The 72089-nt window shown below is 38.6% G+C and overlaps 2 long non-coding RNA genes across 2 annotated transcripts; one reads left to right on the top strand and one right to left on the bottom strand.

Moving 5' to 3' along the window:
- Positions 1 to 37920: 37920 nt before the first annotated feature.
- Positions 37921 to 65816, bottom strand: LOC129784937 (uncharacterized). The gene is made up of 3 exons (XR_008748239.1): positions 65680 to 65816; positions 48120 to 48173; positions 37921 to 43153 (listed from the first exon to the last, which is right to left on the bottom strand). It is a non-coding gene; the product is annotated as an uncharacterized LOC129784937 (long non-coding RNA).
- Positions 58859 to 65835, top strand: LOC114013898 (uncharacterized). Its single transcript, XR_003557155.2, has 3 exons — positions 58859 to 58940; positions 65292 to 65649; positions 65727 to 65835. It is a non-coding gene; the product is annotated as an uncharacterized LOC114013898 (long non-coding RNA).
- The last annotated feature ends 6254 nt before the right edge of the window (positions 65836 to 72089 follow it).

Below are 72089 nucleotides of genomic sequence, written 5' to 3'. Positions count from 1 at the left end.
ATAATGCATATGCCAACTTTTCACAAGGTTTATCCAACCTATCGGTGCCTAGAACAAACAGCAAATTTCACTGAGAACATTTCAAATGATGCCACATACCATCTAGCAGCTGCTGCACTAGTAATACCGTAAAATAAATACCAACATCTTTTATAGTGATCCGCTTTCACAGATTTGAATGCGTTCTGCAGTGAAAGACAAGCACTGCCTGCCGCATTTGCCCCCTGCACATGTGCATATACACTTCACTGGTGGCTTATCTTGTCATTGCAGGAGACAGAGCAAACAGCAGGTGGAGGGAGCCAGTGCTGCAAGCAACCGGGCTCTCGAATTCTGCTTAGCAATTTCAGGCATCGATATGAACTGAATGCTTCAGCCACCCTCACCCAGCTCGACTATTGGAGTGCTGACTGGGAAAGGCATGTGAACTGTAAAGCTTGTCTGTTTTTCTCAGCTATCCAAGGAAACTATGTGTCGTTCCCTGTTAGCTTGGCCTCTCACATATCCCTGCACCATCATGGCTGCTGCAGCACTGGTACGACCACAGCTTTGATTCTCATAATAAAGAACACTAACTTTGCCTCTTGAGTTCTGCTAATGGATAAACCCCGTGGGATGGGTGTCAGTAATCCCAAAGTAAATTGGTCAGTGCTGAAGGTAGCAAAAGGAGCAAGTATTAACAATCTAGTTTGACCGTCAGAAAGCTTCTTCTAAGACAGCTTTAGGGCAACCTTGACACTCTCACTATATCATATTCTTCATCCCATTTAAATATTCATTTTCATAAGTCAGTGTGTCTTTTTTAAACATACTTGCTGGTTTGTTAGTCTTTTATTCACCTGAAATACCTCTCTCCTTTTCCTTGAAAAGTATTTTCATCAGCTTCTCATACAGCAGGCAGGCATCACATAGAGGCTGTTCCTCCTGTTCAACCATAGTATCTCCCGTTCAGTGTGTTTCTGGATATGTTTCCTCAGACTGATCAGGACTGGTCTCAGCTGTATCCTGCCCCTGTAGTGGAGAAGGCCTCTAAATCATCCCTTTCATTTTTCACTGCAGGCAGCTCTCCCTTTCCCATTGCCCTTCCCAACCCTGTGGTTCATCTTTCCTGAGGGTTATAGCATTCTCCAGAGATTTAGTCAGACAGTGGTAATGAAGACCAGTCTTAGGAAATTAGGTCAGATATCTGTAACTTTCAGGATCAGCATCACAGATGCCATCATGTGAGCTCATGCATAGGTACATGGCAGCTGATGATCTGCAAATCAGTATTGGGTTTCTTGATATTAATATTCTCTTCTTGTTCCCTAGTGTTTGAGGAATGCTGGTCCACGTATAGTCCTTCTCTGAACCTCCGTGCCCTTGAGCGACTTGGTAAGCAGGGAGCTGGATAAGCAGCATGTCCCCAGCAACTTCCTCAGGTTTCTGGGGGCTGAGGGCTGGCAACCACCTGTGAAGGCTCAGACTCATTCTGAAACTGCCCTGGGTTGGTAGCAGGATATGATCACCGGCATGACGCACCCAAGGGAGAACTTGCCAAAAGGTTATGTGGTGAGTCCCTTTATGGAAGAAATGTTGCTTAGAAAGACCTCACAAATGAGATGTATAAAGCCAGTGCATGGGCCGAATACATCCAGCTCAGGGACCTGGCAGCTTTTTCCTGTACCTACCTTTCCAAACTGTGGGATATGAAGATATGGCTACTGCCAAACCCAGTTAGCTGAACAATCCACTCTCTGAATGCCTGAAACAGTCTTTCCTGCTTGTCTACCCACTTTCACAGCCTTTTGAAAAGCTTTTCTTACTTCCTCCAAATGCCCTTCTCAATGTACTTATGTTCCCACAGCACTTTCATTAAACCTGCTGTTGTCCCAGTTCAATGTCTCCTAAACACCTAATTTAATTTCAGTTGCTCTGAGTAAATATTTTTTCTACTGTGTCTGCCTCTTGCCTCACTCTCTACCTGGCTAACAAGAAAGTTAAGAGCTGAATAAATGGAAGCCCTGTGGCTTTTATATCAATGGATGAGCCTTTGTTCTTGTTCCTAGATGAATCTCAGTTTCAGTTTGTGTGCATGGCTGAACTGGGTCTGTAAGCTGTAAGGAATGGCTCCTCCAGTGTCTAGGCTGTGGATTATGAATTTGCCAGGTAAGTACAATTGAAACATGAACAGAGATAGCAAAGTGAACTTGATATGTATACAGCACATATACAAGAAAGGCAACTAACAGCTATGTCATAAACATTTTTCTGTGTTGAAGACCAAATGTATACAGAATTTAGCTGTTTGGGGGCAGGCGCGTTGAGGGTGAGGAGTAAGACAAAGGAATATGAATCTGTCAGATTTGAATCTTAGGTTTGATTCCAGGTACATTATTTCTGATAATGAAGCTATTTTAAAAGCTCATCTACTGTTATTATCCCAGCCTGCTTGTTCTTCCTTTGCATACCAATCCGTAACTATTGCACTAGTACTGACACATCACTTGTTTTGGTGTCAATTCATAAACTGCATCATGGTAATGTTCAGGGTAAGCAAAAAACAACTTCAACTATTTGTTGCCTTCTGCCACTTTTAGCCATGTAGATCTTGCCTTGCCATTTACCTTAGGAGAGATGAACTTGCTGGCCGAGTTTTGTAGTTCCTGTCAGCCAGCAAAGTTCCCCTACCTGGTGCTAGATTGGAAAGACAGAATTTGGGAGCAATGACCAGACTCTACTGCATTTCTGTCTCTGCCAAACTACTTTGGCACTATTTTCACCAGTATTCTTCACTAAAAGGAATGGAGCAAAGAAGTTTTCCTTCTAAATGTCCTGACTCTACAGGCTTAGTAACAACCCAGTGCTGCACATATGATTCAGATAAAGCTGGAAGAATCAAAATGAAAACCACTATATTAGTAATGTGCATCCAGCCATTGGCGTGATGTGCCAGCAGCATAAATGAAAAGTACAAAGGACAGAGGTTTGTTAAATTAAGTAATCCTTAAACTACATGAACCATGTATCCAGTTTGACTAACCGCAGAAAGACAAGGGCCTATTCTGAGAAAAGGCAGGAAAGATGTTCAGCATGTACTCAGCAAACAAATATTTTCCTAGTATATATAAACTGAGAGATTTGCTTATCCTTTCGTATATGAAAAGAATTCCTATCATGTATGTTTATATCAAGCACTGGCAAGACTAATTTTGTGCACTGGTTATATCAAATCTTCCGTGCTTTTAATGACACCACACTACTAAAGAACTCTGAAAGTAACCTTCATCTCTAATTATTTTTTTAGTTCTTTCGCTAAAGTGCTTGTTATTATTTGTAAAAACAAAACAACTGAAGAAAAAAGTCAGACTGCCCTTTCTTCCTTCCTTTCCTTCCTCCAGATGAAAAATCAAATACTGAATTACGCAGATGAAGGCTTTAGCCAACAATTTCAACATCATGAAAACAACAATCATCACAGTTAGCACGGCTGTGAGGTACATTATTTAAAATACCAAGGGTGGAACAAAGGACCAACATTTTCCCCCTTAGAAGGGATGACTCTTAGATTTTGGATCCCTCAAGACAGTGAGTAGCCCTATGGCTTCAAAAGGATTACGTGAAAAACAGTTTATTTGTCAAAAGAAGGACAACAGATTCTGACTTTATAGACCATAAGTATGGCACTATGAAGCATTTTGATCTCTTGCTACCCTTGAAGTATTTGTGCTGGAAGTAGACCTCTTTAGTGCTCTGGAGGTCACACCAGCATATTTCCTGAATACTATACTAATACAAACATTTTCAAGGAAAATAAATAATTGAAACAAAACAAATTATGTGAAATGTTGGCCCTATTGACATAACTGGAAAAAATAACCAGTGGTGTGAATCAGCCTTCCATTCTTTTCTTATATATTTAGCCTAGCATTTAGCTCACTCTAAATTCACTCTCCTCCTATTGCCCAGACCCATACACTATTATCTTAGTTTGGAGGCAGCTGCCCACATAGTTCTTAGTTGCTTTGAAGCTAAATTATCTGGGACCATTCGAGATGCATCACCACTTTTTTCCAAGCTTGGTTCCTTGTAAGAGCCTTTATTGAACCTCTTTTGATGTAGTTATCTGCATTTCAGTGTGAGTAACACAAAATTGAACAAGGGCAGAAGCTCAGGCAGCATTAACATCTTCTTTAGACACTTTTACAGGTTCTGCTACTTTAAAGATCGTCTAATACTTTAGATGCCCATTGCTCCCCCCAATATATACAATAACAATCAGACCCCTGGAACTCTCCATCTTTTTTCTTATTAGGACACCAGTCCCTTTTAATTACATTGGTTACATTACCACCCTCCTTCCCACCTGGACCCCAGGTTCCTGCCCCAACATAGTGAAGGAAGAGTTCTCTGCTCCTACTTTCCCTCTTTCTGCCTCTTACATAGAAATGTTGACGCCAATCCCTTTCTTTTCTTCCACATGCATCTACAGTTTTCCAGACACGCTGGCAGCACAGGAGCCAGTCTCCAGTCTTACACAGGAGTGTGTGACTACACCCTTAGCTGTCTGATCATACCTGCAGCTCCCGTTCCTTCTCTGGCTCTGCATCAAAGGTGACACACAGACTTAGAGGAGAAAGATCCCACAGACTAAGACCTTGTAAAAGAAAAGGAAGCAGCTGAGAAATTCTGGATGAGTAGTCCTGGGGGAGGACAACTTCTTCCAGGTTTGCATTTTTCACATCCAAACCCCAGTGCTTTCAAACCCCAGGTCAAGTCTAGAAGATGGTGCACAGCCTGTTTTCAGTCCCTGTTGTGTGAGAGGAAGGATGGATTTTGCACTGGTGTGAGTGCAGTGGTCCCTTCTCTCTGCCAGGACATTCATTCTTCCCTTTTACATTGAAGCTGCCCTCTGTGTTTGAGGACCATTTCTTTAAGATGCTCTGCATCAAGTTGCGTAACAAACATTGTTTCCTGAACTGCTCCTTTCCCTGTCTCTCTGAAATGCCTCACACTGCACAATGAGAATTCACATTCGCAGAGTGGAAACCCTCTGTTTTACAACCAGCCTCCTCACGTTGGTGCAGCTGTGAACTGAGGAAGGGTATTCTGCACTGCCTTGAATGAACATTAGGTTATATATTCAGCCAACAAATTAAGACAATATATGAAACTCTAAAGCACTACCCTGACTAGTCCTAGTTAGTGAAGATATGATGGCATTTTTATATGAAATTTTTAGTGGAATTACAATCCAGATGGATACTTAACAAAAACTTTGGGATACATGCTGCTCCTATGCATTTTGGGGTAGTTAATGTGTCCTATCCCATGTTTCAGCAGCCACACACAACGGTGGTGAATTGTAGTGTCTGAAAGATATCTTGCTTTTTAAGGCTGACAGAAGTGTGGGCTGTATCATGTTACACTAGGTAATTTGCAAACATTGAAATAATAGTCCTTATCCTGAAGCCCTTATGAAAAACAAAAAACAGAAAAAAGGAGCAGAAGAAAGTAAGAGAGAGAATGTTAGATTCCTTGCAAAATTCCAGTTAACTCAGCCATCTCTGGCTTTACAAAATGTTTTAAATGGGTTTATTACAGAAGGGGATAAGTTTGAAAAACATAAGGGAAAGGAGAGCCAGGAAAGGTAGGAGCTGTGGATAAACTGGTGCAGGAGCTGGAATAAGCGGTTAGGGATTGGAGAATACAGACACTGTTAGGTGAGTGCCTCAGAAAGTGGTTTTTTCTGCAGCTGCTTGGCCACATTGAGTTGCTGGTAGGTTCCAACTGCATGTTTTTCCCCCATGAAAAATCCACCTGTTTGTACAGCAGAGGAAATGCCACACAGGCCTAGTGCAGATGCCCCCACAACCCCCAGCCTCAGTACAGTGGTAGCCATGTAAGTAGTTTGCATTCTACAGATGACGAGGCAGCATTGGTCTCCAAATCAAGTAGGAAATCAATAAGTGGATACAGAAGATCATTACAGTGAACCCAGTTCTCTTGTCCTCTGCATCATATTTGTATTATACTAAGGAATGCAGATGTTGTGTAATTACGGTTGTTCTGTTTCAGTGATATTCAACACTTGCTAAGCAGAAAGATTTGTAACTAACATTTGCAAAAATCTTCAGGCTAAAGACACAATAAAATCGTATATTGATATTGATAAACTATGCTGTACCTATTTACCACTAGTTATTTCATTTACAGCTTGGTACATTACTTCAGTTCCTAAGATTTTAAGTGTGGGTGAAAAACATTGCACTTGTGCAAAGTTTCAGAGCTTCCAGAATAGAGGGAATTTGTGCACTGGTGGTAAGTAAGGACCTTTTGTTTTTTAAATCAAGTGACATAAACCAAACATTAAATATTAGATACTTGCACTGCTAGTGCAAAACAATAACAGAGACTCCATATTTTTCTTCTCTATCACATTCATAACCAAAAAAGTCACTTTCTGTATTTGACCTGACCTTTCTTTGCTGCCTTCAATCTTAATGCTGAATGTTGTCCAAAGCATACTTTCATTCAAAAAAGAAATATTACTAGTTTTATTCACCACTGAATGAGATTTCTTCTTTAAGTTAATCTTCTTTGTACTGACGACCTTAGTGATTCTCTTTCACATTAAAAAAACACATGAATCAGTGTAGAGCTGGCATACATAGCTAGCTGCTTAACCTAAACTTTGCTTCCCAATTGCGGTGTGGGGAATGGCATATGAATGAAATAATTACTCAGAACATGTAATCAACCTGGGATTCATGCCATGAAGTATCATTTAGGTCAAGAGTCCAGCAGAACTCAAAAAAAAAAAAGTCTTGGACATGTGTGGATAATAAGAACATCCAAAATAAGCATTTCTGAAAGCTCACAGGAGTTTGTGGAGGCAGTTAGGCTTCAAGGCAGCTATCAACATCTAACTAACATGGGTTAAGAATAACATTTCTGTGGCCAGCTGAATCTGTAACATTTTCTGAAGCAGCTGATAGAGGTCCCTGTCAGAGAGAGCACACTGAACTACTGGCTGTTGGCACAATTGTATACGCCACTCTTGGATTTCTTTCTGTAAAGGGGAGATAGGTTTTCAAATGTCCCAAAATCCAAACTAAGTATTTCTGGATGGTATTGAAGCTTCAAAAAGTAATTCTAAAGGGCTACTTGGTGAATGTTAGCATTTCTCTTTTTAAATTGACTGTTATCTTTGTTTTCCTCTGCTATATCACATGAAAAAAATTCTAAAATACATGAGCTGTTTCCTATGTAAACAAATTCATTCCTGACAGAGGAATGTTATATGATGACAGGGTATGTGAAATGGTTGCAGTGATCATGTGGTAAGTGAGATCATGAGACACTGTCTGCGTTAGGGTTGAATGTAGTCTTCCCAAATGTTTCTGGGATCCCTGAGATGGAATATTGATGGAAAGCAAAACCAGAAGCATTGGGCAGACAGGACCTTCCCCACCACCTGACACCACCAGGGCCTAAAGCTTTGGTATACGAAGTATACAAACTCCCTGTTGTTACCAAGACTAATTTAGCTGATAATTGAACTGGCACGATTTGGGTAAGGAAAATAATAATGATAATTTGGGTAAGAATAATAATAAGAATGTCATAATTTGGGTAGTATGCTCATTTGTCTGCGTTTCTGTCATATTCTCTTGGGTTGCAAATAAATTCAGTGCTGCTGTCAGAAATCTTTGTCTCTTTTTACATACTTCAGGGACCTTTTCTGCCCAGCACTTCATGGGGAGATGTGACCCAGGAAATGTCAATAACTGAGCCACAGCAGCTGATTTTTCAACACTTTTTTGCGTAGACAATGTTCCTTCAGAGTTAGGAAAATCTTTTGCTTGGGCTGTTTTTGTTTGCTTTGCTAACAAAGGAAATAGACTGGTGTTTAAACTTAAGTATCTTTGTTTCGTTTCCCAAAAAAAGTAATGTAACCATGGTATATGTACAGATGGCCATTCTACAGGAAAAAAAACAAAAATTACAAAACCAAACAAAAGTTAATCCTGTGCAGTAATTTTGAGATGCCAATTGTTCCAATGTAGGCAAAACAAAAAATGGTATGGATACCGTCTTAAAAAAATTAAGCCAATGTGAACATCCTGTGAACTCTGAAGGAGCAGTTCATTTACATCTGGATACTCTAGTTTAATTGGTATAGCACATGCTGAGGTCTCCTGAGCAAATGATAATTTCTCATGTTCATGAGTTTCTCAAATAAAACAAAAAGTAATAAAATTTTGCACAAAAATACTGTAATTTTATTTCAAAAAACAGATAAAATTCTGCTCTTAATACATGGGCGCAGCTTCCCTTCCATCAAAGTAACTTAAACCAGAACCTGGTGGTTTTTTCCCTTGGAAATAATGAGGGGTTTTGGTTTTGGTTTTGTTTACTTAGGAATGAAAAATTATCACAGCAATGTTTTCAGAAAGAACCATTCAAAAAGTGTTCAAAGCCTGAGAAATCTGAAGTCAGCAATAGCTGTGGGACTGTGACATTTCACATGGGCAATACTAAGGTAAAACTCAGCGGTTTAAACAGCACTGACCAGTTCCACTGACCTTACTGGAATTTAACCCTTCATGCCATATGTTGAACCAAGAGATGTCTGAAAACGCTGCCTGCATAGATCTGTTCAAGATCATTATCGGTGGCACATGGGGTCTCTTCTTATTAGTGAACTTCAGTGACAGCAACAGGCACTTTTGATTGCTCTGCCTGTGCCTTCCACTTCATCATCTGACCAACTCACAAGGTAACTAAGCATTTGAACAGTAAAAGTGCGGTTCACCATATACACCCAAGACTCACATGGATCATATGCGTCATCAAAGCATATGAATAGTGCTGGGCTGCTTACAGAGAACTAGAAGGCCAAAGCACAGGCTCTGTTTTCGCACCTATATTTACTCGCTGTTCCTTGTTGTAGAGCTGCTGCCTAGGTTACTGTATCTCTAGACAACTGGGAAGGAAAATGAATGCATTTGATAAACACCTTGGGGACTGTAAAATAATGGGTTTAATACAAACTTTAAAGCCAAAGCTAATAGTAAAACCTATTTAGATTCCCTGACACCTCCTGTTTTATGACCCTTTTTCAGGTACTTGTAGCATTGCCAAGTTTCAATCATTTGGGATAAAATTTTCCATCTTAGGTGTCTCCATTGGACAAGTTTTGATTTTTTTGTTTGTTTGTTTTGGGACTTTTACAGCAAAAATAGTTCAGCTGCTTTCAAGGACAAGGCTATGGAAAAATAAGTTTTGTTCATGTGAACTTGACTCCAATGACCTTAAACTGTGTGTTTCAAGTTTCAGATTAAAACCTAGGAGGGAGAGAGGGAGGGAGGGAAGGAGGGAGGAAGGGAGGGAGGAGTAAGCACACTTTGTATCAAGGATGTGCTTTTTGCCATCCCTCTGAAATCTGACCCTAGTTGATGAAATTTCATACTGTTGGGGGCACGGGGAAGGAAGTTCACACGTGTTCAATAGATTAGGTTTTTAACAGTTTAATTCCCCAAAAATAACATCCACAAGGGACTGAACATGATGTTTTCATGACTTGTGCTCTGAGTGCTGAGTCTGAGCACCTAAACCGAGGTCAGCAAACACTTTCTGGGTCTCCCAGTGATACCTCTGCTTTAGGGAGTTAAAAGTAGAGGAGAAAAGAACTTGGCGAGAGGGAAGGGAGTAAACCATGATGGGAATAAATCACAGAGTACCACTGAGTGGGATGGAAATAAGAGATGAGATAGATAGGATATGAAAGAGGGTACAGAGGGGAAGGATAAGAATGTGTAATCATTATGGATGAAGTAAAGACAGGCTTGGACAAGCAGCTTGAGATACCTGAGATAAGACTGCCATCTTAAATTTTAACCTTCTTAGCCTCATCTCATAGTTTTCATTTCTTAAATATATCTTTGTTGTATGTAATTGCTTGTAGAGATGAGACAACATTACATATAACTCTTTTTCACTCTCCTTCATCCTAAACCTCAAGTTGTCTGCTGAAGCAAATGTTGATAAGAAAATATGAATATGATCTAATTAACTCCTAAGAGAAATTTCTCTCAGAAATTACAAGAAATGTTACCTTGTAAACAAATGTCCAAACACTCAGAATAATTGTAAAGTATTTCAGCCATCGTAAATGAGCAAGTACTGTGAATAATGTAAATTACTTTTAAACCTGAGAATTTTAGGTTTAAAGAATAGAAACACTTCAATGCTTTGTAAATCATTTCAGATCAAGAAGCCTAGGGCAGCACAATTCAAATGGATTCAGGTTCAGACAGTGACCTCGCCAAGAAATACCCCATACCTCAGTAAAAAGGAACTGCATGCCCCCAATCTAGTATCTCCATGTTCAGTGTTTCCCTCATTAAATGACAGGCAGTATCATTTCAATTTTTCACCATACTGATATCTAGAAAGCATGATACCACTAAGTATTTAGATTTATTAAATGTTATTAGTGGTTGCTAGAATTCCAGAAGAATGTAGATGACCTCCTTCTCTTACTAATACCACTGACCTCCTGAATATTTCATGGAGGTTTAAGACATGTCCTTGAAGGATGTCATACCATTGTCCAGACTGAAGATTTAAGTGGTACTGGACCATGTCTTCCACCCCAAGTCTTCCCTAAGGCATAGCAATTATATGGGTCTCTTACCCCTTTAAAATATTGTTATCAGCCTCTATGCCCTATTGGTAGAAGTTTCTGGGTTTTCTTTTCAACTAAGTCATCCTGCTCCCTGTATTTGCAGAAACACAGAACAGTGTAGCTGGAATCCATATTTCTCCCCCACTGCTTATGCCTTGTATTGTTAAATACTAGTGCAAAACATCTGGGACACATAACTTTCTCCTCAACCTACTCCTTTCCCAAACTCTCTCCTCCTACTACTGCCAGTGTCCTAGCAGATGAACTGCTGCTGTGTTGAGAGTTGAAACACTGGAGCAAAAGGATCAGGCATACTGAAACAAGATATTTTCTGCTGGAACTAGATTATTGTGCCTTCAGTAGAGCCGGTAAAACTATATTTGATCTTCTACAGGCACTTCCGATGAAACTCATGGCAGAATTTCAAATACTGAAAAAATTTCAAATGAAAACCAGATTTATTTCAATTCCAAAATAATATGCAATGGGAACTGAAGTTTGCATGCCTCATGCCTTCATTTTTCTCAATGGGATGGACACAGACATGAGTGTTGGGCTGGACAATTATCACACCATATTTTGCTGTGTCCCCTCCTGGAGAGGTCAAAGAATAAGATGTTAAAAAGATAAGTTCTGTGCAAGTAAAAGTATTAATAACCTAGTTCAACAAACTAAATTTTTTATTAATTAGAGATTTATTTTTCTTCCCAATGTGTATCACATAAGACAACTGGAGGACAAGGAAAAGTAAATAATTTGCTTTTCAGTATTTCCAAATTGAAGCTCAGCAACATTCGAAGAAAGTACTAAAACAGTGAATAACAATGACCTAGTTACACAATCTTGCAACCACTCTCTTCACTCCTTGCTGTGTTTGCACAACCACAGTTAGCATAAATCAGAGAAACCATGCCTGCCAGTGCTGGCTACCAAAGTGGATGACTGTATGAGTGCCATTTGCAAAACAGGATAGTGTCCAGGAGTGAGCAGAGATGGTATCTGCTGCAGAGACATAGTTAAATTTAACACTATATTAAGATAAAATGCTTGTTATGGAAAATTAACATCTATGATAGTGTTTAGGCAATATAGATTTTAAGAGACTGAGAGCAATGTTTTTGTCTGTAATGTGTTTTTTATGAGAGAGTAAAAACACTGAACCCCTAAAATTTCCAGTTTAAAAACTATTCACAGTACCAACTCAGCTGTTTCTTTTTTCTGAGAATTGGAAAGTTCCCCAATATGTGAGTGTTATAGTTCCCTAACATAGCCATAGGATAATTTGCCTTTGATAGCATATTCTGTATCCTGTAGTGACTGTAGCGGTGAGAAAAATAATGGTGAAGCCTAAGATAATCATGAAAAATTATCTTCAAATACAAAAAGGAGTGATAAAGCTACTGAAAAAAACAAACCCTGAAACAAAATCCCTAGCATTTAGAAGGAATGAACTGGCATTAAAAGGAAATGCAGAGCATTGAAGCAGATGACCTACCTGAAGACTGTCAAAAATCAGTCTACTTCTACTGCTCTTAAATAATATGTAAGCCAAGATGTAATCAAAAAAACTCTCCATGCTTACATTTTTCAGAAATCCAGATATTGACATTGCTACCAGTCTCATAAATTCTGTAGTGCAGTATCAGCAAAGTCCATAAAACTGGGGCTAACAGAAAACGCAAACTAAACAGCGGAAAGGCAGATACCTTTATCATTTGCACTACAGATCAATCCATAGTTTATAACCTCAACTCCTTAAGAAAATTGGCATTAAGAGCTCTTGCTGTCAGTTTAGTGGGGGTTTTATTTTTTTTGTTTGTTTGTGGGTTTTGTTGGGGTTTTTTGTTGGTTTGGTTTGGTTTTTTTTTATTGTCAGATCTGCCTCCATAGTGATGAGTAACTCCACTTGGAAAATGTTTATATTAAAAATAACATTTTCATGTCATTGACACAGACAGCCCAGTCTGGCAAACCCAGAAGCAAATGAAAGTACCTTAGTGCATGTCCCACAGCCAGAGAGAGAAGCACTGCCCAAATGGTAGCAGTGGGATGTTCTTCCAGTGCAGGACTCAGACCAGAGCAGCACACGTATGGATGCGGTCACATGGATCTGGATTGATAGGGGTCTTTGTTAAGCTACCTGGACTAACTGAGAAGTTATCATCTGACAGTATAAAGTGTGTGAGGAAGTATTCAAATAGTAGGAATAGCTCTTGTTGAATGCACCACCTCCAAGTTAGTTTAAACAGACCTATTTCTGTAGTATTTCTGTACTCAGTACAGAGAGACATTCCATATTCCTACACTTTCTGGGCAAAAGCCTTACATCCTGTAAGCCAGCACAGTATAAATTAATTTTACAATATTATGATGATTTACACCAACTGGTATAGGGTCCAAGACCGGTCAGAAAATAAAAAGACAGATTTAAGATGCAGGAAACGGGTTTCAAGCAGTGTCTGGAGGCTCTACATACTTTTTAGAGGAGAACCATTCCAGAAGAGGAAGGCTTTGAGGCTATCAACTTGTCTGGCACTTTTCACAAGCATTAAATTATCTTAAACAATCAGTAAAAGCCTTTTTTTCTGAGGTGATATGTGAGTGATACAACCCTGACTGATCTAAGTCCAGAAATGTATCATAAGATACACTTAAGAGAGAAAACGGAAACAAGAATCAAGAATCTCTAAACCTTTAAACTCTCTAATCCTTTTTGTTTTGGGGCCGTGGATACAGTTTTAGTCATACAATTAATTATACACAGGAACAGCTATTGCTTTCCAGCAGGATGACACAAAGCTTTGCTCTGAGAGGTCACCAAATCCTGTCTCACTTTGTACGTTTGCTTTTACTGGCCACCCTGCTCTCCGTGCCACCTCCAGCACCAGGAAGCAGATGGGGCTTCCTTTCCATCCGGCTGCCGAGCAGGAAATATTTGACTTTTCAACAGCCATGAAGAGAGAGCCAAGAGCTGTGGTGGAAGAGCACGACAGGAACTGACAGGCTCTCAGACACCGCAGTGACTTCCGACCGGCGGGCCATCGAGATTGCATATGCACTCTCCCATCCTACCCAAAACTGAGCATTCTTGAAAAATTAGAAATGTTGACCTCAGGTACAAATGCTGGAAATGGGACTAATTAGTCTGGAAATCTATCTTAAGAAAAATGACTTGCTCACATTATCCAGATACCAGCAATGCCAAGACCATACTTGCTCTAGACTACGTGCTTCCTGTCCCCTTTGCTCCACCGTATTTTTTGATGCAAGTCTGAACTGCATTTTCATTGTATAGTCATCCCTAGCTACATTTGAAATTTGATTCTGCTTTCCTGCTACATCAATAAAAGGCAGAGGTTTCTTATCAAGGTACAAAATAAACTGGGCCTCAGTAATGTATAAATCTAATGCATTCAAAGTCAGAATGACCTACTGTGAGTACTGCAGTACAGGATATTTCTGGAGTCTAACATGAAACTGCATTATCTTCAGTTTCCAACTTTCTTGCAATTAATTCTAAGCAGATCTATAAATACAAATGTAACTCCCCCATGACAGTAATAAACTAAACATAGTCACAAAATAGTTCACCGAATAACTGAGATTGGAAGGAACCTTTAGAGATCATGTAGTACAACTCCTCTACTCAAAGCCAGGACAACTACAGCAGGTTTCTTAGAGGTGTAACAGGTGGGTTTTGAACAGCCTCTCCAGGTAACCTCTTTCAGTGTTTGACCACCCTCGCTGTAAAAAAGCTTTTTCTTAGGTTTGAATGGAATTTCTTGTGTTTCGATTTGTGCCTGTTGCCATTTATGTGTTTACTGGATAGCACTGAAATAACACTATTAAATATAAATAATAGCAATATAAATACATGAAATATTAAGATAAAAAGAGATTAAACCCCCCAGACTGAGTCAAACAAATTAAGAGATGTTATAGCTAAAGAAATTTATGACACACTTTAGATTAAGGACAGAAGAGATTATTAGAACACTTCATGTGATCCTGTAAATCACAGGCTAAGAATTCTCATCTGGGGATACCTTTACTAAGACTGTTAATTTTATGTTGTTTAAAAGGGCATCTGATTTTGATAGCATGGAAAACAAAAACAGTTGCAAATTGAATTAATTATGAATTAGAAAACACTTTGGTTTCCACTCTACATTTCCTTGTCTTTGCTTTATATAGATGGAAAGAAGTTCATCTGGTTTAGGTACTTTATTTATTTATTCATGTATTTATTTACTGGTTTATGTTCTCAGGTTTGTTTTTTAAAGTCCCAGACCCTACATTTCATATTACAAATTGAGAGAACAGACCTGCATGAGCATCCAGCTCAGCCAGTTCTTTGTCACAGTGGTCAGAAGTCTGAGCACCATATAGAGATCCTGCTGAAATTCTGTTTTAAAAACTTGGCTGACTTTTCCACTTCTGACTCTGCTAACTTCTTTGACATTCACACTGTTTACCTTCCTTGCACCTCTGTGATGGGTTCTGCTTTAGTTTCAGCTTTCATGCCCGTTGATGCCATCATACATAATCTGTTTTGCCTCTAAGCAGCTGGTCTCTTAACCTTGTGTAGACCAAGAAACAAGTGGCTACCCATTCACCTCCGGCATGGATAGCTATATTTTGGGCGTGTAATGAAGGAGCCTTTGTAAATGAAGCATTTAATTTTCTCTACAGTCAGGACAAGAAGGTGTTTTTCAGCATTACTGGAAGCAATTCTGTTAGCCTAAGCCTAGTATGTGATTTAAGGCAACTGTATTTCACCATGTATCTTCTAGGAAGGCTATGATTACTTTGTGCCTGTGCATGATTTCTTCTGTATTTCCAGACCATTGATTTACACTTCTGCATTATGTGGCTTAGTGACAACATTGATTTTATGATAAATTTTTGTCTGAAAATTGTTCTCAGAACATTAAAATCAGCTATGCTGTACCACGATCTCGTCTCTTTGCATGTGCCTCTTAATTGCTGAAAAATAAATTTCCACAGACATAACTAGCGACAGAGACTCATCAGAATAATGCAAGACATAGCAGAATAAAAAATAGGCTTCAGAGCAGTATTTTGTCTTCATTTGAAAAAATACCTTGAATCAACTTACTGACCAGGTAAAAACTGAAATGAAACTACTGGGAAATAAATAGCCTCTATTTAGCCATATCACAACTTTTTACACTTTTCCATGTTGCTAAAGTATTACCAACAGAGCTGACAGCCCTTAATAAAAACAGAACAATCAGGGATAAGTGTCAATGAATACCTTGGCATTAGGTTAAGGAGGCACGCAGTTATATCTGACATTCAGTTCTATCATTGCATGAAGCACACAGAAGCTATTCCAGTTTTTAAAAATACATTTCCATCTATTCTTAAAGTGACATATTAACAAAGACCTGGCCTGAGGTGCTGACAAGCAGTAATTATTCATTTTATGTGAATTATTGTTTATCTCCTTCTCAACCCCAGATAAATATCTGCAATATTTCAAGCTGTCCAGTATTAGAGAGGTAAATAACGAGAAATGAATTAACGTATTCATGTTTCAATTTCCTTTTCTATTACATAAACACAGATCAGATACTGGCCAAAGAAATGTCTAAACAGCGTGTGAAACCAGCTCTGTGACTATGTGCAGAGTGGGTAAAAGATTTTAACACGGCTCAGCAGCATAGCAATTCAGAGCTCATACTTTTGATTTGCCATGTTTGACTTACATGAACTATGGTGACATTTTTGTAATGCGGACTGACGTCTAGAAATAACAACTAACTTGAAAGGTGTTAGATCTGATTACATACTATTACTAGCTCTCTTCCATTATTATTCAGAAGAAATGATGATGAGCGCTGATGGTGGAAACCAGCAGGCAGGATTACCTGTTTGTGTGTGTAAAATTTGTGATACTGACTGGATCAGATTCTGGCAAGTCAAGATGAAAAAATTTTCTCAATGCAGTCAGAGGGAAAAGCAATTAGTTCAAAGTTATTCCCTCAAATGACAAGAATAAGAATGACATCTAAGAGATTTTTGTCTAAATCTGACAGCGGAATATTAGAAGCACTTCAAATATCTCTGCTGCAAGTACCTCCATTAAAAGGTGTACTAGCTGCCTCTTGGAAAGCTCAGCATTGAGCTGCGTTCCTAATTTCTAGTATTGTAAGATTCACTCACATTTGAAGAAGCAGAGGTTTTCCCATGAAACAAACTGAAACTTCACCAGTCACTTGCTGTCAACATTTTAATGTATGTGTGGTAGATCTGCTTTAAAGACACAAAATATTGAGAAGCTTTCCCTTTTCATTGAAAATGCTTCAGAAAACTGCTGCATGTTAATTGTGTCTCAAATATGGATATGAAGACAAGTGCTTAAATTTACAGCCTTATTAGGGTGACAATACTATCATACTGAAGATAAAGTGAAGGTTTTAGTTTACAGATTATTTGGTCATTGATGAGCTGAGGAAGATCAATGTTAAGTCTTGCAGGAGCTAATTCTAGGAAGGGAGGGCTATGCAAGACTTTAAATGGCCTATGGTTTCATAGCCCAGTCTTCCTAAGGAAGAATGCAAAATACAGAGGAAAACTATTGGCCTGTGGTTGTATTTTCTGCTCCCTGTGATGGGACTTGGTGCTGCCTGGTGCTGTTTGGTGTAAGGTTAAGACAATTACCAATTTCCTGAATAAACAGTTGTCATCGCTACTTATAATTTTCTTGTTTAGGTGACAATTACTTCCGTTTCCTTTGGCAAGAGAATCTGCTCATCGATTATGAACAACTTATATTCCATTATATTCTAATGGAAGTACATGTAACATTAGGAGATTGAAAAATAGTCCTTGGGTCACTTAACTGTCTTTTAGTATTCACTATGATGAAGATTTAATTTTACATGAGTTACTCCAGAATGCTGAACAGTTATAGTGGCTCTCTATTTCTGTCTCTTCACTGAAGACATTTTATATGATGATTTTGTGATTTAAGTGACACTATGTCTACAATGTTTCCAATTTAATAAATTATTTTATGTTACCAACAACTCATAGCAAAATTAGGCATTCTGGAATTGCATCTTGTTTGTCTGCTATATAAACAACATGCCATCAAGTACATACACCAACAAAAAGCCAATTTAATTAGCTACTGTCTCCTCATTCACGGTTCAGTATGTCTCCTGGTAAACCCATTTGTAAATTGGCTAAAAATAAACACACAAATTATATTTAAAAATTAATTTAGTTTCTGTATGTGTATAAAAATAATCCTTTCTTCAGTGTTCTCTTCCTTGGCCTCAGTCTACCTGTTTCTTTGATGTAGTTATTGTCTATCCTGATTGTTTGAACTATTCATCAGGAAGCAAACATCATGAAGAACGAATGATATAGTCGATATTTTGAAATAAAATGTTATCTTATTATTCTGCACTGATGGATTTCATGCTAATTTTAAAACCCACCAATCAACATAATCTAGGAATCACACAATACTTAGGGCATAATGTAGGTATTATACAGTACTTAGTGTGGTAGAGGGTGTTACAGACTATTACTGACAGATATAACTAAGATTAAATATTTCCATTTAAAATTCATTCTGTCAATCATATATAACTCTGAAAATGTCAGTTCTTGAGCTGAGGTAATCCATACATGATTGCCCCTTGTAGGACAAATAGAATATTTGGAAATTTGAGAACAAACTGTTCATCTTTTTCTCTTCTCATAGACAAGCAGCTACTTAAACAAAGTAATTCTTTTAATTTTAAGAATAAAAGCCCTGTGGCTGAAGACTGAAAAATTAAACTTGGCATACAGATGTACCTTTGAGTATTCAAGAGAACACTTTCTCCATTTCACCTAGCTGCAAGTTTTTAAAAGTTGATGTGAAACTTCATGACAAATATTAATAACAGTGATCATGCTTCTAACAAATTTGGGACACTATTTTGAAGAAGAAAAAAGGTAGATCATTAGTTGTGCACATTCTAGTACGCATATTCACATGAAGAATAAATAAGCCATATGAGCGAAAGTATATTAATAATTTCTACTAAATTATGTAGGTTTAATCACAAACTTCAGTTCAGACACAAATTACTCCCTCATTTTCAGAAATCAATCTTCATTACAATAAGGTATCATCTCATTGGAGAGCTCTTCTCTGAGCCTCTGCAAATGTTTCAGATTTCATTTCAATCGGTCTTTGGGTGCTACAGAAAAAGATCCTGTTCCGTGTTGTTGAATATTTACTGATAAGAAACAATAATAAAACATATAATACTGGATATGCTACATCTGCTTTTAGGCATAGATTAGTATGACATGATCTTCATTTCTGTGATCATGTATCCGATTCTACACAACGCTCATCGGTCTAGGGAGGTACACAGCCGAGATCAGCAAGGCTTCCCTTCAGGGGTTCCTGACTGCAGACTGTAAAACCCTGAACAACAAGAGACACAGAGAAAACCCTGTCTGTGTGTAAGGATACAGGCAAACAAAACCGTACCCAAATAGGAGGGCTGCAGAGGTACATCAGGTGACATAAGCAATGGTGCATGAAACAAATGCTAAAGAGCATTCTACAAACCCCTGTATCTACCCTGGTATATCTGACTTTGCTTAAAATTTTGGAAATATTACATGATACTATACTAGTTGCTCTGGACATCTTTATTTCAGTAGTTCGTGCTTGGTATATTAACCATGACTTCATAAAGTTCTTTCAGGAGATATTTTTCTATATTTAGCTGTGAATGAAAAATGGGTAAGATATGGAAAAGTTTACAAGTCACATCACAAAACAGCTTCCCTTCTGCTTCTTGCCACACAAACACCATATTTAAGGAAATGTGAAACAATAAGGCTGAAAACAAGACTCTTTCATCAAGTGCATTAGCAAATTGGTTCAAATAATAAGTATGCATCTAAATGTCAAAACATGGTTTGTTTCTTATAGATCGTGCATACATTGAGAAGAAAAAACTGACTAGAATGTTTTAGAACTACTGCCTTAGTGTCCAATTACTATTATACAGATTGCTATTGTCTTTGCATGCTAACGTCTGGGCAGTATGAAAAAACCAAGCCAAACAACTGCAAATAACAGAAGCAAGACATGAGTGCTGTTTGTTTAATTCACTGCACCCATATCCAATCTGAACTTGCAAATGGAAAAGCTCGAATGCGTTACTGTGAGCCTCTCCATTCTGCATAAAGTCACTAAATTAAGAACATGTCTTACTTTATGTTGTGGCATGTTTCACTCTCAAGTGAAAGCCCCAGCCTCAGACAGATTACAAACCAGATAAAAGCCCAAGCCTCAATATTACTGATCTCATGATCGGCTATGAATTCTACCACTAAAACATGATTTGTGTGCATCTTAGCTAGCCAGCTGATAGGGTATGAAAGTCTGTTGTTACAGGAGACAGGGACATATTTAACTATTTTTTCAGGGTTTAGACCTACAAAAACATATTCAAAATATTTATTGTTTGAAAGGTCATTTTATTGATTCATGCTATTGATCAGCATAGAAGTACAAAGGAAATCACATATTTTCATAGACAGGATTATGCCCGTTTCTCTCTTAAATCTCCCTTTTTTTTATTATATGTTGAACATACAGCTTGATATGAAAGTATAAAATAATGATTTTCATGTAATTGATTTTTAATAAACAGGCAGCATCTTTGAGCTCACGTCTGACATTCTTTATAATGAGGTTTTCTAAGCATTGGCCAAATTATCTATCATCATTGGTTATTAAAATAAAAGACCAATTTCTTTAATTGCTGCAAATTGCAATGTTGCATATGTAACTGCTGTGAATTACTCATCATCACAGTCTTGTCTTGCTTCTGTGAAAAATCCTAATGACATCTATAGGAGGCCAGTTAATAGAGATAAAAATCTATTTAATAGGAGACTAATTTAATACAGTTTTATTACTCCCTGTGATCCATACTAGGTATTGACTGTCAAAATGAAGCAACTCATTCAGAAACCTTTATTTCAAAGTGATTTTGCGAGTAGCAATAACTTACTTTGCTATTTTGGAAGGTGTCCTTTTCATTCTAGTATCATTTTCTTGAGTAGTAAACAATAACATACCTCAGTCTGTGAGGCTTTCTGGTCTGGCATCCTGAATGCCTTGAAGTAAAATCCTTGGGGAAGTCAAGGTGACCTTTTAAGGTAGTACATTTGTCTATCAGACGTAATCCTTCTGCAGGCCAAATTAAGAATATTTATGTAAAAACACAGCTGTCTTGATAAGGGAAACCATGTAGTTTTGTCAGACCACAACATTTAAGAGCATGTTTGAGATCTCTCATCCTGTTGCTTCAACCCTATCACCCTAGGAAAGAATGAGAAAACAAATATAAAAGAATGGAACTCAACATCAGCAAAATAAACAAACACCTTTCACATAGCAAGGCTGTTAACAGAGCTGCCAAGCTACGTAGATGTAAAACCTTCCATTCTTGCACTGGAAACAGAGGTAAAAATATTCTCCTCATTATCTTTACAGAAGTCGAAAAGCTTTTGAGCCTGGGGAATAAAACAAAGAACCACACAATTCTATAACTTGTTTAACTGCTTCTTGACCGTGAGAACATGGAAGTCTTCTGAAGACTGATTCCCCCCAAAACCATTCTTGTATCAATAAACCACTGAAACACCTATTAAAGTGTTTTCCTCTTCAAGACAGCATATGCTTAAGTGTTATCCAGAGGAACTTTTACTAAACTGAAGCCCCAAATAAGTATCATTGGTTCCTATATAGAGTCTTTACTATGTATAAAAACTCCACTGACATTCCAGACAGACAAAATCCTTATATCTGGCTTTAACTTAATGCTGCCATATAGAAACCGTCAACATCCAAAGGGTTTTTTTGTATTCATAATAACATTTTTTTCTTTTTCAATACACTATGGCCAATAATGAAATATTTGAATTACTACTTCATAGGCATTTTTTTATTTTAGATACCAAAAAGTCCCTTAACATTGTCCCTTGGCTATTCTGCTTAAACCACTTGAAACTATCTTAATGCATGACCTATCGGTATATAATCCAAAAGTCCAAGTTTAAAGCTAATAACAAAAAGGCTAGTTACAGTCAGAATTTGCAGTTATTTTCTGTTAACCCACCAGCTACATGTTTAAAATACCCTGGTAGAATCTATGTATACTTTGATAATGAATAGTGATTTACCACTAGCAATTTCACCTAAAAACTGGAAAGCAGTAAAACTACAACACTTTTTCCCGAAAAAAAAGAAAGGAAATGTAGGAATCTAACAAGATTAAATCTGAGAGAAATGATTAGTGCAATAGATACGCAAGCAAAACAAAAAACTTTCCATGAGAGCAGTCTGACATAACTGCAGCAAAATAGATAAAAATTAACAAGATGTTTCTGAAGCACTCGATCCCCAGGTGTAGTGTAATTCAAACTGAAAAAACTGCCTAAGTCACAACATGATCTGCCTTCAGTACTATTTCCTAAGTAAATGAACTTACAGAATATGGATATAATAGGACTAGTTAATGAATATAATGAATGTAATAGGAGTTAACAAATATGAATAGTTAAGCACATGAAAAAAGTTTCCTGTCTAGAGTAACAAACCTCCAAAATGGCTTGTCATCCAGTGAAGCGAGGCAAAGCCCAAACAGTGTAACCAAAATGTACTTAACAGATAGAGCTATCACATGCCCACCACTGAAGAATATTACAGGTATGTTAAAAGTAGTATTTTCCAATGTCATGGACAAGTACTGTCAAATACTAGTGGATAAGAAAATCATTCTTCAACTCACTTCAGTAGACAGATAAAAATTCTAGAAATCTGCAGTGGAAGAATAGCACTATTGTTGCTGTTATCTGTGACTACTAATTTAGTGACATTAGTGTCAAGTAGTGTGGTTACTTGTTTCTGATAGTAAGACACATGCTAAAGGGATTTTCAGAGATACCTTTCACTTTCTTGTATAGGAACACAAAGATCTAATTTCTGCCATTAAGAGGCAAGGAAATGAATCTCGACTGAAAAAAAGGGAACTGTGGTATGATACTTGCAAGCCCCTCGCAGAGGGCAGCAAACAAGAGACAAAGGCATTCCAGCATACATACAGACCTACAGGTACTAATTAATGAGCTTATCAGAATTTGTAAATTCCCAGGGCCTTTCCAATAAAAAAAAACATGTGCAGTGGCGTTTACATATGTTAAGCACTTAAGCATTATGCTCAAAGAAAAAGAGATCATTAGCGATCCATGGCCGTTGAGATTACTGAAAGCCACACACCAGAACTCTGAGGCACTCTAACCTTATTACCAAACCTACACAAATGCAGTTTAGACAAGTCACCAATGTGCACAGCTGAATTTTAAGCTAAGCCAGTCTTTGAACATGAAAACGTGGCAACTTCACATGAATCTCAACTCCTTTGGAAGCATCACCAAAGGCAGTTACCAGTCCATTTTAACAGCAGAACTGGGAAGAATCAAAAAGCGATTATGCGCTGACAGAAACAGCTGCATAGCCTCTGTTGAGATGGTCAGAAAATAGTGGAGATGTCGCACAGGCTTCGCAAGAATGCTGGAATTATGAAGATGAGATAAGACTGCACTGCCAGAAGCAAGAAGACTCAAGATCCAGAGCACTGAGAAAATTATCTCCAAAGCAGAACACTGTAGCCAGAATATAAGTGATAAACTGCCCCAAAATCATAACCGAGATCTGGAAGTAGGTGAATAGCTGTTACATATGTGCAGACATACATCCAGCTACAAAGAGAGTGAAAATTTATTTGCTGCATTTTTTTATTATTTTTTTTTTACAAATCTTTCATCAAAGTAGGAATGGACTTCTCACCAAAGCTAAACAAAAATACAACTTCTCTGCAGAACACTATTCACACTTGTGGATGCTAGCCAAGCTATAAAGTACTGCTGCAGTGAACATTATAGCAAAAAACAATGAAATATTTCAATAAACACAAACATTATCTGATTTAAGATGACAGAATCTGAGATGAGACAGACCATTTTCTATTTGCTATCCTGCTGCACAGCAAGTCACTACTGAACCCAGATAAATTGGTTATTCAGCTGCAAGTTACTTTTGTCTGGCTTTGGTTCGATTCTTCTTAATCAAAATGGAGCCAGAATTGATCCGTTCCTGCAAAATTTTTTAATCATAACTAATTAGTGTTTATGATGAAACATTGTCTAGGCAAAGTATTTTCAGGTGGTTCTGTAAAATGACTGTTGTGTATGTATTCTGCCTTATGAATACATCTTCCTCTACTGACAGCAGTAATAACAAAGAGAAAAGAAGACACACGAAGGTCAAAGCATGTTCTGGCAGGCAAGCTAATGACTGTCCAGACAAGCTCTACTGTCAAGCTAGACACAACTGGAGAATTTCCTGAGCATAAAACCAAACACCTGCCACCAGGCTTTATAACTCCTGGTAATAGGTATCAAATTTGAGCTAGTCCCCAAAAAGAGAATCTTGCCTTTTCATAGAGTTTGATGGCACTGACTGATTTGGGCCCTTCCAGTATCCTACAAGGATGTCTGATCAAATGCTACCTTTCATGATTGTATTGTAGCCACACAAAGGGGGATGCATGGTGTGACATGGCACTGGAATGTGATGTTCACGTCTTGGATATAGGATGAGGATAAGCAAGAAATAGAGCAGAGGAGAGGTGGTCATTAAGATGGACTTGCCAATACTGAACTGCTGCGCCACTGAGCTATGTCTGGTAGTCAGCAACATGTTTGGAGTGTGGTATGTGATGTTGGCAAAGCCCACGATGCCTGGTCAGAATGATCAAGATTCAGGGAGACTGAGCCCACTGACAACACCCTCCAAAACCTCCAGGCTGAGTCTCGGAAGGCCATGCAGTTACAGGGGTGCATCTCCTATCAGGTGGTTGCAAAGAACATCACAGTATTCCCCTCCAGAGGGGCAGATGAGTCTTTCACATTTCCTGCTCTAACTCTAGCTCTGCCCGGCACTCACTAATAATGTGTTACAACACACTGCTTCACAGTACTAGCACAGACAGGATTTTCCTTCAGATGGTGACAAAGCAAAAGAAGCAGATTTGTTGATTGTCTCAGAGAAGTACCCAGAAATAGGTTTGAAATCGATTTGGAAAGAGGCAATACACTATGTGTGAGTCTCTCTGTAAAGAGAAGAGTAGCACTGAGCAATACTGTTGTTTGAATTAATTTACCTGGTTCAGCTTCTAGATAAAAAAGTATCTAGGGAAACAATCATGAGGAGCTGTACTAAAAAAGTGTAAGAAAATCGTGAAAAGGATATTTCAGCAGCAAACATGCAAGGAAGTAGGCCTAATAAAAGACTAAATGCAAAGAGACTACCTGACTTGTAGTTTAAAGAGCTATCACATTAGTGGGGTTGTCATCTGTAGGGAGCCAAGTAAGGCTAAGAAGAGACCCATAAGGCATGGAAAAATCTCATTTTGAAGACTATGATATCAAGAAGTTGTTTAGAAATCCTGGCTCTTTACTTTTCAGTACACCCTTCAGGGTCAAGTATTCCCTATGAACCCTCAAATCACATTTATAAGTTAGTCAGCTGTGTTTTAATTGAAATACCTGCTTTAGAGGGATGGATGAAAATTGAAAAGAGTCAGAAAGCTTTTTGTGATGTGAAAAAGAGGTAATTAGCCCATAAAGGTGGAGAAAAGATGGATTAAGCCTCCCATGCTACCGATAAATCATGGATTCTCTTTTCTTTCACTAGGGCTTTGTAGTCCTTGTAACTAAGATAAGGATAGAACATGGATAAACACATCTCACAAGATCATGTAAGACTGCAAGCTAAAGAAGATAAATAATTGTTTGGGTTTTTTCCTTCGGACTCTTGCTGAAAGAATCAGCCTTTGTCAACGACACACATGAAATGGAAGTAACAGGAATGACTGATACTAGAGCAACAAAGCCACTCCTCAAACTACTAATTCACTTGTTAGGTACAACTTTATAAAAGGTTTTAACTATAACTATTGCCTCAATAAATTGAAAGCCCTCAGTGCTCCTAGCAATTCACAGCAAAGAGAATGGATAGCTTTCACTGAACCCTTTCATGTTGGATTGCTTATGTTTGAGATGTCTAGTGGCACAAAAAGGTAGGTAGCAAAGTGAGAAAGGCTAAGTGAGATACTAAAAAAACCATGGCAAAAACTCCTAGTGTTATACAGCTTGTGTTACTATAAAGTATCAGAACAAAGTCTAAAAAAGAAATTCACATTATAGAAATGTTGTGTCGCTTTTTAAAAATAAATATAAATAAAATTAAAAGCCACACATTTATATGTTTTTATTCTTATTTTGTTCACTTTAATGATCTAGTCCTCAGTATAAAGCTATGCATGTAGTACATTACAAAGATAATATTCCAAAGAGCCATAAAAGCTGTCCTGCGTTATCCCGGAGGAATGCTCAAATACAGTAGCAGTTGTAGGAAATTCTTCATAGATAGCAGTGAGTAACCTCATTCAAAAGTGTATATTATTCTGGTGCTATCTTTCAGAGGTGTGACTTAAAATTAGTACCCCTGTGTCAGACGTTGTTCGAGAAATAAAGGGAGATGTGATTTTGGCCCACTGTCTCAACAGTGGCTGCTAGTCGATGTAAGACTGAAGATGCCCTTACAGGGACTCTGATACAGTACTTGAAAGAGTAACTGATAAGATATTAGCAATCACTGTAAAGATTTCTAGACCATGTGACAAACTATGTAGCAGAGTTTTATAAGAAAAAAATTACTCAGAACATAATATGTCCTAAGGATATATCATTTAAGTTTAAAGAACTGTCATTTCACTGGCCAACGGAGGAAAATGTTTTAGTCAATTTCTTTAATGAATAATGTTATGGGAGGTTTCTTTTTAAGCTGTAAAGTAAAATGCCAAACAAATATCTCAAAGAAATCCTTAAGAAATTATACAGGTTGGTCTAGTAACTATTAGTTTGTAAAAACAGTTATACATGTAAATTGTATAGCAAAACAATACTTGCATCTCCTGATGGCTATTAAAATAAATTATTGTATGCTAAGAAATCTACTGATACTTTTATTTCTGCTGTAATCATATGCAGTATTAAAAAATTGCCTAAATTACTCTACAAATTAAAATATTTCCACAACTTTGCATTATTTGCAGATCAGAAGAGCAAGCTGACACTAAGAAGTCACGGGTAATGCAAGATGCTCCATTATGCTTCAGGTTTATATCTTTTTCTTTGTGCTTCTAAGGAAAACAAGCAGCTCTTAGCCTACAAGAAAAAGTAAGTATCAAGGAAGATATTTCCACAGCAGAGTAACTATGTCTGATACAATTGCATTTTTTTTTTCTTTCTAGAATACAAGAAAGCAAGCAGTCACAGAGCAAAACCACAAAGAATTGTTGAAAAGATCCCAGGATCCTACCTAAATAGTTGAGACACCGAGATGTGATCTGATCAGCCATATTGCTCTTAGTAAATTGCTAAATAATCCCATTCAGTCCATTGTTAATTTATAAAACTTTTCATTCAGCTTTCCTGAGAAACACCATACCAAGAGGACTTTGCTGAAAAGTCAATAGCACAAAGTGACCTTAAATTAGGAGTGCATCAGCTGCTGACCAGATTAATCAACTGGTAACAGCCCAGCACCTGTTGGGAGTTTTTGTGATCCACTGGCCACATACATGTTTCTATTAACCCTGCTTTTTTCCCTGTTGCCTCCCAGAGATGATATCACACAATACTCAGTATTTCTGCATTTTTTTTCTCCAGCAGGGAGGGCATTTGATGGTCAATGCACTCTGATATAAAGCAAAGGAAGATTTACTGGTAATGCCAGATTAAATGCTTGGCTAATCTTCAGGGTATCTTTCAGATTATAGGTATTTTCCCATCAAAACTAATAACAATGTCAATACCATAAACTGTAGAAGTGACAGCCACATGGAATGCAAATAAAATCCAGCTTTTAAAAGGAAATACACTGCAATCTAAAAACTATTGGTCTAGTGCAGCATAATCTAATTATGAGGACTGACTAATCACTGTTAGGCACTCTTACCATAATTTTTAAATTTAAATTACTATTAAAAATAGTGTTTACTATCATCCTATCAGCCAGTAACCACAGTCTTACAGTTCAGTGTTCAAATATGATTGCTCAGTGCAAAGGAGTTTTGATCAAGTCCCAGGCAACCTAAAGAGAGATTTCAGATGCATTTCAGGTTAAAAGCGGCAAGACAGTAAAATCTGTATGTTACGTAAGGTTTTCTCAGTGTTACAGCAATTGCAAAAGGATTAAAAGTGCATCTCTACCATGTGATACCCTGTCAATGCTGGTGCTAACCTGATCTAAATCATGCACATGACATAGAATCAGGCAGAGCTAAGGTCCTGAAACACTCTAGTAAATTGTATTTCAGAAATAGTGCATTCGTGAGAAAGCAAAGGCATCTCTGTGCTATGCTCCACTGTGCTGTATAGATACACCCCTAAATCTGACAAGCCCTCAGAATGAAATTGTCTCACTTCTATTCTTAATATTCGGTGCAGATGAAATTCAATGGCTGCAAAAGTCAAAGTCACATTTCTCTTTAGAATGATCTGTTTGAGGCTTCTGCCCCAAGATTATTTACCCTTCATTTACAAAACATTTACAAATGTTCTTTATTAACAAAAGATTCTCTGAATTCCATACCACAAATTCAGAAATAAGTTTTGCAGCTAGTCCTAGAACTGAATAGATAAAGCGCAGTTAGATAAACCTGAAGATGACAGTGATAAGTAAATTGCCAATGTGAAAGCAGTGAATTTAGAAAGCCCTTCAGCTAAATGAGAGTACATTTAAGTACTTCCATTTGTCATAATTACTATCTTCTACTATAGGGGAAAGGATGGTCTCTGAAGTTGACAGAAGCTAAACCATTTAAACTTTTTTGGGCAAAAGTATTTGAAATATAAACATACCAGAAATGCTAGAAGTTAATGTTAACAGGGGCACACAGCTAAGATAATAATTACTTAAATAAAGGAAAATGTTGCCTTCAAAGTGAAAACATAATTGTTATGCAAACCTATCCTTCAGTTATGGTAATCTATTATTTACTACGGAAGGGCTGAAGTCATACGCTGTCCTTGTACACAGCTGTTATTGATAAAACAAAACATATTTTCTGTATGACTTAACAAGCCAACCATCACACTCTGTATCAATAAAATTTCTGCTTCATCTTTGGATGTAATATAAACCTTGATGCTGCAATTACAGGGATGATCACAGTAAGCTGGGGAAAAGCCTATGCCTAAAACAATGAATGGCAACTTCTTGCTTATGAACAGACTACAAAACCCAATAAAAGCTATGAAATACATTATTAATCACTACTTGCAGCTGTGTTACTTGAAAGCAGGAAAAAGTCCAAGGTGATCTCTTAGTTGCAAACAACATCATGGGTGTAGATAAACCTCCATTGTACCTGGTACACTGTACTGGGTACTGACCCACATGGTGCTCATGGAACTCTGTCTTTTGTTATATTTATGGAAATTGATAAAATATAGGGAAGAGTGAGATACAGCTCCTACAGCTGATACACGCCAGATCTTCCTTCCATCACGCTGTTACAGTGTTAAGAGATGCTACTGTCAATTCTAGCTAATGTAAATATTTAAATAACAAGGCACTTTTTTTTTTTTCACTCCAGGTGTACAAACCCCCATGGTCTCTACGCATCTGTAGGAAAACATATCACAGCTGTGATCTCCTTTGTTAGAAAACCTAAAGATGAAATCCTGGATTCAAACTTTGTTTGTATTAACACATCTGATAGATGCTGAACTCAGACATGGTATTATTTCCTGAGAAAGTGTATTCATTACAAAAATCTGAGGTTACTAAATACAATCAAAACTTTCATTTGTAAAACCAGATGAAGAAAATAACAAATAAAAAAATCAAGGCCAAAATTATTTATACATTTCCAGAGAGATATTAATTAAAATGCTGGTTTACTGCTTAAATGTTACATTGATGAGTGTTTAGGAGGAACCCCACATCTAAAAAACCCTTTGTGTGTTAATTCTTTCCACATAAAAAAAACCATTTCATGTTGTATGACTTAAAATACTTCTCTTAGGAAAGAGATTATGTTCAGCTTGGTTTTACGTTAGCATGGGCATAGATGCTAAAAGCAATTAGCAAGAAGGCACTGAGACATCCTGGGTGAAACAAAGGTTTATTGCTTCAGAGGTTAAGAGTCTGTTCTTTTCTCTTTCCCTGACTTCTTTTGAGATGCTGAAATTCAATTATTAACCTTTCAAACTTTCCACATAGTTTCATTTCCTGAACAATTACATGCTCATTATATGTAAAGAAAATACAAATCAAACAGAGCTTTTGTCCCCAGGACTCCTCCACCTTTAAGTTCATATTCTGGTTCTGTTAATGTACTTTTCTTTTGCCATTAACTTTAATGGGCCATCAAATGGGTGATTTTTTCATGTTTCTCACTATTGGTTGGCTTCAGCCTTCAGAACACATAAAAGTCCTTTTGAAACCAACAGTTTGCCAAATCATAACATTTACCGAGAGTGGTAGAAACCTATGGTTTGGAGATGTAAGATGAATCCTTGCCCTGGTATTAGTACAACTTACCATTACAGAGACATTACTTTTCTCTACACCCATTCCTACTCCATACTAATTACAGTTTAAACCCTATTATAAGAGTGAATAAACTAAATCCTATTGTAAAGATGAGTTTATCTTGCCTTAAGACATCAATTTATCTTTTCAATACTCAGAACTTCAGGAAATTTTCAGAAGGGCTTATAAAGAAGGTTATTTTCAAGGACAAGCGTAGCAGGAGTTTTAAGAATTTTAAAACATCTGAGAACAGCTCAGGACCCAACTTTCCGTCAGTTAGGGAATGAGAAGGAAAAGAAATGGATCTGGTACATGTTCATTGCTGATTTTCTTCACCTTCTTTCTGTATTAATACATCCCTTGAATCAGTTCATACTACTTTCCAAGTATAGTATTATTTAACCTTAGGCCTATAGATGCTGGAAAAATCTGGACCTGTTGCTCAAAACCAACGTTTTGCAAGAATGCCACCTTTAGCATTTCAGGAAATCCTGCAATTTAAAGGTAAATAAGCCCTAACTATAATTACAGGCTCAGTAATTTCAAATTTAAAGTTCCTTTAAAAATCAGATTTAATTGAAAGCAAAAAACACTGACTCAGAAAAAATATGCATAATTTTTTTAACTGTTCTCTTCTGTGAAAAATAAACACACTGTATCCAAAACTACAGCTTTAAGATTTGATGCCTCTTTTTCCAAAGCAAGTAAGCTTCATACAATGGGAGACAGATGTTTCCATGGTTTTGTATAATTTAGTTTACTAATTTAGATCTCAGTTTATTATTCAGATATTTGATGTTGTAATTGTGCTATATTTATCTATTGATCATTAAAAGAAAGGAAACAATGTAGTGTATTATAACTAGATTTAATAAATAGGTTTTAACAAACAGGTTTGAAGATTATGTGTTTATAACCTTGTATGTGACTATACTGAGAAAGACAAAAGTAATTAGAAATACATTCTGCTTTGCATAATATAAATCATGGATTAAAAAATGGAAAGCAAAATGGGTTAAAACAAGACAGCAAAAGCAAAACCAGTGCAGTGGAACAGAATGGTTTCTAATTCATGATATTGCCCAAGATTTATTGATTAGACTTTTTATTCTATTTTTAACTAGGAATCTGCTGAACAATCAAAGTAATCTGTTTTCTAATATTGCAGCCTACAGATAAATGTCCAAGGCTTCAGTTGAGGAAACATAGAGGAATTATAGCTCATGATTAAGTTTCCTGGTCATCAGAAATATGTCTCAGGAGGAGGGGAGAGCTGATACTCTTCAAGCCTCTTTTTCCATGCTCAGTTATTCATCTTTCAAAGATTTCCCACACTCTTCCTGAGGTGCTTTTCTGCAAGAAGATTGAGGAACATATTTGGGATCCCTGCTCAAATACCGAAACAGACCCAACTGCAGATTCTCCATAACAAATAAGCCAACCTCTTGGAACCACTTCTGAAAAGGTTTTCAAAAGTTCATTAGCTAAGTTATCACGTATCTCACATTACTCTGACTTCGTGATACAAATGTCAGCATGCTGATGAATAGGTCACACCCAACCCTTTCCTTCATCATATGGCTGTGCAAGAAGGACCTTACACAGTCATGCTCTGCAAAGGTCCTGCTACAGCTGAAGCAACCAGAAGACTAATTTGTGCATTCTATTTATAGTATTTCTAATTATGTGTGTATTAAGTAACAGTGGCACTTAAGATGTGCTTTAGAATAACTTCCTTTTCCACTGACAGTGGTTTTTTCCAAGCTGGCTCCAATTATCTCGAGGAGCTAGGCTTGACATACTGACATACCTCTCGCACATATGCTTAGGACAGACTTGGGATGGTAATGTCACTCTGCCTAGAGACTGGCAACTTTAGAAGAGATGTTCAGATACCAGTTCAGGTAACCTAGAGAAGTCACGGTCATAAGCAATGTAAATTCAACATGATTGTATTTCTTCTCCTCTTTTTTCTTAGTTGTTCCACTGCAGGATAGCTACAGTCCTTTGCTCACTGTTACTACCACTGCTAGCAGTCCTTCAATCTTTCAAAATACAATTTTGCCATTCACTTATATGGTTCCATTCAGACTCACAGTCACAAAATTCTGCAGATCATTACAGTTCTTGGGTTTTCAAACGTCACCTTACAGACCAATGTGAAAGGTTTTTGATATAACCATTAAAATCCAGACTGGGTTTTGGTGAGAGATCAAGGGAACCTGTGAACAAGTTTCAAATTATGGTAGCAGGAGATTAAAAAAAAAATCTCCTTTGTAGAGGTAATAGCTACAAGGCCTGATGTACTACTTTTTATTTAAATTTACTATCAGAAATTATGTGGCCAGAATAAACTAGTAACTGCACAAAGTATGTCAGATTCTGTCATGTTACATAATTATTGTAACCATTGATTGAAATGTGATTGTAAAATCCCACTGATTGATAATTCAAGACTTACTCCCTTGAATCAAATATTTCTTTGTACAACTTTTGAAAATCTTTTGGTATCAATAGCAGTACTGTTGTTGCCATATTACCTCATCCAGAAAGAAACCGTGAGAAGCTAATTTTGCTTTGAAAAATGGGGGGTGGAAAGGAAAGGAAGCAGAGAAGAAAAGTGCAACCTTCTGTTTCATAGTCTGCAACAGCATAAATAATTTAGTTCATATTCACTGCTAGGTAACTGTACCTTTAAACATCACAGTTACCTAATTTGAACAGAGGATTCTTTTCATAGCACTGAAGTGGAAAAATGTGTATTTAAGTTTTGAACCCTAAGGAAGAGTCTCAGTGTTTTCTTAAGGAAACACTTTTTGATGGCATCATTCTTCATGTTGTTTCATTATATCAGATAGACCTGCTCCCACTGTACAAACGACTCATCAGCATCTGGTAAAGTTATTTTCCTATTTTTGTGGAAACAGGCCAAGATGTGCAATAACAGCTAGTAAGTCTGTAGTAATGAAGTAACTATTTCCTGGAAATTTAGAAGTTTAAAAATATTTTTTAAAAATATTGAAAAAGCAATAATACAATGTAAAAAACAGAGTTCATTGCCTTACTCCTTTAAAAGAAAAGATTAGAAATGTGTGTACTGAAAGAAATGTTGTTATGCAGCATATTCTGATTTAGTAGATACGGAGTCCTACTGCCTATTTGCCCCTGCTTGGCCAGTCCGTATGGCTACATCTAAACTGTACCCCAAGTAAATGTCTGGGTCTGTGATCATTTACAGGCCTACCTTGGACACTTTTTAGTTTAAACAGCTGAGCAAACTTGGGGTTAACTCAAGGAACACCCCCACAGCAGGGAAATCAGGCTTATGCCACCCCTTCAAGAGGACCTTAGCACCCAGTCTGAGGTGTGGGTTGGGCAGGCATGCCTGTGCTGTGCCCCGCTGCCTCTCTGGATTTCAGCTGCACTGCAGAGATGCCACATGGTGGTAGGGTCCCTCCTCCAAGGGACATAAGGTAGTCTACTGTGGGGAGCAAACAGAACCACCGGACAACCTGAAGCGAGGCTGCTTCTGTGGTTACACACAAACCTGCAGCTGGACAAGGTCAGTGTGAGCACACATGCTGGCTGACCACTGAAACAGCAGCAGAGATGTAGGTTATATCAGTGTGAACTGTAAACAAGGTATCTTAAATAGATGTGACAAAAACATAAGCAGGAAAATTGGGAAAATCTTCTTACCTCTCCGTCTTTATTGCCAATCAAAAGCTAATGAAAGGGATGGGAGCAGAAACCAGATCTCCTATACCCCGTGCCATGTTAGACCTCCCTCCTGCTCCTCTCTGATTTTTTTTTTCCCCATCTTGTTGTGGGTGGATTTGTTGATTTAGAAATATCTTCAGCACTACCACAGAACAAGCTGAGGCTAACAGACTACACTGAAGTATTTTGCTTGAACTCTAGACCTTACTCTGGCACATCTTCCTTTTATTGTATTACTGTCTCCTCACTTACCGTAAAAAGAATGAAAATGTATGCTGACCATTTGAATTGGCTTACAGGGCTCATGATGACTTTGACAACTGATGCATGTTTGATAACTACATGACAGTCATTTATTAATGTTTTGGTCAACATTTCTCCACATTTCATTCCAGGAAATCCTTCTATTCAATCCCAGTCTCCAGAGGTGGATGAGCTGGGTGTGGGTATGGCTTGCCGATCTTACTAATGCAAACTGATGATCTGGGAGAAAACTCTTCTAAGGATACTAAAAATATCACTCATCTTGTGCTTTTAGCTTCACCAGTGACTTGATGTTCTTGCTTCTTTCTCCACATTGGTCATTTCCTCTCTTACCCTCTCTCTACATATACACATCAGTGGACAAACACCACTGCCCACACCTGGAGCATTCGCTCATCTCATCTTCCCTTACTTCTGCCTTCAACACTCCTGCAGCAATCATATTTCCTCAACACTGAAGGAACCATATTTGACTTCACTCTGCCCATGCCCTAAGAGCAGAACCTACCTGGCACTCTCCCTCATGAAGGCCAGTCTCTCTCTGGATGTGTACACAGAGGGTCGAAGGGCTGACAGGGCGTTGAAAGAAAGATTTTAAGCATAGCTGATGCAGTCTAGACAGATGTTGCAATCTTTATCACCAGTGCCATCCCTACATTCACAGGGAAGAGCACCGGGGGATCATTTCAGGGAATTATTGTGAGATTTCTCATAAAACTCATGGTGAGGAACCCTAGAAATGAAGAAATGATCTATCTATACATATATCCTGTTGTATATAATGCTCAAATACATAATCTCTCTAGGCTAGAATTCTTGATTATGGGTGAGAAAACTTTAAGATAAAATAAGATCTTGTTTGCCTCAAATTTAACATGGACAGTGTTTTACAAATTTCAAGCCCAAAAAAGGAAGCTACATTTTTTGGGCTGCCTTTTTCTTTTCATCCATCTGCACTTATAGTTCTAGCCAGGAACAGAAAATATAGGATCAGAAAGAATAAAACAGAACGGGAAGTTTTCATTTTCCTTCAGGTTATGGCATATTATTTTGTAATATTTCTCTTCCACTTCAGGAAATCACTGATTTACAAACATTCACCACGGGATTGGTGGGAACATGGAGCATAGGGAGTTACACTTCCATTTAAAAAACAGACACCTTTTTTGGACTCATTACTGAGTAAGCAGTGTTCTGCTGACACAGTGAAACAAACCAAAAACCTAACCTCCTGCCATACTCTGCATTAGCTAAAAGTCATTTCCAAGGTTCATGTATGCATAACTCTTAGATCTGCTTAAAAAATATTAGTGTTTTCTTTGATAAAAATGTCTGTAACTCAGAAATATTAAATGTCCTTTGTGTTGCTGGATAGTTTCCAGATATGAAATCTTTAATTGTGCTGAAAATTTAATGTAGCTGTGTCTTGAGAGGAATTATAAACAATAAGAATCATGCTTAACTGAGGGCAAGCAAAGAGAATTTTCTGCTTGTTTCATTTTCATCAACAAACTTTGAATAAAGGCATGGCAAGCTAAGAGTTTACTAAAAGAAATCATGTGTAATGTAATGATTAATTACTGCTTTTCCTTGCATATGGCCTACCTGCTTCATCTTCTTTCTGTGTCCTAATTGAGACGCTTCACTACAAGAGGTTATATTATGCAGTTTAAAGAAAACACCAAATGCAGGGTTTACTATGGTTAGAGCTAAAAAATCTACAAAGGAATATCAGGTAATTAGCAATGCATTATCTGTTTTAGAGCACCTGGATTCACATAAGAAAACCTAAAGTCTAAATGTTAGTTTGATTAGATACCTGTTTATGCTTTCATGTGGCTCAAACCATATGAAAATGTAGAGAATTCCCCCTCTAAAAGCCTCAGTTCCTTTAGTATTGCAACAAATTAATCCATCTTAAAGTCAGTAAGAGTGAAAGTACTGTTCAATGGTGCACTCATGATACGCTGGTACAGCAATTTAACCTACAGTACATGTATAGTAACTAATAAATTTGGAGTGCTGAAGTAAAATCAATACAGCCTAGAGACGTGCTTCTGCAGGAACACACAGATGTCTGATTTCTAACAGTGACTTAACATGTGTGCCCAGATCTAAGGATTTTGTGAGGTACTTGCAGTGCTCCATCCTAAATGGAAAGAACAGAGGTGAAACAGAACAGACTGAAGAAAAAAAAGCAAAGTGCAAGCCAAAATAGCTTTGTGGGCCAGATGCAACAGACAACTTAGGTCCCTAATGACAACTTAAGATTTAGATGGTGACTACATATTTCAATGTGATTGTCAAACCCGGACACACTCCACTCTTTATGCTTTCCATTAGAGTCCTCTGCATTCTTCTGAGGATGGTGAGATTTTTCCAAGTCTCAATGAACTGGACAATTCAAGCCCTGTATCAGTTCCAGGATCCAGAAGACATTTTTCTGCTAAAGTATGTGAGGTGATCAGTCTGATAGGTGTTCTCAAACCGTTCATAAAACACACCTAGAGCACTGGAGACCCTACAAATGTAGCAAAGCTGCTTTCTACTCAAAGAGGGGACCTGGAGAGGAGCTTCTGCCCATGCTCTCTACATTATACTTTATAAGCTAGTACACTCACCATGTTGTCTTCTATTCAGGACCACACTAACTACCACCTGAGACAGCTTAAATATTTTACTAAATAATTCTTCTATGTGAAACACAAGACTGATGCTCACAACAGACATTAGAGACCACACGTTTTTGCTCCTAGAGAAATGCAGTAAGTAGTAAACTACAAAAGATTCCTGATTCCTCATAGATTGTCTTCCTGACTCAGTGATTCTTGATTTTATTCCTGCACACTTTCAAGAAATATTTTACCGTTGAGGCAATCAAGAGTAGTCTTTCTCAGTACAACAAACTTTTGCTGTCTGAAGACTGAACTGTGATTAGGAAGTCTCTATTTCACCCAAATCTGAAAATCTTCCCAGTACCAATTGTAAGTGGAAAAAAGATTTCCCAAACTTCTAAAACTAGTGGGAAAAAAAATTGGAAATTTGAGGGCATATATATATATACATCTATCTCTTAGGTTTTCTTTAGGAAAAGGTAATGAGTGGAGTTTCTAAAATTTCTCAATTTAGTGGTAGCAGTAAGAGCTTGCTTCTGTTACTGATTTATTCACAGGAAATGGCTTTACAGCATAGCAACACACCACAGATAGGATAATTAGGTACTGTGTTTTGGGCACTCAGAGTAGGTTTTCCTCTAATATACCAAAAGAGGAATATTTTCAACAAAATGTTTCAGAAGCTTTCTACATCTCTTAACATCCGGAATAATAAACTGTCTTGCTACCTTTGCATAATCTGCAACTCCCCAGTATCTGCAGGAAATCCACAAGAAAAACCTCACTTACGCACATATTCACCACAGCAAAATCACGTGGTCAGCAAGGTGAAAATAACAGTCAAAGACCGATGCAGCTGGAATACATTTGAAACATAAAAAGACATAAAAAACCCACCTAGTCCTCAGCATTATTTTATAGAGAGAGAGTTACATTTTATTGTATTACATTACAAACACAAATAAAATCTACACACACAAACGCACCATTAAAATATTCATGTATAAAAAATACAAGAAATTTACAAATATTTTAATGAGATTTTTTTAATTGTTAAAATATAAAATGTGTAGGCATATCTACTAGAAGGACACAAATGCCCACTGAGTCACTCTGTTTTTATAATCCTCTACGTCAATAGAAATCTGCACTGTTTCTAACTTGTCTACTTTGGAACCACTTGAAATTGATGTTTGACCTTTTGGGTTTAAAATCTACACATATATCAATATATATCCACAACTGCAAGATTTTTTAAAAGAAATCACTAGACAGATTTCAAGAAAATTGGTGAGACCCTGTTTTAATATATGTCTATTAAGAGATATTTTGAGGCAAAAATGTTATTCCTGCAAGGAAATGTTACATTATGATTAGTTTGTCGAGTGCCACTGTACAATACCTCTGTCTTTACAATGTAAAATACTTATGTCAGAGCTTTAAAGCAGACACATTTACAAAAAGCATGTAGTTAATTTTAGAAAATGGCACACTAGCCCTTAGTTCTGAACAAAAATATATCACGGGACTAGGGAGGGGTGAACAACTACTGTCCAAACACAAGCCAAATATGACCCTTTTCTGGGGGCTGAAAAGATTACACTAAATTTGCTTGTTTGTTTTCTTTCAGTTTTATGCACTGTGGCACTTCCTAGATTCAGGCAGAAGGTTAGTTATCATACAGTGCTAAGAGAAAAGCTCTTCCTCTGCTACTGTATTTCTGGTCTACTGAGAAACAGGAAATACCAGCAGTCTCATGAGAGTGCCTGTTCTCTGAAGATCTCCAGCTCAAATGGGGATCATTACACAAACCCACCCGAGCCTGAAAACCTTTTGAAACTGGCCTATTTCTAAGTGGGACACAAAAAATCCTAGGAGAATTCCGTAGCTTCATCACTTGAAGACAGACATAAATACAAAGTGAAACAATACTGTTTATCTGGCATGGCTACAACAACCATTAACTATTGATAAACATTGAATGGAAACCTTTCCAACAGCAGATGCTTAGAGAAAGACAAAGAGTGATCCTTTCTCTGAAAGGATTTTGGCAATCTGGTAAGGGATCTTCTGAGACAGAAGGCATATTTGGGCCATTATGTTTACTGGCAATATGAATCTATCCTACGTATACTTTTAAATTTAATTTTGAAAACAATCATATTTTTGGACTCAAGATCTTGGGGTGATGAGTCCGACAACTTAACTGTGCATTGTGTGAAAAAGTGCTTTCTTTTTTTGCTTTTAGAGTTCCTGTGTCACAAAGCACATAATCGTTTCTTACTTGCCTTCTCCGTGATTATATTATGCTTTTTTCTCTCGACCCACCTCTGGTCTTTTTCCACACCAATGAGGTCTCTCTTAATCTATTAACTCATCATAGAATCATGGAATGGTTTGGGCTGCAAGGGACCTTGAAGATCATCTAGTTCCAACCCTCCTGCCATAGGCAGAGACACCTTCCACTAGACCAAGTTGCCCAAAGCCCCATCCAGCCTGGCCTTGGAAACTTCCAGGGACAGGGCACCTACAACTTCTTTGGGCAACCCCTTCCAGTGCCTCACCAACCTCACAGTGAAGAACTTCTTCCTTACATCTAACCTAAATCTACCTTCTTTCAGCTTGAAGCCATTAGCCCTTGTCCTATCACTACATGAAAAGTCCCTCTCCAGCTTTCCTGTAGGCCCCCTTTGGGTACTGGAAGGGTGCTGTAACTCTCCCCAGAACCTGCTCTCCTCCAGGCTGAACAACCCCAACTCTCTCGGCCTGTCTTCATAGAAGAGGTGCTCCAGCCCTCTGATCATCTTCATGTCCATCCTCTGGGCTTGTTCCAACAGGTCCATGTCCTCCTTATGTTGGGGTCCCCAGAGCTGGACGCAGCACTCCAGGTGGGGTCTCAGAAGAGTGGACTAGAGGGGGAGAATCGCCTCCCTTGGTCTGCTGGCCACACTCCTGTTGATGCAGCCCAGCATATGTTTGGCTTCCTGGGCTGCAAGCGCACGTTGCCAGGTCATGCTGAGCTTCTCACCAACCAACACCCTTAAGCCTTTCTCCTCAGGGCTGCTCTCAATACATTGTCCACCTAGCCTGTATTTGTGCTTGGGATAAAACTCCCTCAGTTCCATACTCCCGACTAGTATTTTTGTACTTTATATCCTAATATTTACTTTCTGGAATGAGGTAACCAGAACTGCACTTAATGTTCAAGATGTGAACATATCTTGGATTTATTCAGTGGTGTAATGACTCTGTTTATTTTGCTCTCCGTTCCCTTCCTCATTCTTTTCATGGTTTTGTCTGGTAATATGTGATCTGATGTTTTCAGAGGCCTGCCCAAGGAGTCCAAGATGTCTTTCCTTAAAAGTAACAGCTCATTTCAAGCCCATTGCTTTGCAGACATAGTTAAGGTGTGTGGCCCCTCACCCTTGTACATTATCAGTATTGACACTCAAGCATCATCTTTTTACCCACTTACTAAAGATTATAAATTCCTTTGGCAATTAGCCCTGCTTTTGGCCACCCTGAACAATTTTTGATTATTGGAAAATTTCTTCATATCCTTGTTCCACCACTTTTGTCAGTCTCTTTATGAATAGCTGAACACATTTCCCAGCACATTCCCTTGTGAGACTCCAATGGAAAACTCCCACCACCGTGAAAACTTACTCAACTTTTTACCAGTAATTTATCCTTGAAAGGATATTTTTTTCTTTTCTCCTGCAGAAGTTTGGCCTATTCACAAACTATTGTGAACACTTTATGAAAATTTTTTGGAAAGCCAAGTATGCTTGACTCCCTAGACCACCCTCATCCACATGCTGTTGACTCTTTCTAAGAACCTCAGAGTGGCTTCCCTCTACAAAAACCACATTAAATTTTCATCTATGTATTTGGCTATTAGTTCAATTCATTATTATAATTTAAAGATTTGGATTGTAATGGAGTCAGACTTATATTCTGTAGGTTTCCAGAGCACCCATGGACTTCTAAAGTTTGATACCACATTTACCTCCTTCAGCTCCTCAAATACAGCGACTGCTACAACAGACGTGTTATGCACAGTTCTTAGTTCACTGTTTTCATAGCTGAGCTCTTTTGAAACTGCAGGGTGGCTCTGGTTATCTGGTTATTCTTACTCGTTATTCAATAAAATATTTTAATATTTTTTTAAATACTGTGACAAATTGGCATAAAAAATGAAGGAATATATTCTGCAGGTTTCCTATGTAATCCTACAGATGCCTGTACTATTATTCTACAGAACTGCATATTCCCATGGCTTCTTGATGGCACCCAAGCTAGGGACTGGATTTGGTATGGGTAGCTTAGTAAAACTGTTTTCTGAGACTGTAAAATGTGAACATGAAATCTCTCAGAAAAGCACCTAGGCTAGGTGTTAAGAGAACTATGTGTCTTTAAGAAAAAGACTCAGCTGAGCTTAAATCACTGACTAAAGAAGCTAGCACAAGTTGTGCAGTACTGCAGTAAAGCAGCAAGTACAGGCAAAGGTTTCTATTCTGTCCTCATGCCACTGTAAGTGAAAGAACTGCTAAGGATAGACAGCACTACCAGATTAATAGTTTTAAAGGCAGCTCCTTAACATTCTTAAGAGCTTTGTCACTGTGGCTGATTTTCAAACAATTTGATACAAATTTTTGTCAGCCATAAAGAGGTTTATCAGGAGAAACATAGAACATAGGAACCAAGATGCCAGATCAGAGAAGGGGTCAGACTAGCAACTATGATTATTATCCTTTTTGCAGTAGTGGTCGGTAGATCTGCTATAGATTCAAAGTAAACAATCACAGCAAAGTGCAAAAATTATATCTCTTCTTAACTTTCTAAATGTCATCTAGGTTTGGTTTTTTATATTCTCATTTTATGCTGTCTTGAATCCTCATTATTTCTAGACTCTTCTGCCTTGTGGAAATTGATATATTAAATTTCAATTGTGTGATTATTTTTAATCTATTTTAAACGTTCTACCTTAAAATTCCATTAGCATATTCTGGGGTTTGTATCATGAGAGAAGATACACATATATCTCACCACTTCTGTCTAAAATGTTTTCAAACTGATGAGCTTGCATGCTAAATTTCAATCAGTTATTATATATTTCATACGATTTTAATTGCACTCAGCTCATATTTTCTTAGCTCTGGTCAGAATGACACATGTCAATACCACAGAAATTTTGTTCTATAGCAACCTGTATTCCCCAGAGATATTAATGAGTATAAATAAGAAACCCTCTAAAAATTTCTACCTCAAGGTTTTAGGGTCCACAGTTTCAGATATTTTGGGCCAGATTTAGAAGAGTGTGGGATCTGGATTATGATTTTCAAATTAGATTTCTGAAATGTATACCGCTCTGCTTCCGTGTAGCACCTTTCCCTTCTCTCTACTCTTCCACTAGTCCATTTCCTTCATTTCTGTCTTGTTCATGTTCACATTTGACATTCTTTTTGCTCCAGAAGCATGCATTCAGATTTTTACAACCTACTGTTTTTCTGTCACTTATTAAAGTCCTAGACAAAAATACAACTCTGAAGACCTTTTTATAACACTCTTACAGATTGCCATTTTATCAGCATCATCTATCATCTTTGTAATGTCCCTGGTGCAAGACCGCAGCAGCGCATAGTGCAGCCTGTAACAAATCCTGTCAGTCCTGATAAGGTCCTTTCAGCTGAAGACTACTCAGACTGTATTTAGACACAGTCACATCAGGCCTGCACACTCTCAGTTTTCCCCTGGCCCCTGCAGGCTGTGGGGCTGCAGGCAGGCTTCCCCTGCCTGCTCTAGAATATTTCCTGCATACAGTTTTTCTATACGTCCCCTGGGCCAGTCTTCCCAGGCCTTCCAGACAAGGGCTGACTGTGTACCCATCTTCCCTTCACCCTCTAGGGACTCTGGTGCTACAATTCATCCTTCAAGAACATGCGAGGTTGAGGCATTATCTGCATGCATCTCCTCCTTGTAGATAATTTTAAAATAAATTTTGGGCATGCTTCCAGGTGAGGACATAGGACTCTCAGGAGACAAGAAATCCAATCCAAACCCACCCCGGATTCTGCCAAGGGTTTCTCCTCCAAATCATGGGATCTGTCTTCCATGCAGCATGCTTTCCTCTTGCTTGGTTGCTTCCTCAGTGAGTCCCTATTATAAAAAAAAAAAAAGTCATCTCTGGTTTTCTGCCTTTCCCAAGCTTTGTGCCTGAGACCTTCACTGAATATATCAACACAAGCTGTGACAGGCTTCTGCAGTTATGGCCTTAAGCATGACACCCTCTGCAGCTTGTCCACCTTCTACGTACGCAGTTGTTTGCAGGTGGTCTGTTGTCTGTGCCAGTTCATACAGGGAGGTATCTAACAGCCTGCTGCACCTTCACTGACTTTAGAATTGCATTTGGAGGTCCACTGTCCTTAATGACGAAACATACTGTCCTGAGGGCAACTACCAAAAGACTATATAGATAAAACCTTTCAGCCTCCCCTCCACCCATCCATTGCAGCCTGCCAGCAGTGCAGTTTTTAAGACTCAGCATTAGACTCATTTCTTTGTCTTCCTTTCTGGGGGATTTCCACATGCAAACTACCATCCCCAACAGAGCTCTTGGAGGAGACTGACTTCATAAAGGATGTGGCTATCTCATTGTTATGTCAGGACAACTCAAGTTTTTTCATCACTGTAGGCAGAACTGAACACAGAGGAGGCAGAGCAACACCCTAGGCTCCATACCCCAGCCTGTCACCAATCTACTAGTCCACTAGCAGCACAACCCCTCCAGCCCCTCTTTTCAGCTGCGAGAGGGTGGTGACAGGGACCAGGCAGAATGGGGCTGAGCAGGCACGTTGCAGGGCTACCAGCACCCATTAATGTGTTTTTTGCTTGAGCTGCTGAGTGAGAACCTTGTCTATGAGAACCGTTCTGCTGCTGTTAATACCACTTGAAAGTAACACGGTTTTAGAACTGAACTGCAACTGCAACCCAAGATGAGAATCCCTCTCAGGTTTTTATTTAAGGACATGATTTGGCCACTCCTCTTAGTCTACCTCTGCAGACACCAGCTCTATCTTGACCAAGCTATACCCACCCAGAGTTTCAACGTCCTCCCCATCTGCGCTTGAGGGACTGAAGCTTGTCTACACCTGACACAGGAGCCTGACAGCATCTGGCTGACTCCACACACATTGAAATGTTCCATTACACAGTGACTCATGAACAGTAGTTCCCCAAATTGCAACAGTACTTCTTACAACAGATAAAATGTAAAAATCCAGAGCTAAAAGCAGCAAGAGAGTGAGGATGGTTTTGGTTATTTTATACAGTATACAAATGGTACTATACTGTGCATTATTAATACTGCAATGAACTGAGCAGTAGGCAAAATATGTGCTTAGGCAGAAAAGAGTAGGTTTGGGTACGAAAATAATCTTTATATCTGAAATTTTAATCCCTGGAACCCTATCCTAGAAGCTGAACAAAGCTAAGCACAGTGGCTCCATGTTTTGTTTTCCTGTATTTTTGTCTGTTGGCTTGTTTTTGTTTTGTTTTGTTTTGTTTTAAGTTGATAATATAACAGTAAAAGTTGGACAGCAAAGAAAAAATGTCTCTGTCTACAGACCCTCTCAACACTCCACGTTTGCCTCTGAGAATACCTATTTATCATCATCTTCTATATTACATTGAGATCAGGGGATGATAATGACAGAAGACTAGAAAAATGCAGGCAATATTATCTTTAATTTATTTGGTGGATAAAAGATAATCAGAAAAAAGACATATGAACTGCAGTTTCCTTATCTTTTGTACCTCAACCCACTTTCTGTCGGAAGGCTAAATTTTGTGGAAAGTGCATTAAAAGCAATTTTGCAAAAGGTCATAACTGCAACAACAGCTAGCATTTCCTAACTAACCTTGGGGACTCTTCAGTAAATTATAATATCCAGTAGACGACATCTCTCTATTAATAGATACAAAAAATGTTCTACTCTTCCTAACACATGTGTATTCCACATATGGAAGTAATTTCCTGTTACAGTATTATCTGGACTATGAAAAAGAGGACATTCACTTCCAGGAGGCCTGACTGACAACTTTTCTTGTGTTTTCCAGCCTGGATACACGATATGAAAGCTCTGCAGAACAGAGCTTTTATGTCCTTTTTATTATCCCTTTAATAGGAAAAGATTTGTAGCATGAGACATATCAGCATGGTCATTCATGCATTTCTCTAGCAGGAGATAAACATTATTTTCCACTGCAACTACATATGTAACAGCCAATATATATTTTTTTTTTTTTTTGTTAATGAATGACTGTACTTAATATGTGTACAGTCTTTAAGTTTTGTAAATACAATTACTCCAGTTTCCAACAAAGGTTAATCGATTAAACTGAGTTTATTTAAAGCAGAGTGTCAGTCAGAAATAGACTGGAGAATCTTGATATATCTCATGCTTCCATAACTTTAAATACTGTCACCCTTTAGGATCAGGTTGTGTCTGCTGTTTTCCTTGTGCTATAGTCTTTAAAAGAAACCAAAAACTGGAGTTTAACAAAATAAAGTAAGTTCACAGTATTATGCTTTCAGACTTAAGTATGTTGAAGAAAAAACACAGCCTTCCAGGAGGGAACTTAGTACAAGAGATAAGCTGGTTGAAAACAGTGTTATATTCACATTTAATAAAGATTTATTTGAACAGAATAAGGTACTTGAACGACTTAGTAAAAACACACACAGAATAAACGGTAACTATTCTGAGAAAAGAGAGGAGGTGGATAGTTCTGACCACGTCTCTGCTGCACTCCTTCTGGCCTGGCTGTATCTGTCAAGTGAGCAGTTTGCAATGCTACAGCTGCCCCAGATGCAGACACGCAGACAAACCTGGACCTGGGCTAGAAGATCATATTTGCCTGGAAGGAGGAGGAAAGCAGGACAGGGCACTGTGTGGAACAAAGCACTTCTGCTACTATAAGCTGTATTCACACATAGCGCTACTATCATGGCATGTAGCTGCAGTAAGTACACTAGCTAAGCGTGCCCAGTATGAACCTGGATGAGATCATGCTTGTGCTTAGAAGTGTGAACTCAATAGTGACAGTAAAGTGCCACATATACCCTTAAAAGAAGGATACAGTGTGGAAAGAAGGAAACAGAGAGATTTCTAGCTGTAAAGAAAGTGGTTATATGCATTTAATCACCTAATGGTAAAGAGATTCAGAAAAAATTACAGGACTTCAATAGAGCACTATGGTCTCTTCTGTGAATATTCTTATGGATTATTAAATGGCATATAAATAGGAAAAAAGGTCATCAGGGAACTTTTAAAAATCAACAAACATGCTAAGTCAAGGACACACTGTCTATAACACTAATTACAAGCAGGCTGTATCACATTCTTTCTCATAAATGTGCACATTACAGAGCCAAATTTAGGTTAATTGTGAAGTTGGAGGCAAATGCAAAAGCATTTCTGTTGCTGAGAAATGTTTCCCTTTATTAAAAGAAAAAAAAAATAGAAGACAAAAAAAGAAGAGAAAAAAAGAAGCATCTCTGGAGGTTCACTGCTAGCTTAGTTTCTGGTTTGTGTCAACTTGTTTATATCAGCTGCTGATTTGCGTCACTGGCTTGGCTTTGTGGTTGTATCTGGGGCCTGACGGACACCCTAGTGCATTAAGAAATTCACCACAACAGTACAGCATGTTAAGATCAGATAGCACAACCTAATGTTGTTTTCTTAAGCACACACAACCACACACAAACCTACTAAAAAAATTACTGGAGGCAGCTAAGAGAGACAGACTATAGGTTTGATGGAAACCAGGTTTAAATTCAGATAATGAGAAAAATGTCCATGTAGCACCAAAAAAGTGCATGGCAAATATTTTTAAGGGTACCAAAAAGTTGTACATATATTTTTAAAAGGGTTTGTATTTCTAGGAATCAAGATGCCTTACACCTCTTCACTTCCTCTAAGTTTTTAGTACAAGCATCTTCCTTGTGTTGCGCAGGGAAATTTTTTACTGCGAGATGTAAAACATTATTTTAGATATGGCTTTAATTAGCTTCTTGGAAATTATAACAAATCCTGAATATTTACATTTCAATATTTGATGTGATCATTCGGGATACTGAGCACAACATAACTTAGATGCTTTGCTTAAAACACATGTATTTTTATAACATATTTACAGTATATAGGGTGCCCATACAGAAATCAACATTACATTTTAAGCTTTGTGCCCATGATAAGATGACACATGTTCAACATACAGAAATGCCTAACGAAAAAGCCTGTCTAAGTAGGCACTTCAGAAAGGAGTAAAAGGTCTTGTGTGATGCCTTCTTGCTTTTCTAGATGTATATAGCTGAAAATACCAGGCAGAAACAACCACACTTCTGAAAACAGACTTCAATAAAGCTTCAATTTTCTGTCCAAGCTTCCAAAACTAAACCTTACAATCCTTTCCTGTTTTGTAACAGTTCATAGAAGGTCTAGTGAATAAATGGAGAGAATACATGTCTACAATCTTAACAGAGATATTTCATAAGAGAAAATAAAATGTTCTCAAAACCATGTTTGCTTTATGCAAACTTCCTTTAAGAAACACTGAAAGGAGTTCTAAGAGCCTCAATACATTCCATGAACATGTTCCTGAAATAAAACATGGATTTTCTGTTTTAAAATTACAAATTTGATCAAATTTGTGTTGAGATATTAAAATGTCTTTCAAGATAAACATTACAGTTGAACTGTTTTGATCAATCCAGTTTACTTCTCTTTTTCTTTCTGAGAATTTCAAAATATTTGGCTGCTGCCCAATTTGAAATGAAGTCAGATTTTGAAGTTACAAATTCTTAAGTAAAGAAGAATGATTATCCCCTAAGTTGTTCTGATAATACACCGTTATTTTAGACGGAGGAGTTGAAGTGCTAAAGATTAAACAATGAGTCCAGGAAGGTCCACCAAAGCAAAAAAGCTTAGAAAGAAAAATAATCCAATTTATAAGCAATGGGTCCAGGAATAATCCAGGAAAAAGCACATCCCTAGTCTGCATAGTCTATAGCTGGTTTTCAGAAGTATATGTTTCATTTCAGCAGAACATGGTAACAGCTTACCTGCATCTTCTTTTTCTTGGTCCTCATCAGGAGAAACAGAAATGGTGCTGTTGCCTGCACAGAAAATGGAAGTGGAGGTCACAAGAGATGCTATAGCAGCTTTACACTTCCCAAAAGAGTCTACAATGCAGGAGTAACTCCTTTACTAGTAATTATAATTTCATGGGGGAGGTGTGCAGTGTTGCCCCTGAAGTACAAAAGCTGACCTCCGTATCTGTCCAAAAACACATTCTCATTCCCATCCTAAGGATCTCCCCTCTTTTCCCCCTCTCCTATGTGTTAATATTAAAAGCAAGCACCATATGGCATCCCAGCTGAAAGGTATTAACCTACAATCATCACTCTCAATGGATACTGAGAGCTTCAAGAGGAGCCAGAACGTATGGTGTCAGAGAAACGTATCATTGGCAGCTTGGTTTGCTGTGTTTGACCTGCGTTTTGAAGTAAATAGCAGATTCTGTGCAGGGTTGTTATTTACTTTCAGCAGTATAATGAAAAAGCAAATAGTAGAGACAATTTTCATTGGGTCTTTTTATTACTAATTCCTGTTAAAACACAGTTGGAGAAGCAAAGGAGTTTTGATATCGTTCAACACGTTTTGTAAACATTTCCACATCCCTGTCTATATCAGGACTCCTCAGCTCTGGAACTGGGAGCTTCCAAAAACATTGTGAAGTGTTAACACAGCTGGTGGAGTCCACCACACCAGCTGGAAGAGGCACACTGAGGATCTGGTGAGTATGAGTGAGCCAGAAAACTGAGCTGGAGTAGCTCTGTGGTTTCAGGGCGTTAAGGTACTCGGGTCCTGCTGGCTCCAGCTAAGGAGGGAAGGGCCCAGCTACAAAGGAATAATAAGGAGCAGTTTGCCCATAGCCTAGAGCATGAAGACCGTACTGAGGATACCAGCACTCCCTGGATGCCCAACTCCAGCATGGGGAGGATGGGAAGAACACAGAAGGGATCAGCAATGGTCTCTGGTGGCAATGTCACTGGGTCTGTGCACCAAAGAGCACCATCACCTTATCAATGTGGGAGCAACTTCCCTTGAGGGCTTCTCTGCTCCACCACTACAATAAGTCAGGGGTTTTGCCTTCCCCATGTTCTCAGTTCTCTTTTGCTTCTCATTCAGCCATCCCAGAGAGTTTCACTGGTTCCTAAATTCTGTCCTTTCAGGCCTCCTTAAAAATAGCAGAAGGGCCCTGAAGTATGCCATTATGACAGTCAGAGAAACTTGGAAATGAGAGTTTGCAAAAATATTTACTATGTGAACTCCCTTCTGCCTGTCTTCATAGGAACTGAACTAAGTGACCAAGGGGGAAATTTGAAACCAAAGCTCCTAACTGAACCCACAATTAAATAGAAAATCAACATGCCCTGAAATGACAACTGCAAAGCTATGTCAAAAGCACAAGTCTTCACTGTCTTTATAGCTTTACAGTCATGTTTTCCAGTTTTTGTAAGTGTGTGCTAATTGGATAAGAAACACAGGAAGAGGACTTTCGGGTGTTTTGCTGACAGCTTATACTACTGTTTAGTTGAGAGGTTTGACTAACTGCTTATTGTCAGTTCTGACTGTTAGTCATTTACTTTGATGTAGCAAAGTTGGAAAATCAGAAGCTAAGTCAGGCCTTTAGTCCAACAATACTCTCTAGCTGAGATCATAAGAATACGCAATTTTGGCTGTAATACTTACATTTTATTTCTTCAGCCATTTCAGTATCAGGAGGGAAATATTTTATTGTAGAAAGAAGGTGTATATGATTTTTTTTAAGAAAATAGACAAGTAACCACTTCTGAAAGAAACAACTGTGAATTTAAAAGTGTACATAATATTGTTTGAATCTTTTCACCTAGTTTTTCACACTCCTACTTGATTTTATATAACTGACATGATAAGAATGATGCCAAGGTTGAGGCAGAGTTAGCAGAGTTAGATAATGTGATAGACATGGTATTGAATTGCAACTATTTCCTTCAAAAATGCTATGCTTAGCTACAGATTTATATACCAATAAATAGACCCATTTGTTCCCAAGGTCATTCCCCACCCCCCCAACACTATTTATAAGGTGTACAGACAACCTGTCTGTCATGGTTTAACCCCTGCTGGGAGCTCAGCCCCAGCCGCTCGCTCACTCCCTCCTCATGGCATCGGGGAGAGAATCAGAAAGGCAAAAGTGAGAAAATTCATGGGCTGAGATAAAGACAGTTTAACAGGTAAAGCCAAAGCCGTGCACGCAAGCAAAGCAAAACAAGGAATTGATTCACCACTTCCCATGGGCAGGCAGGTGTTCAGCCATCCCCAGGACAGCAGGGCTCCGTCAGTGTTACTTGGGAAGACAAACACCATCACTCTGAATGTCGTCCATCCCCCCCTCCCCTTCCTCCTTATTCCTCCAGCTTCATATGCTGAGCATGACGCCATACGGTATGGGATACCCCCTTGGTCAGCTGGGGCCAGCTGCCCCGGCTGTGCCCCCTCCCCACCTCTTGTGCACCCCCAGCCTCCTCGCTGGTGGGGTGGGGTGAGGAGCAGAAAAGGCCCTGGCTGAGTAAGCACTGCTCAGCAACAACTGAAAACATTTCTGCATTATCAATGCTGTTTCCAGCAAAAACCCAAAACACAGCCCCATACCAGCTACTATGAAGAAAATTAACTCTACCTGAGCCAAATCCAGTGCACTGACTTTCCCTGCATGCTGCACCAGCTGGTTTAAAAGGAAGAGAGACATCCCACACCCACTGTGCTTCTCAGTCTCAGAACTAGAAAACTGTCATATAATCCCTGGGAGAGAGTTAGAAGGATGGTTCTGAATGTACATATAGACAAAATATCTTAAAGAAGAACCATAGATGGCCATCTTTCTCCCATGAGTACCTGTTTATAAGTATTTTTACACAGTGTATGCCTATGAAAGACACCTAAAAAAATGATCCTGGACTTCAAGAATGATCCTGGACTTTGAAGCTGAATAGGATGTCTTGTGAAGACAGACCTCAGGGATGGAGATATTTTGCAGAGAGGTCAGTCACGGTCACTTCAAGGCTAATAGAAAAGGCCTTGATGGTTATTACAGGCATACTAAAATATAAGTAACTTTTTTATGTTGATGTAGCTATCCCATCTTTCTGCCGCTACTGTGAAAAGGGGAGATACTTTTTAAACATCTTGACCTATCAACATAAAAAGTTGAAAGCTTGCCTACCAACAAAGTTACAGAGGGAAAGCTTGGTCATGACAGGCTGTAACTTAGAAAATAATTATATATTCATCTGATCAATCTTCTGACTCAAGTGACATTGAAGACGACCTCAGGAAGAAGCTCAGAATGGGTCTGAACTGTGTATTTGTCCTGAAAAATACATAAATAGAGATCTGCATGATGGACAGCATTTCTTATTAAGGCCTTGGGAAGCTGCATTCATCAGCAGATGAAAGAAAGATTACGTAACTGCTCTCACAGTGAGGTCTCTCCTCTCATGCTGAAGCTTTATGGTATCACATTGGGCCTGCCCAAAGGTTGAAGCCAAGAGACACTTCCAAACACCACTTCAAATAGCAGGACGTGTACTACAGTGTTCAATGAAGTTTGAAGTGTTGAGGAGGACAGCCTTTGCCAACAGCAAAATAACATCTTGATGACATTTGTGCAGTTGCATCCTGTAAACAATGCCAGATAATAAAGCACCTTACATGGCAAAAAGGGTCAAGTCTTTCAATATGCATAACTACACCAACACCAACAAAAAGAATCAAGAGTATTAGACTGATGCCAACATGTGCATTGCCAATCCTGACTTCTCTGGTGATATTTCTGTAATGTAAATCATTCTCAAGTAAGCGTACTTCAGGCTCAGGAAGTACAGTCCATGGAGTTTTGCTCTACCATGACAGACACAGTTACAGCAATGTAAGAGAAAGTCATTCTTGGCCCAATAGAGTCACTGCCTGGCACCAGTGAAAGCTGCTGTGATGATACCTGAAAGCCCACTTCAGTGGTTGCAGGCACATGGACTGTCCATAAGAAGGAATATTAGGCATTGTTCAGAAGAGACTCCTGAGGCTAAACACTGCAAGTAGAATCAGATAGCTTTGGAGGGAACTAACAAAACTTTCACCCCCCCAAAAAATGAATGATAGAAATTTAAATGGTCATATTTAAAACGCTGAGGAGATTAAAAAATATGGAGTATTTGCTCCGCCTTTCCAAAGAGTGGAAAGTGGGGAAGAGCTTGTGGGCATGCCTTATCAAACAAAAAGTTCTCTCACAGCAAATGTTTGGCAATATGTACAGGGACAGTGTGAATGTAGATGAGAGAGGGGGAATATGAACGGAAATACGGTCTTGCTAAACAGCCTGCCAAAGACCCGGCTTTCTGTAGGAATATTTGTCCAAAATTTCATGTTTTTAAGCTGTTGCAAATCAGAAAGAACACAGTTTTGTGACAAATATGTAAACAGGTCAGTATGACACTCATCGTATGAATGGATAACTCATTTTAAGACAGAGTCAAAAGCTGTAATGCAGTTATTGCTCAATTTCTGGGTTTAACTGGTGCCAGTATCAAAGAATGAAAACACAGTTTAATACAGTACAATATCCAACTACTGGCTTGGTGACCACTTCAGGTCAAAGATTCAGTCTGCTTTCCCCCTGCAGTTTAGCAGAACACAGGTTTGAGGCTCAGAAGAGCGTAATTCTTTTCCTCAGTCTGCCAAGCTGACCTTCAACAAATCACCTCAGTGTGCCACAATTTCCCTATGAATTAAATAAAAGACAATGCTTGTGATTCTTAGCAAAGTACTTTCAAAGCAACTGAATCAAAGTTCTAGGAACTGTTCAAGTGCCATTACTTGTTCATGTTTATTTGAATACACCACTTGGCATGTTAATATTATTAAGCCCATTATTTCTGTGTAAACACATATGTGCTTTCACCCAATTGTAAATTTAATGAATACACTCATGTAACTTACACCACAGTTGTCTTTCTGACAACTTTTTGAAACTCCTGGATGATGCAAAGCAGGGCTGCTCTCCCCCATCACTGTTTTTCAAACAATCTGTATTTCTCAATTTAATCTTCATTTACACTAGTTTCCCTAAAACAGAGGAAAGGGTTTTAACCGACAAATACTGGTGAAGTTAGAAGATGCCCTTTCACCCATCCCTCTCACATCCCTGCTGGAAGACTTGGTAAATTGGAACAGACATGCACTTTTCAACTATTGCTGTGCACAATTCATCAACTCAGAGCAAATTCCCCCTCCCTGCTGTTAAAGCCAGGACTCCAGGCTGAATCTGAATAGCTAATACCTTCATGCCTTGTTCTGTTAACTGCAACAAGATGTTAAGGGAAAGCTAAGGCACAACATGTTAATACTCTAGAGTTCATCAGTGAGTTTACTGGCTCATTATTCTCTAAATTCATTTGATCATAGGATATTTGTATTATGACAGGATAACAGGCTGGAATGGACCTCAGGAGATTTCTGATCCAACTTGCTGCTCAAAACAGGATCAGCTATGAGATCAGACAAGGTTTCTCAGGGCTTTATGTGTTCTGGCTATGGAGAATGCACAGCCCCACTGGGCAAATTGTTACAATGTTTGATTGTCCTCATGGTAAAAATTTTTTTCCTTACATCCAGTCTGAACCACTCTTGCTTCAGCTTATGCTTGCTGTCTTCTGCCCTCCACCATGCAGCACTGTGAAACAGACTGGTTCCATTTTCTCGATAACGTAGTCGTGGCTAGGGCAAGGCTGCTGTTAGGTCTCCCCAAAGCTTTCTCTCTTGTAGACTGAACAAGCCCAGTTCCTCCAGTCTCCCCTTGCAAATCAGGTGCTCTAGTCTCTTGACCATCTTGGTTGTCCTCTGCTGAACTCACTCCAGTTTATCAGTATCTTTCCTAAAATGGAGGAGCTTGAAACTGGACACAGCCTTCCAGTTGCCTCCTGAGTAGAGACCTCGTGAGTACTGAGCAAAGGGGAACAGTTACTTTTGATCCTGTTAGTATAGCTCAGGAAGCTGTTGGGTTTTTTTATTGCCAGAGTACGCTGCTGGCTCACGTTCAGCTTGCAGTCTGACAGGACTCCCATGCCCTTTTTTGCAGAGCCCTTTCACCATTTCTGTCTAGCAGTTCCTACTGTCCAAAGCAAGTCTTATGCTCATAAAAGCCAAATTCCTGTCAACGACATCAGCTGTGCAACCAGACTTTGACCTGTGGTATCTGTCTGCTTCTCCCCAGGCCTTTCCTCTGCACTGGCAGGACTCAATGGAACACCACCTGAGCCTCCATGCCTTTGACCCTCATTCCCAAAGCCATCCAGTCACTCCTGATAAGCTTAAGGTTCCTGCCCCAGATGTATTAATACTGCCAATGTAATTAAGCAGCAAGAGAAATAGTGCAAAGGTCAGACAAGCCTTGGCAGTTTCTTTGCAACACGCTGGGTCTGAGTCCCCAGCAAGTCCCAGACCTCCCTAAACAGCAAGTAAGATCAGGAAATCTGGCCTTCTGTACCCCCAGAGGTGAGTCCCACACAACTACCACTTGTGACTTCCTCTTGGTGCTAATGCATGGCTCATCAGGTGGCTCTGTTGCCTCGCCAGGGATGGATTTCTCTCCCTTACCTGCTACCAGCACACTGAACCAGTTCTGCAGCTGCAGATCTGCCATCCTCCTCTTGCCAGGGGTCATAAGCCACCTGTCTTTCCCTGTCTGGGACTCTCCATTTGCCCCACAACTGACCATGGTCTCTGGCTGCCCTCCCTCTGTGCAGTTACAGGTTCAGGCTTTTGCCTCTGCAGGATCTCTATGAAGATGCTGACAACACATTTCTTAGGTTCCCTTATCCTGTGCAGTTTGCACCCTTTCGCCCACAGCTCCTTATCTTGGCAAAATATCTGCTCGTCTAGTGTACACCTCCTGCAAGCAAGGACACCATCTTCTCCTGCTCCTGCCTTTGGGAAACGCACCAGATACTCTCTGCAGCCTGAGATCTGGAAAGGTGTATCCTCTCACTGGAGATGTGACTTGAATAGCAGCCCCTGCTGTGCCAGGAGTAGTTGCTCCATTTGGCGCTGGGAACTGTGCTCTGTGGTGCAACACTACTGTTGATGAGTCCCACATGGCCTTCAGCAGATTTCTGGCCCCCTTCCGTGGGCCTTTCTGAGCAAACTGCTGCTTCTGAGAGCTGTGCCCTGGGACTGTTAATACTAGCTGAATGGGTACTTGACCCTCCCTAATCAGGATCAGCCTTCCCCAGCAGTACAGCATGGATCTGAGGACGCCAGAAAAAAAAGTCTCAGAAGATCCAGAAACAAGTCCCAGAGCTACTCAGCAAGCAGTGAGCACTGGCAGAGAACAGGAGACAGAGAAGCACCCCAGCTCCCCAGCATGTGCCCAAACCCATGAATTGCTACTTGTCCCTCTTCATTGCTCCTAGTCACTGTGTTCCCTAAAGAACGCTGCTGCTCCAGGATTAGGGTGGCTCCACTGTGAGGTCCCTTCGCATGAGGCTAGGAGGCCACTTGAACATGTCCTGACACCAATTCAGTGTGCTTGTGAACTCAGTCCCACTGCGTGTATTGCCCTCACAGCAGTTAGGAGCCCGACACAGGAGATAGCCGCTCCAGGATGAGACTCTCCCCACACACCCCCTGCCTGTGCCCCTTCTTGCAAGACAAGGCTGCCAGAGCACCCCTAAAGCACTGGCCAGTTGTGGAAGCCATCACCACTCAGCTGCATCACTCCACAGCAACTGAAAACCCACCACAGGCACATCTTCTGTACCCCCGAGAGTCTTCTCATGAGACTCTAAGACTGTTCGAACACCTTCTGAGCAGGTGTCACTCAGCTCATCACTGCGGCTGCTGTCACATATGCCTGCCACTGGCATCACCCTTGTAACTGATATGGAGAAATAATGTGAAATGGGGATAATGGACATGGATTGTGATTGTATGTGTCTGCTTAAGGAATGTGGGTATGGTGACTAGTCATGGGTGCGGTGACAACCACAGTTTTGAGGAGACGCCTGCCCTTCTTCCTCTAACAAAGGGGCTATTTAAAAGAGAATAAGAAAAGATGAGAGACATTCAAATGCTATCTAGAGGGAGGGAGTGCTAAGTCTCCTTGCTGGAAAAGATTGGGTGGTCACAATCACCTGAAGAAGATCGGGTGGTCACAAGGACATGAATCACCTGAAGAAGATCAGATGGTCACAAGAACATGAATCACCTACAAACCTGCAAGACCACCACATTCCAGGCAAAGGACTGATAAGCTAATTAACATAGGAAGCGGGGTTTAGGTAACGAATATGTATAGGCGTTAATTGAATATTCATTTGTTCATTGTATAAATGTGAGATGGTTCGTCACTTCGGGTATGCACGCTTGTGGAGGAGCGATCCCCCGTGCATCTGCGCGCAATAAACATACCTACTTTATAACTTTCGAGTTATAGAGTCTAATTCCGCACATCATAACATCCAAAAGTCAATAGGATTCCTGGAGAAGTCATCACTTAATTTTTAAGACAGATTCATATTTTCTACTTTCCAACAGCAGTTGGTTTTAAAGAGGCTACGTGGTTTCCTTAGCATCTCAGGCATTTCATTCTTAAACTCCTCAGACCCTTTGGGTGGAGAGTATAAGGGTTTAGACATTGACGACATTAATAATTAATATTTATTAATAATTAATGAAATAATTTTTAATAAAATAATTAATAATTGTTTTATTCCAGTCCTTAATTTTGGATGCTTCACTCATGGATGAACGTTTTATCTTACTTAAATGAAAAGTGGAAAGACAGTCCCTTAAATGTCATTTTTCCTTCGTCTGGACTTAAAAAAATCTCAGCCACCAAACAAAAAACTATGTTATAAAAGCAGAGAAGTTACACATATAAGGTCACGTCGTGTCCTTCAATTGCACATACTGCTCCCACTGAAACGAAAAGGTTGCATGCACACTGAAGGGTAGGCTTTAGGTTAAAAGACTGATATCCTGTTTAGACTAAGACAGTGATAGGGTAAAAATGTGACCAAATATTTTTCTTGTATCTTTTTACAGTATCCACGTAATTCTCTGGGCAGAAGGGTCAAAACAAAATAAAACTCAACATTTCAAAGCTCTTCATAGGCTAATAAAATAAAATAAATGCCAAAACTCATAAGTTGTAACAAACTACTATGAGATGGAGAAAATATCGGTAAGAAAAATATTTCTAATCCAGAATACCAAATAGACTCTCACAGATGGCTATGAGGAAAAAAGAGTTTAAATACAAGAAGAATGTGCTTTAAAATAAAGTAGAATAATAAACGGACATTTAATAATAAAGCAAGGCCTAAGATTAACTAAACCATGCCATGTGAAAGGTTATGAAAAGACTGTGAAGGAAGAACAGTCTTTGACAGGGGCATGTGCAGTTCTCATTGCTATTGATAGAATTTGTACGCATATATCGGAGACAATGCGGTTCATTGTATATAGCAGAATTCACAAATAATGAGAAAAGCTCCAGAAGAATGAGGAGCAATGATTTACCATTATCATTCCTTCAGCCCTCTGACTTCCCTGGTAGGCACTGCCTTATCCAGTTTACATGGGACTGAAGATCTGTGTGATGAGTGCACTCATATTCTTTGCATACCACCAGGAGGCAGGTTGGGTATCATGAACTGCCCATGACAGATAAAACTATTGCCATCAAGTCCTCTCGGGTTTCAGAATTAATTGAAGGATTTGCATAAAGTGTACTTTCTTAAAACGAGGAGGGGTCTCCCAGACAACAGAAGCTGTGAGTATCTGCTATCTACTTCTTGCCAGTAAAGGATTATAAACTTCAACTTAAACACCCAACGGTTTTGAACACAGCATTCTGACATATTATGTCCAAAGCAAAGCATTTGGGGATTTTAGTGGGGTTTCAGTTCTTTCAGAAATGGGTACATTCTTGACATTTTGTCCTAATGTGTGATGAAAAATATTTCCAAATCTTGAAATTTTTCACAGAACTGAAATTAGGTTTGCCAGCTTGCAGTAGTTAGCACTACAGCCATTTCAAAGGAAAATGCAACTATTTACCGTAAGTATGGATGAGAACACGTATTTTAGGACACAAAGGGCCAAAGTAAATTTAAGCTGTTGTTTTTAACAACAAACAAATATTTCTGTAGTCACAGGGAGTAAGCCCGGGGGGGCTGGACACTGTTTGCACGTACAGAGCTCAGAAGTGCACCCTGATGCAGTGCTTGGAATCACTCCTGCTTGTAGGTTCATTGCTCAAGGGAAGGAAGGAAGGAGCTCTGTGAATGCCTGTGACATCTTACATCTCTAACGTCACTACCACATAAAGCAAAAACCTTTGCCCTGCAGCATACAAGAGGTTTCTCAAAACCCCAGTGGGTAAGACCCATTTTTCTATGGCAGCTGAGCTGCTTGTTGCATTTAGGGAGATTCTTGGGGCAATGCCACACGCAGCTGTTAGAAATGTTTCTACTTAGCAACTGCATCAACTCTTTTGAGCCTGTCAGCACCACAGCAGTTACATACTTTCTGTCTCCTGCAGCACACCTTCATCAAGCTAGCTCACACGCCAACACACAGCTTTGGCTCAGGAGAATGAGGCAATGCCTTTGTCAGGACCCCACGTGCCCTAATAGGACCTTGGTTGGCCTTCCTGGGGATGCCACCCACACCCTCTGCCCATCGGATCAGGAGCCCCATTTAAGCTCAGGCTGCAGCAGGTGACCTGGGCTGTCTCTGGCTAACCCTCTCCCTTCTTCCCTCCCTGAAGGTGTCAGATGGTAAGTGTTTTAACTGCATAGTACCCTATATTTTGTATATTTACTCTTAGAGTTGCTTATTAAGTCAACCTGAAATAATTCACTGTTAAACTACAAAAGAAAACCCCCTAGAAAATAGCAGCCTTGTAATGCATCACACTCTATCAGCCTTTTAGGATGATTTTGTCAAGAAGCAAGTTATGTATTCAGTAATACATTAGTGCTGATAAAGGTCAGGATGTTAACAGAGACATAAATTGAGTAACACAGCACCATGAGATTTCAGTGCCATCCACCAAGTTTTCCTAGTTTGTGACATGTAAAGTTTCTTAGTAAGTCAGCATATTAGCATTAGTACTGCAAGAGGTCATTTGATGCTGCTATCATGTCTGGCTATTAAAAGCACATTACAAAATATTAATGGCCAACATTTTCATTCACCTAGTGAAACTTCTTCTGCACATAGCGCTACTTAGAAGATGACAAAACTTACTCTTTTTATTAAAAAGTAACATTAGTAATGTTTTTAAAGTAACCTGATCTATTTGGGGTCCTGAGAATGGAGCAGAACAGCTTATGTGCAGGAGAAAAAATATGAGGCAAAATACTTCATTGCTGTCAATTCCCCCCCTCCACCAAAAGCATTGAAAATAAGTAGTACTAATAACTAAAAATCCCAATTCAAGTATCAGTGTACCTTTTTCTTCTTCAGTTCCTAAGTTACAATTGTATAATTGCTATGGATAGAAAGTCGTGACTAATCTCACGGTTCTGAAGCTCGACTTGCAAGTATCACTTGGCACAAAAGATAACCTCCAATTTTCCTTCTGCATCAGTTATTTTTCACATTAGCAACTCAGAGTAAGGGATATAGCTTCAAGCTGTAAAATCTAGTTCTAGCTGTACATAGATAAAATTTAGCACCTGCTTGTCAAATTTGAGAATGAAATTTTGCAGAAAAGCCACTTTGCAACTTATGACAACAAAATAGGGGGTAAGTATTAACAGCATGCATCCTTAGCTGCTTCTGTTTACTTTAAATGGGCAATGATATAGTTCAGTTAACAAAAATGTATTCCAGCTAACCTATTGTGGTATGAAGTAATTTTGCTTTATTTGCAGTATTGGAAGTAAGAGTTCTATTGTATTACAGAAATGCCAAGAGTTAGTCTACCTTTACTCACGCAGATCAGTACACAGTTTCTTAAGAACAACAAATCCCAAACACTACATGAATTTTTTTCTAAAAGTCAGATTTAGAATGCAGCTGAAAACATTCTTCCCAGAGAAGCGCAGGGCTGAAAAGCTGGGCCTGCTGGCGGATGCTGGAAGACTGGGCAGGAGACTGGAGCTGGCAAGTGGGCACAGCTCATCTGGCATAGCACATGGGCTGCTGGCCCAGTTAGGGCCAGGGCTCAGGTCTGATCGTGTCAGGTTTGGAGCTGAGGACAGCAGGGACTGAAGACCTATGTTTATCCTGGAAATTGCAGGGACTTTGGTGCTGACGCAAGCAGCAGCGATGAAAGATTCACAGCAGATTATTGGGCATCTGGTGGTCACTGGGCTGTAGTTAGCTAAAATGAGTGTTATGTTTAGGATTTAAGGCGGCAGAGCTGTAGGAGTTTGCTTTGCACTCTGTGAGGCTAAGAGAAGTAGTGTAAGAACTTGCTGAGGCAAGGGTGACTGGGCCCAGCTTAGCATTGGATGGCAAGGATTGTCACTGGTTTGAATTAATTTTAAGGTTACGATTTGGTAGAGTAAGGGCTGGAAGTTAGTTTTTGCAATGGATCCTTTACAGCCTAGGGTGATATCTGACGCTGGGAACATGGGAAATGCTGAGCTGCTTACAGAAGTTCTAGGGCAGTGTAGATCCTGTGGTTATGGTCAGTTCTCATACTGGAGTGAGCTGACATTTCAACAGCATTGTGTACTAGAATCTCATCCCTGCCTTGCTGGGAGACAGCATTTGCCTGCCCTTGGGTTGGGAAGTATTAGTGGGTCTTACAGTGTAAACAGTACTTAATTCTGCAAGATCTACAGCAGTAGAAAATAGCTAATGCTGGGAGAAACGATGCCTTATCATAGGGCAATTCTGGGCTGCTTCGCTATTATTAAATCTAGGAAAAAACAGTTAAATCATTTGCATAGGGGTCACAATTCACACAAATACTTGGACTGGCAATGACAACAAGTTACAAGTCTTTTAACTTACATTTGTTAAAAAACACTCAATAGCTTTGCCATCACTGTCATAATCATCATCTTCCCGCCTTCACCTTAGAAAAACTGTTTGGCTTCATGATGCCAGTATATTAACATCCGTAAGTGAATACAAGAAGGCACAATTTTTCTGTGCTAGGGAGTTCTGAGTGGCAAAATGACGTGTTACTTATGTAGATTTTTTCATATCTCCACTCAGTGTGTCCAGCTATTAACATCTTCATCTAATTTAACAATGCCTTTGCTCTTGTAGTATCTAGCACTGCCTTAAAAAAATGCGCTTGATGAAGCCAGACAACTGGCTTATCCCCATTTTTGTAATTTCAGAACATCTGACTGTGCTCATTGCATGAGGGTGTTTCAGAAGACAGATAATACTACAGCTATCACATGCATCTGTGCAAATGCTGATCATATTTTATGTCTTAGTCAAAAAAGGATTTTGTAAGTCTCTGTAGCGGTTTTCCCATTTTCTTTTAATAACAAAACTGAAAGTTAATCTTTGCCTTTCAATCACTAGAACTGCAAAGCTGTCCAAATACAAAGACCATGGGAGCAAATACCTCACTAGTGCATCTCAGGAGACAGAGAATCTGTTTATAACATTTTTGTAAAATCAAACAATAGATGAGCTTGCACCTGCTTAATTTACTCTTCAAGCAGTATAGTGAAACTCAAAGATTTAAGCAGCTGAACAGTTTTATGACAGGTAATTGACAGTAATAATAATACTGTCAACTGGTAAGTACTATGCCCACAAGTATCTCAAGCAAGGAAGTCTACTGAAATACTTACAAACAGGTGATTTATTAATATTTAAATAGGTACATCATTTCATTACATAAGCATGGTAATAAAGTCCTTTGTGTTTCGATTTGTTGCAAACTGGTAGCTCAGAAGTCATTTTTAACTGAAGAGAAAAAAAAAAAAGAAAACCAGGAAAATAATGATTCTTTTTTGCCCTGTTTAAGCAAGTATGGCCTCAAATGTGGAATATGACTTCCTTTTTAATGATCCACCACATATTTAAATTGAACACCTAGTTATACAGCGAGACTATTAATAATGAATTTATTAAAGTGTGTCAAGAGTCAATGTTTCACAATGTAAAGTAAAATTTTCAGCATGAAATTAAAGCTTTTTTAAATAACACTATACAAAGTACCCAACAGGTATTGCAGATTTCAAATATTAGTTGTATTATAGTCAACTACTTTAATGTCAAATAATTAAGTCTACAAAAAGTTAAAAATGTGCAGCAGTTTCTTGTAAGTCAAGACCTTGCTTGTAACCCATTAAAAAAAAAAAAAAGTGCAAGGTGACAAAACTGATATGGCAAATGTAATGCATAACTGCAGCAGGCAGGATAGTATTGGATTGATTCACTACTGCTCATTAGTTGTCAGTATCAATTAAGACCCAGTCCCACCTCATATTCAAAGTGTGTAGAAACAAAGTCATTATGACTATTTAAAAGCTGAAAATACTTATCTTTGTGTTAAATGTGCAGTGCTTTCCCCAGGCTGCTAGGTTTCCTTGGGTTGCCCCAGAAAAAAAGGAGGGGAAAAAAAACCCACAGAAACAAACAGCCCAAGACCCCAAAAAATCCCACAGAAAATCAGCCAGCTTTCATCACCTTGTAAATTCTCTATACAGTATTTTACTTTCTGTTTTTCTGTGTAGAAGTCCATCATAAGGCACTTTAAAGGTAAGAACAAAGTTTCACTTAAACTTCTTTCCAACTTTTCTATTCTTTGGAAAGCTGATAAGTGGAAATACAATAAACATGAGAAAATGGGACACAAATTTATTCAGGAACTTACTAAACTGATCAACACACTTTTGTTCAGAAAATAATAATGTAGCACTCAGTGAGAAGGGTTGTCATTGAAACAAAAACTGGATGCATATGAAGCAACTTTTTAAATTTGTAAAAAGGTGGTAATCCTTTTTGTTTGATTGCCACACATGGAAGTTGGAAATATTTTTTTTAAACAGAAAGACATTATACTTTTAATTATTGCTCATACAGAACTCTAGGTACACAAGAGATGCAATGTTGTTTTCTTAATGTAGATTATTTGCCTACTCCTTTTGAAAAGGAGCATTTCTTTTAAGATTTTTTTTGTTTCCATTCAGAACATGACATTCAGATAAAATCTGTTTGTTTTAAAAGAAAAATTGTTTAGTTTTCTTTTACCAGTGCGTTATGCATTTCAGTACTAGATAGAGCTGTACAAAGTTGTCAAAGTCAAAATAAAATCCTTGGCCTCATTCCCTCGAGAAAAGGAATGTGTACAAGATCCAAGATGAGAACAAAGCTCTACAAACAGTAAATTTAAGCATATTTTACTCTGTTTCTGTTCAAAACTGTAGCAGTTCTGAACAGAGACCACATAAGAAATATTGGCTTTGCATACTCCTCACCCAAGAGGAAACTTGGTATCTTTACGGTTTAATATTTTTGTGAACATGTAGCTCAGTTCACACCCCTGTTTGTGTTGCATGCCAAATCTGAAAGGCGAGGTTTCTGCAACAGAACTGCAAGGGACACAGTTTGTGTGTTCCTTATGTATGGAGAGACAGTGAACTACCAGCAAAATGTTCCCTCTCTACTGCCAAGGGCATCTTAACTAAGGAGATGTTACAATGGTTCAGGTGAAAACTCCCCTAGTCTCCCCAACACCAGGTGAACATTGAAACTAGGACCAAATGAAAATTTTTCTTCCTTCTGTTAGTCTACTCTTAGACCTTTCCACTCCTCAGTGAGGTCCTGAGCTTCTCATAAACAATACTCATACAGCAACAACACCCACTCTGCTAATATCTAGACCTTTCCTAGCCTCAGAGAAATCTACGTGAATACCCCAATTTCTCCTTTTGGAAAGCAATCGCTCCTTCCCTGCTTGCTGAGGAAAGTTTGTGTTCTCTAGTCTGTACAATGCCATTCTTCCCAAGGAAAAGTGAGCATATTCCTCCTATGAAGTATGTAATCTCAAACTCTTTTGTATATGTTATCCAAATACATAAATGGTCCTTATCTTGATTCCACCATAAACATTCTTTTCACCAAGAACATTTTTGAAAGCTCATAGACAGTGGAAGTAGTCCAATAGTACAAGACCAAAAAATATTTATTTTTTTAAAAAATGAACACTTACTGTGTTCTGATTTTGGAGATCTGTCTTTTGATTAGGTTGTTTTGTTGGGGGGTTTTTTGCCTAAGTTCCCTTGTCCCTGAAGAATGAATGTCCGTAATAGTTCATTAACTTGCCAGCTTTGCACAGAGTATCAACAGGACAGTCTAAGGCAATCCCTGAATATCAGATCGTCTCTCCCTAGATTACATTACAAAGAATATATTATTACGTTTGGAGAAAAATAGAAAGAGAAATGAAAAATTACACCATGTCCTTTGGATGCACGGTTTGGAATGTCTCTGCTCTGCTTAGTTGGCAGAACCAAGACTTGAAACTAGTGGACAGCTTCTGCAGTGGTTGAAATTGTGAACCAGTTCTTAGAAGAGCTGCACCCCCAGGCATGGCCTTCCTAAGCAAGAACTGCTATCTGAAAGAGGAGTAAGAAATCCCACCTGAATACATACCTCCTGTAATTTTTAATCTTAGTAGTTATTTTAATAGACATAAATTTCAACTTCTCTGCTATGAGATGCAGTTTGTTGCTAAAAAGCAGCCTGTTGATGGACAGTTCTAGAAAGACTCAATACTTCATTAATCAACAAAGAAACACATTCTTATAGTGGCTCTTCTGTGTGAAATGAGCATGACAGGTAATTTTTTAGAACTTGTGCACACAAGCTCATTTCACGACATAATTTTTCTGTATTATATACCTTTAAGGACTAGTTATTGTATAATAATTGCATGATAATTGAGAATGCACTTTTCTATTGGCTTTAACAACCACATGTGATCATGAATGAGAAAATGATGGGGGTAACTATATGCTTGTATTAGGTGCATCTAAATCACAGCTAGTTTTATTTGAAATATGACAGCTTAGCAAAGAAGAAAATTTTGGCTTCTTCTACAAGAGTTCACAATTCTGTATATGCCAAACATATGGGCCCCAAACCAAACTTGTCCCCAAGTTCATCCTACTCTTCTCTGTCTCCCCTCTGCTTTCTCTAAGCTATCAACATAGAGCACTTCCAACTCCTACACCAAGAGGAAAAAGAAAAACTAAGAAAACAATGCTATCAGCCACAGGTTAAGAAAATAAGCAGAACTCCCTCAAGCAGCTGGACTTTCTGCTTCTCCCTTTCTGGCTTTGAAACCAGTCCAGGGTCCTGAAGTGGTAAGGAGAGAGCATGGCTTGTCTCCCAAGGCAGTGCTACCACCACAGAGATGTCCAGAAGCGTGGCCAGGGCCACAGATGCTCTTTCAAGCAGCTCAGGAAGACGGTGGAACAGGCATCACAGTTTTAGCTGTTCAAGGTCCCTTCCAACCCAAACCATTCCGTGATTCTATGATCAAATCAACATATGAAGGTAAGAGGCCATTAGATTTTATCCACATACCTGTACATAAATCTTAGACTTCAGTAAAATGTTTCCATTCTCCACAGATTAAGCTGTTATGTCCCATGCAAAAACAAGGCTTTGGTTCTCAGTAGTGACAGACGCTGGCCAAGCCAAGATGAAAGATGTCGGCAGTCAAACCATGCCAGTAACTACTGAAGGAAGCAAAAAGTTCTTGTCAACACATGCCAGACAAAAAACTGCCTCCCAGTTCTAAAGGTAAGGATTAGTATGAGCCTAGTAACCACCTCAGCCTTGGAAGTACCTCAGCACAGGCACTTGCATCACCTTAACTTCTTTTCTAATAAACAGTATTAGTCCTACATTGTAACTCCTCTGCAGTTCTGTTTTTCTGATCCTTCTTTCAACTGTCTCTAGGAATTTCCGAGGTTGGACAAGGGCAAATATGAAAGGGTAAGGGAAAGATTAAAAGTGTTTCCTGGAAATTATCCAACAATCACTTTAGCAGCAATTCTTATTAAAAAGAATATAAAAAATCAGGGAATGAATAATCAAACTACTGCACAACTGAAGTAACATTCATCATGGTTGTGTTGAAAATAAATTGTTAGTCAGTTTCTTCCTGTGAGAGAGTAAGACTTAGGGTAACAAGCTTTGTGCGTAAGGAAGAGACAACAGATGTCATATATCCATCTTTTGTAGAGTTTTTGAAACTGTCTTATATATCTCTAGCTTGCTTATGCAAATGTTACCTACTCCAAGGAAAATAAGCACATCGATGGTATAAAACCGGTGAAAAACCTATTTAGAAGTAGCTATCATTAATTCACTATCAATAAGGAAGGCTGTATCAATGTGACATTTGCAGGAGTCTGCGCTGGCCCTGATACTACTTCATGCATTATTTATTGAACTGGGGTTTACAATGAAAAGGAAGCTTTTTAAACTGGCAGTTACACCAGTCTGTGAGGAACTGCAAGTGTTTTGGACAGGAGGGCTGTAATTCAACATGATCCTGATAAACACGAAATAAATCTGAAAAAGGAGACTGCAATGCAGTAAGGACATGTGCAAGACTTAGATGCACAGCAACAAGTATGCTTACAGGTTGAGGAATGTTTAGCTGGCATCTCTGCTGAAAAGGATCTGAAACTACAAGGTTGACAAGCTGTATGTGAGTCAACAATATCAATGTCGTTAGGGAAAAAGCATACATTACTATCTTCCAGAAGACTGGCAAAGCCATTATTTTACCTTTTTCAACACTAAGGCCTTACCTGCAACACCTCATTTAATTCAGGCACACTTTAAAAGATATTTGGACCAAATCCAGAGCATAACAAAGAGCAACAGACATGGCTGAAGGTCTCTAAAACACCATCTATGAGGACAGACTGAAAGCACTAAGATTTTTCAGGCTGGAGAAAAGACTAAGGGGGGGAAATTGTTAACTGTTCAAATTCTGAAGAATGCTTCTCTTGACTGATACAGAAAGGAAGACAATAATTTACTCTCCCTGCAGAGAACAGGAGTAGTAAGTCCAAATGGCAGCAAAAGGGGCATTGTTAGGAGAAACAGAGACGTGATTGTCCCATCCTACTCAGCGCTTGCCAAGCCACACCTGCAGTACTGTGTACAGTTCTGGTCCCCACAACTCAAGGAAGATGCTGACAGCCTGGAGAGGGTCCAAAGAAGGGCCATGAAGACGATTACAGGGCAGGAAATCCTGCCCCATGAGGGAAGACTGAAGGAGGTAGGTCTTTCCTCCCTAGAGAAAAGAAGGCTTAGGTGGGATCTCAACACAATATTCCAGTACTTAAAGGGTGGCTACAAGAAGGACAAGAGGCTCTGTCCTCACAAGGAGAAGGGAAGGGGCAATGGGTACAGGTTGCACTGAGAGAGGTTTCATCTTGGTATAAGAAAGAAATTGTGAAAATCAATCACTGGAACAACCTCCCCAGGGACATGGTAGAGTTCCCACAACTGGAGGTTGTCAAGACATGACTGGACAGGGTGCTATATAAGCCCATCTAGATATGCTCCCTTTCACATGAGAAATCGGCCCAGATGATCTTTTGAGGTCTTTTCCAACATGGGTTGCTCTATGGTTTTGTGAACTTTTTAAGTGCAAGGGTAACAACACAGCATGACGCAGTGTGTGAAGAGGCTGTGGAAACTCCAGCTCTGGAAGATTTTTTAAGAACCGTCTGCAATGATACAAGTATAATAAGGCCCCTTGCCTTAAAAAGGAGCAAATAAACCTCAGACCACTTCACAGTTCTGTGTTCTATGATTCTAGGGCAAGTATATCAAATTCTCTTCACAGCTCATTTCATTAGAGCCAGCTGCTGCAACTACTAAAAGTGGTAAGTAGAATTAATTCAATGAGCTAGGATGAAATAGGCAGGCTCTATCAGGTCATTAAAAAGTTTAAGTTTGGGCAATGCAAACAAAAGTTGAGAGCTATGAAACATCAAAATTGCATAGTTATGTATAATACACAAAAAATGATAGTGAGAAATTAAAGTGATTTCTTATCCATTCATTAGTAACTGTTCTCTGGCTTTATCCAGTAATGCAGAGAAGTGGGCTGCAGTGTGGAAATGGAAAACCAAAACCATTTAGACAAGACAAGGTGATTCAATAAGCAGTGTAAGAAAGCTTCCGAGAGTTGTGGTTACACAAAAATAACCTTTTAATCCCCTAAGGTTCTCCAGGCCCAGAGACATGTACAAGTAGAATAATTGAACCAAGCAGTATAACGTTGAAATGGAGAATGATGGAAAATTACTGTATCTGATAGGTAGAACCTGACTAGCTATGATCTTAGGAAAGATGGCTAATAATACAGACTACAGACAAGGAACAGTTTGTAAAAGCATAAAAACACCTAGCAAGAAACCTTGCCCATCAAAATACCAAAGAGATGAAAGTAACAATAGTATCTAGTAAGTATTTCAGGAGCAAATCAATTAACATTGATACTGTTATTTTCCCAGTATATTTGGACTATGCAAAGTAGGGTTTTTGACTGCTTTACGTACCTGAATGTGGTATCTTTGCCCTGATGTGGTCAGGTTGCTATGTTCTTGTTTTACAAGACTTTTTTGCAGTGACAGGAAACCAGTGGCAAAACACATGGGTATTAAGTTCTAAGTCCTGAAGCAAAAGACTTATCTCTGTTCTCTTGTAGCAACAAGAAAGAGTAGCTGCCTTTAGATTACCTAGTTTAACAGAAAGAGGATACTGAAAGACCATATGAAGAAGCTGTATCAAGCAAGGAAAAAAAATGGTGCAAGCACAGAAAAAGGAGGCAATACCACATTAAGTAAAAATTCTGAGTGCATTCCCAGAGTAGACAGAGAAAGCCTGAGAGAAAACCGGAGTGCAGAAGGAAAAGAGGGAGGATCAAGGACAATTCCTAGATTTCTGGTCTCAGAAACAAAAGAATCAGAAACTGGGAAAAGAAAAACTTTTTGCCAATAATTTCTTTCTAAATGAAGTAATGTGTGTACTGAGCAGGTAACAGAATCAAGACAGACATGTAAGTAGGAGTTAGAAAATGTAGACTTGATAAAATGTGCGTAGAAACAATGGCTAAAATAGATACCAATTATGCATTGTGACAGGGTAAAGATATATGAAAACACCTGCCAAGAGGGGATTCTTAAAGATATCTAGAGATGGGGAGAGAAAGTTGTAAAGTGAGCCAACACTGAAAATTGAACAGGTAGGAAAGTATCTTCAGTCGGTTCCTGGCTTCTTGCTCAACACAACAGGCAGAAATGGGAGAACAGACTTAGATCTTGTCTATGTTGAATATCTCAGTTGCAGGATTTTTCTTTTTTAATTATAAGCACCCTTAAAAGTCATTTGTGTTCTTGCTTTGCACAATTCTTGAGGAACATTTTATAAAATATAATGTGTTTGTTCTTTTTGCTCTCAATCATCAAACCATTTGGATGCTTAATTAGTCATTTTCTTCACTAAGTTTCATTCTGAGTTCACTTTACACAGAAATGGATCTGAAATGTCAACCTACACTGACTTCTGAAACATCTTTATAAACCTCATGTAATTTTGACGAAATAGTGCATTTAAGACAGAAAAGTTAAAGCTGAAGTTTTTATTTTTGCTGGACAGATATCAAAAACTAATTATACCACAGTACCAGCACATCACTCTTGATAAAGGCAGAATTACCAAGTAACACAGTGCCCATCACTGCAGAAATTAAGTGCATGTTAATGTGGAATGCAGAATTTCAGTTCAAAACTAAGATGAGACTTCTCATGTTATTTGTTCCCAGATTGTGTCACAACAAAATGAAACCCAGAAAAAAAACATATCCCATCTTTCTTGGAGTTTGAATACATTTTGAAAGTCACTACAAGGTGTCTCACTTTTGACTGCTATTTAGAAACAGTCAAGCCAAGCTGCTCTCTACAAAAACTAAATCCTTCATATGCATTGGCCAAGCACAACACATTCAACTGGATCACCCAGAGTCCACCTAGAAAGGCAGACTCTTGTACTTCGGTATCAGTCCAAAGTTTTATTATCCTTTGTTAATCACAAAAGGATGAAAAAAATCAATGGCTTTGATATAAAAATATAAACTGCTGAAAACAGTAATGTTTTTGATAAATATGGCTTGCAAAATTGCCATGAAGACAAAGAGATTCATATTATTTCATTTACCTCTATCTTCAGTAAAGCTCTAGTAAGACCCCACAACAGATTGATTAGAAACAGATAACAGGGACACACAACAGCACATTTGCAATGAACTATTAAAGTATTTCCCAAGTTAAAAAACAGCAACTCTTTTGCTGACAGAAATAGTGATTCTTACTCAAGAAATCACTGGAAGCATGGAAAGAGATGAACCTTAATAAAATACTAAAGGACAAAATATCTCAGTGAGATAAACAATAATGATTAAAAAGATAGGCTTGAAGGTTTTGTAAATAAGAGTTATGAGAACCTGCCACAGGACTATGAACTCAAGTCTCCAAACTGACCTGCTAAAAATACATAAAACCCTTTAAAAGAGAGAAAGGATACCAGCTGAAACACATCGCAAGTACATTTTAAAGAATAAATGGCTTTTTAACAAAACTATTGTGGCAAGTAGTCCACAAATAAAAGACATATCGTAGGACACAATAAGGAAATTCAGGAGATATATATTTTTTTATTGAAGCTTATAGTATAGTTAATAAACAGCACAAAAGGAAAACAATGTAATTAAAATGTATGCAAAGATGCACTAACCATACAAGGGGTACAACGGAATTTTGAAAAGTTAAGAAGCAATAATGCTGCACTTAGTTGCAGGCAAATTCTAGCTCCAATAGCCAGTTTCCAGAACACTTCAGAAAAATCAGACTTAATTACATGTGCTATTACACTGCCATCGTGTGGCAAGGTACCTGCAGCTTTCTGTAAACATAATACAATTTTCCAGATGATAACACACTTTCAGAAAGACAAGACTTAGCATTCTTGTTCTGAAGACACGAAAACAGACTTAGCGATACCTCAGGAGATATTGCTCAAGGAACACTAACTCTACTGAAATCTCAATCAAAATTTCGCTTCAGAGGGCTCATGGCCTTATTGTCTGGAAGAACATTTTGAATCCATGACTTCTGAAAACTTGTTTTCTGGCAGTTAAACAGAATGAGTTTATCTTATTCTTTTCCTCGTGTTGTAAAAATATAACACATTATTATAAATAGATTATCTAGTATGTTGAACAAAATCTACACAATCTGAGATATGAGGGAGTGTTGCTGTGACCCTCCTATTTAACCAGCCCATTTAAAATGAAAAATAAAATTAGAAATTTAGGAATCTTACATTTCCTATTAATACCAGATCCTAGGATCTGCTGCTTCATAGTTCCAGCCTTGCTCCAAGTCTCTCTGCATTATGACAACTATGGCTTAAGTTCCCTAAAACATTTCAAAATCCTAAACTGGAAACATCTTCAAATAGAAAAAAAACGTAGGTTTCTTCATATATTTTGCTGAATACAAGAATTTTTTACTCTTGGCCTACAAGTAAAAACTGTAGTGAACTGTGAAATAAGTCTTCTGCATTATAGAATTTTGGGCCTGAGAGAACTGTCACCCAAAATAAGGTTATAAAACAAACAAAAAAAACCCCACATGGCAATAATTGTTTCTTGCACCTACTCAGAAAAACATTTTAAGATGGTAACTATGGCTCAACAAAGTCAATGAGGATAAAGAACGTTCTTAAACACATGCAAAAGCTCTCTTCTGGGAAAGGACTGAGCACATTATATGCTTATGTATCCCCCTGAACTAACAGCACTCTCTTTAGGAATAGGAGGCAAGTCAAGGATTGAACTAACATGGATATCTTTTCAGCTCAAATTCTTGAAGTTCTCAGAGAGAAGGCCACAGAAATGCACAGAA

Source organism: Falco peregrinus, chromosome 7, assembly GCF_023634155.1.
Source record: "Falco peregrinus isolate bFalPer1 chromosome 7, bFalPer1.pri, whole genome shotgun sequence".
In the NCBI taxonomy this organism is placed as follows: domain Eukaryota; kingdom Metazoa; phylum Chordata; class Aves; order Falconiformes; family Falconidae; genus Falco; species Falco peregrinus.
The sequence above is the reverse complement of the archived record's forward strand: the minus strand, read 5'-3'. Positions and strand labels throughout refer to the sequence as shown.